The 72,089-nt window shown below is 44.1% G+C and overlaps 2 non-coding genes across 2 annotated transcripts; both read right to left on the reverse strand.

Annotated features, from left to right (window-relative positions):
- Window positions 1-3,399: 3,399 nt before the first annotated feature.
- Trnah-gug (transfer RNA histidin (anticodon GUG)) lies at window positions 3,400-3,471 on the reverse strand. The gene has a single exon. It is a non-coding gene; the product is annotated as a tRNA-His (tRNA).
- A 23,797-nt stretch (window positions 3,472-27,268) lies between these two features.
- On the reverse strand, window positions 27,269-27,340 carry Trnah-gug (transfer RNA histidin (anticodon GUG)). The gene has a single exon. It is a non-coding gene; the product is annotated as a tRNA-His (tRNA).
- Window positions 27,341-72,089: the final 44,749 nt, after the last annotated feature.

Raw genomic sequence — 72,089 nt, forward strand, 5'->3', positions numbered from 1 at the left:
AGAAGTGCAGCCCCTCCGCAAATTGCTGCCGTTTTAAAGGTTGGGCCATGAACAAGTGTCAGCGTTCGAACCATTCAACGAAAAATCATCGATATGGCTTTCGGAGCTGAAGGCCCATTCGTGTACCCTAGGTGACTGGACGACACAAAGCTTTACACCTCGCCTGGGTCCATCAACAACGATGTTTTACTGTTGATGAATGGAAACATGTTTCCTTTTCGGTTGAGTCTAATTTCAAATTGTATAGAGCGGACGGACGTGTACGGGTATGGAGACAACCTCATGAATCTATGGACCCTACATGTCGGCAGGGGATTTTTCAAGCTGATGAAGCACTGTAATGGTGTGGGGCGTGTATAGTTGACTTGATATGGGTGGGAGCCCTGATACGTCTAGATCCGACTATGACATGTGACTCGCACGTGAGTATCCTGTCTGATCACCTGCATCCATTCATGTCCATTGTGCATTCTGACCGACTTTGGCAATTCCAGCAGAATAATGCTACACCCCATACGTCTTGAATTGCTACAGAGTGACTCCTGGAACACCCTTCTGAGTTTAAACACTTCCGCTGGCCACCAAACTCCCCAGACATGAACATTATTGAACATATCTAGGATGCCTTGCAATGTGCTGTCCAGAAGAGATCTCCACCTCCTCGTACTCTTGCGGATTTATGGACAGCCCTGCAGGATTCTTGGTGTCAGTTCCCACCAGCAGTCCTTCAGACATTATTCTAGTCCACGCCACGTCGTGTTGTGGCACTTCTGCGTGCTCGAGGGTGCCATACGCGATATTTCGCAGTTGTACCAGTTTCTTTGGTTCTTCAGTGTATATCTGACCCAGCAGTTCGTTTATTGCAATTCCTAAGCGATACCTGCATACATAACACCATCTGTTTCTTTACAGCTATGTTGTTCACGTACGACTACTGCAGCTGATCTAGTTATGTAGCCCCCTGAGAGACTGTGAGTCTCTCATAAATACTTGTAAGCATGGGAACACTTTAATTTAATATTCGAACAACAATTAAGCTACTGGGGCTTCATTTGGACTAAACACGTTGGTCTATTGCCGCGGAAACGGGAAACTACATAGAATGTCATTAAATATTCAACAGTTATTCCTACCACCAAATTCAAATCGAAAGTTATGCCTAGCTGCTAACCTTTTCCTACACTCAAGTCTCTGGGTGTCTGAACCAAGAATGCGTAACTACATGGTGCCGCAATAAAGTACAAAATCTAAAATCCATTACATTAAATCCTCATCCATCACTCATCAAAATATTTTTCTATAACTGCTTCAACCTCTTTCCTCATCTCACAGTAAATCAACACGTTCCACTTCCTCAGAATATAACTACTACTGTATCACTCGACCTATGCCGTACCACTGTACTACCCATGACACACCACTGCCGACCACTGTTTCTCCTCATCTCACTATTTAACCATGCTCATCGTCTCCCGCGCATCTTGCAAGGCAGCGATGGTCCAAGCAAGCCTCCAGGCGGCACAGTTTCTCTGATGACACTGCGGGCTAATAATTTCAAACAGTACAAAGGCTGCCATTCAAATACTACAGAAATGCCCAGCCCCCTATCAGTACGTCAGCGGTAGCTGCGACGTGGTGTTCGGAATCGCTGCCTCACCGGTCAGTACTTTCGTCACGTGTCTTTGCGAGAAACAGCCAGTAGAACACTGCCAGCTCACGTTCATTGTTGTCCCTCATTCATCACAAGAGCTTTGTAACCGAAAACATCGATGTAAGACGATATTCACCATATCGATTTTGATCCACTGCACACCACTCATAATCAAACTTATGAGCACCGGACCACCTCTCGGCAACGTTCCTTTTAATAGTTCCATGAGGTCTCAACACAGCATTAATTTTCTCGGGAATTATTTTCAGAGGAAGTTCATAAACTTTAACTGTTCTAATACCAAAGTCTGCGTGGGTTACTTTATTCTCATGAGTATTGCCATCAGAATGTTTAGTTTGTATCCACAAAACTCAACAATTTGATCACATTTCTCTCCATTCTTTAACTGGATGAAAATGGTTCTGCTTGAAATCGATTGGTGCACTCCGGCGATGTCATCACTTGTTAACTTGACAGTCTCCTCCATAAATCTCTCCACTTCAAAAAAATTAGGTCTTGAGAAGGCATTATCAGACGTACACTCCAAGGTATACTTCCATAGAGAGATTCTGTCATCACCAGTTACTACCGCTCCATGTAGCCGTGTGGTCTTGGGCGCCTTGTCACGGTTCGCGTGGCTGTCCCCGTCGGAGGTTCGAGTCCTCCCTCGGGCATGGGTGTGTGTGTTGTCCTTAGCGTAAGTTTAGTTACATTAAGTAGTGTGTAAGCTTAGGGACCGATGACCTCAGCAGTTTGGTCCCGTAAGATATTACCATAAACTGTGAACACGACACGGCGTTGAACTCAAGAGCGACAGCACTCTTCCAACAGCAGCGTTGATGTAAACACAGCGCACCTGTACAGATCAGCCATCGTAGCCAGACTGGTGATATTTCACTACCATGATACTAACAGGAGGATTTGAGACGGGTCCTCCTTATTGAAATAGAACCTGATCATGTGTTAGGGACCTTAGCTACTATCACGGCAATAGAGGGTTCGTTTTTAAAACAAAACAAAACAAAAAAATGAAACACTGTATCGTATCTGTCTCAGGATAGAAAGTACAGAGGAGAATAGCTAAAATACTGACAACAAAAAGTCTTGCGCTTGACTCACCATAGCAGTAAGTCATTTCGTCATTACATATGCTTCAGACTACTTTTTACACTTGGACAAACTCGTTGCTTGCCACTGCAAGCCGGCCGGAGTGACCGTGCGGTTCTGGGCGCTACAGTCTGGAGCCGAGCGATCGCTACGGTCGCAGGTTCGAATCCTGCATCGGGCATGGATGTGTGTGATGTCCTTAGGTTAGTTAGGTTTAGTTAGTTCTAAGTTCTAGGCGACTGATGACCTCAGAAGTTAAGTCGCATAGTGCTCAGAGCCATTTGAACCATTTTTTGCCACTGCAACTAGAACATGGGAAAAACATCTTTTGTCTGGTGACAGGGATAAGTTGTAAAATGAGCAATTAGTCGATCAGGAATTCGATTCATAGAGCAATTTTCGTTGTCTGAATGGCAATGTAGTAGATTGCTGTAGTTGCCGATACAGGCGGTAAGCTCCACAGAGATTTTTGGAAGGCGTTCCAACTGTTTACCCATTATTCAACCGAAAATAACGTGGAAGCCACTGAGGCCGATAAAAATTTACTGAAACGTAAGAGGGGTGCAACATACTTTTGTTGTCGATAGTTAGTGAGGGAAATTAATAGTTGTCAAGAAAATTTAGGTAAAAATATCAACCAATGCCGTGACCAGGATTCGAACCTGGGTTCTTGCGGCCACAACGCAATGTCCTAACCACTAGACTATCACGGCAGGCAACACCGAAGCTCTCGAGTACGATACAAGCCGTTTTGCTGCAGACGCTACAGGACCAGTGACCGTGGCTGTGACGTCACGAGTAGTTCTGTGGTGAGCCGCGGCGCTTTCTCCGGACCAGCACTCTGATGCAGCAACAGCGTTGCCTTTATATTTTCCCTGAGTGGGCTGGTTCCAAAAAGCGCTTTAAAAACATAAAGAGAGAGAAAAATTAGTACTTCAACTGTTACGTAGTGCCGATTCAATCCGCCCCCTCACATTGAAAGCCTCCTAATCCTGTCTAAATATAATCTCATACGTAATTCGTATGACCTCAGCGTTAATGCTCTGAAAATGTTCCCATTCGTATATAAAATTCTCACTCATGAATTAGAAATAGCGTCACCTGACTTCTCCTGGTGAGATATTCAAAAGTGAGAAAAAATTCGTAGCGCCAAGAGAAATACGAGGGGACCGCACAAGCTTCTAAATAACGAAAAATTACGACGAACAGGTTCTAACTTGCTAATACACCCTAAAAATGAAGTGCGTGCGGCGGAGGTGTAGTCTCAATGTTGTAGAGTGCAGCACGTATTCGTAGAAAGATCTCATCGCAATTGGCACTCTCCACTTACTGAGCATCAGCACGTGTCTAGTTCTCAGCTGCTCAGTTCTTCCCCATGATCACTGTAATAGGCACGCAGAAGAATAATAAATAAATGTTACCCTGAAAACGGGAGTATTACCCAAATGTCCACTTTGTGAAACCCTGTGCCACAAGTTAGTAGTCACACACCGTAATGTATCATTGCCGATGTCAGCTTATCTGAATAAAGATCCCACTGAAGGCAGAACGTATTCTATGAGTTCTGCTCGCATCAGCTACGAAATCAGATAAAGAACATTTAATCACATGCAGTTTGAATATGAAAACCTCATAAATTAGTAAGTGGCTCCGGGAAGTAAAATAATTAAAGAGAGTATGAAGTGGCCTTTGATTATTATTCAATAGACAAACACCAAAACTTAGTAATACTGGTATTAATGTCCTCATAGGGACCATGTGTAATTTAGTTACACATATTTTCAGAAAACAGAACAAAAGGAACCCCACGAAACGTTATATTCCTGTAGTAATAGTAACTAAGAGGAATAGTAATGTGAGGCATGACCTGTATACACGGATAAATTATCGACAGACTGATATTAATCGTTGAAGATGGAACAATTTCTTAACAGCAGAATTAAGCTTGATCTCAAGGAAATCTCATGTACAGAGCTGATAATCATGTGTAACAGCTCAGAAACCGCATTTTCAGTAAACACAAAACGAAGACAAGACATTTTACCGTAACAAATAGAACCACGAAAGTTGCAGGCAACGTCCATATGGTGGTAACTACACTGTCGCCCTAGCAATAAGCGGAAGAACAACGACACATGCTTAATCTCCGTCCGCATGTACAATCTAAACATAAGAACCATGCTATGGATTGATCAGCAGGGTACAGCCCCCAAAGTACAGCATACAGATATGCTTTCGCTATGTAGCCAAAGACGTAACCTACATAGCAGACAGAAACACTGCTTATGCGGTCTTTGCACGTTGCCACCGACCTTTAACTCACTTAAAGACAAAATATACGAAACCTTTCTTCAAACTAACAGCTTGCAATCGTTTTGGTAGTTTACTTAACAAGTATGAGTGCACGTCTTAATGTGTGCACCAGAGTATTCGTAGTCAACCAGCCTGTTATCAGGGCCAGCTTAAAGTAGCACAGGGCCCGTCACACTGACGATTTGTGATACTCTCTCCAGCAATATATTATTTCGACATTATACTGCCCTTTAAAAAATAAAGCCTTCCATCTTAAGAAGGAAACATTTTTTGCACCACATTCTACACAGAGGAGGTAAGTATGGTGAAAGTAATCAAGTGACTTAAGTTACATAATGTGGAAATAAATTTTTCCATAAACAATGAACTACGACATAAATTGAAGTAGACTCATTTTGGGTATTAGGCCGTGTCGTCATGAAACAAAAACAAAAAAAACCTCGAATACTAAAATGCCGACCGTCTTTGAAGCTGTCCTCACGAAGGCGACTAATCACTAGATACGTCTCCTCCTCTCCTATTTTATCCTCTTTCTATGGGAGCAGGGGGGGGGAGGGAGAGAGGAGGAGACGTGAAGCCTAGGTCCTCAATTATTTGCTCCATGTATTCCAATCTCTGCCTTCCTCTGCAGTTTTTACCCCCTTTCAGCTCCCTTTACTACCATGAAAGCTATTCCCTGTTGCCTTCAAGATATGCTGTTATCCTGTCCTTTCTTCCTGCCAGTGTTTTCCAAATATTCCTTTCCTCGCCGATCTTCAGAGAAACCTCATTCCTTACCTTCTGAGTCCATCACTTTTTTAACATTCTTCTGTTGCACCACATATCAATGCTTCGATTGTCTTCTGTTCCTGGTTTCCCTCTGTTCATGTATCGCTGCCAAACAAGGCTGTGCGCTAAACCTAAATTCTCAGAAATTTCTTCCTAAAATTAAGACCTATGTTACATACTAGTAGACTTCTCTTGGCCAGGCATCTCCTTACTAACACTGCTAGACTGCTTTTTATGTCCTGCTTGCTCCCTCCGTCATGAGTTATTTTGCTGCCTACGTACGGAATTCCTTAACTTCATCTACATCGTGACCATCAATTCTGACGTTGGACCTTGTAAATATTTTATGATACTCGTCTTTTCCAAAAGCTTACCCCTATACTTCTCAGGATTTCTAACATCTCGTACCATTTTACTTTATCGAACGCTTTTTCCAAGTCGACAAATTCTATTAACGTGTATCGATTTTTCTTCAGTCTTGCTTCCATTATCAACCGCAACGTCTGAACTGCCTCTCTAGCGCCTATACCACGTCTTTCTGGAAGTCTGATGGTATTCGCCACTCGCATACGTTCTAGACATCAACGCGAACAATCGTTTTATTGTCACTTCCCCCAATGATTTTAGAAATTTCGATGAAATGTTGTCTACCCCTTCTTCCTTATTTAGTTTTGTGTTCCAAAGCTCTTTTAAATTCTGATTGTAATACTAAATGCCCTATCTCTTCTGTATCGACTCCTGTTGCTTTTTCTGTCCAGTAATCAGGCAAGTCCTTCACCTTACAGAGACCGTCAATGTACTATTTCACCTACTGCCTATCTCCTCTTCATTTGACACCGGAATTTCCACTGCATTCTTAATGTTACCGCCATTGTTTTTAGTTTCACAGAAGGCTGTGTTCACTTTTCTATGTGTTGAGACAGTCCTTCCGTCAATAACTACTTTTCGATTTCTAAACTTTTTCTGTAGCCATTTCACCTTAGTTTGCCCGCATTTTCCATTTATTTCTTTAGTAAAGACTTTTATTTGTCTATTCCTTAATATCCCTACATTTTTATATTCCTTCTGTTACCCATGGTTTCTTCGCAGTTACCATCTTTGCACCTGTTTTTCTTTCCTACTTCTGCGATTGCCCTTTTTAGAGTTGACCATTCTTCTTCAACTGAACTGCTACTGTGCCATTCCTTATCGCCTGAGGGTACTTCAAGCATATCTAGTCATTCCTTAGTACTTCTTTGCGCACTGATTTTTCCTCAAAACTCTCTCAAGATTCTGTCTACCTTTCATCAACACTAAACTGTGATTTGAATCCATATCTGCTCCTTGGTACACCTTATAACGGAGTATCAGATTTCGAAATCTCTGCCTGACCATGATGGAAGCTGACTGGAAATCTTCCCCTATCTCTCTGCCTTTTCCATGTGTACCACCACCTATTCTGATTCTTGAACTGTGTATTCGCTGTTATTAGCTGAAATTTATTGCAGAACTCAATTAGTCTTTCCCTACCCTCGTTCCTACTACAAAGTCCATATACTGACGTAACCTTTTCTTGTGCTCCTTCCCTTACAATTATATTCCAGTCTCCCATGTCTATTAGACTTTCAGCTCCATTTATGTACCGAATTACCCGTTCAATACACTTTCTCCACCTTTTCCTCTTCAGCTTGCGACGTCGGCATAAATTCCTGAACTATTGTTATTGGAGATTGTTTGCTGTCGATTCCCATGGAACAACCCTGTCACTGAACTCTTCACAGTAATTCCCTCTTTGTCGTATTTTTCTATTCGTAAAGAATATAGCTCCATTATTCCATTTTCTGCTCCTGTTGATATTACCCTAGACTCGTCTGACCAGAAATACTCATTTTCTTTCCATTTCAATTCACTGATCCGTTATATCTAGATTGAGCCTGTGTATTTCCCTTTTCACATTTTATAGTTTCCTTACCACGTTCAAGCTTCCGGCATTCCACGTTCCGACTCGTAGAACATCTTTTCGTTGGTCATTGAATCTTTCTCTCATGGTCACCTTCCCCTTGGCAGTCCCCTCTCGGAGATCCCAATGGAGAGGTCGTCATGACACTTTTTCAATTTTTCAATTCAGGCCACAGGTCCTGTCGGTACACGTCGTCTCTCTTTAACGCAGTGGTTTCCATTGTCTTCTACATCCTCATGCCGTTGGTCAGTGCTGATTCACCCGTCTTTTAGGGCAGTTTCCCATCCAAAGGACTAGAGTGGGTCCTGAACATCTGTCTTCCGCCTTCTTTGACAGCGCTGTTGGTAGAATGAGGGTGACTTCTTATCCGAAGTTTTCGTCTGCAATTGCTGGTGTTTTGCATTCACAATTTAAGCAATGACCAGGCCGGAATCCTAGACCGAACACCTTTTGATTACTAATCAAAGGTGTTACCCCTAGACAAAGTGTCCTCTGTACGCTGTCTTATTTCGGCTGTCAGGTGGCTCCAAACGTCTCAGCCTGGGCTGCCATTAGAGGATTTGAAATATAGTTTGCTTTGGAGGAATAGCAGGTCGAAGCATCTCAGTCCAATCTTTGCTTTGAATTTTACAATGGAATTTCAGAATGTGAAATCGGTATCACCTGACAGACGAAATAAGGCAGTATAAGGTCATCACCAAAATTTAGCAGTTAATCGTTGAAGAGGATCGCTACAAAGATGCTCAAATCATCGCCATTTTATTTGCTTTCAGTGTTTCGGTTCGGTTCCAAACCTGAGGCCTGGCAAGATGCCTCCGCCCTGCCTGTCACTCTGATGGTCCCTCACTTGAACATGGTACTAGGGCGAATCTTTATTTTAGGTTTTTATTTTTATATTCTCTTAAATTTGTCTTTATTTTTGTTGTCATTTGTTTCACGAAAAGGCAACTTGATAGACAGAACTTCCACAACTCCGGAATACTTAAGGAAACAAGTTTTTTCTCTAGAGAGAACACAATGGGAGAAGGCTCCAGAAAAAAAGCTACCCAATTCCTTGACGATTGAAGAAAAGGTGCAACACATTTACAAGAAAAGCACGAAAACGCCGAAGCCTCTGCCACATCCAATGAGCGTTCACCATATATTGGCGAAAAACAAGGGGGTCGGGATCGTTATCAAAGCCGACTACATAGTGGGCGTAGCGTCGGAGGAGACATACCATCGAATTAGCCTTGATCCGAGGGAAAATGGAAAAGTCTGGACACACAAGAACCCAACCTAGAAAAGAGCTTCAGCTGATCGGGTAAGGAAAGCCAGTAGTCGGGGAATCCAGTGCCAGTGTTCTCGTCCACAAGAGACAAATCTGTATGGTAATGTATCCGGTTGATGATATGTGTCGCAAAGATCAGTCGGACGAACACCAATGGGATGGAGGCGTTCGCGGTCGGGATCAGACTGTGACTGACCCTATACAAGATGAAGCCGCTTCCACCAGGAGGATAAGAAGATTAACCTGACACCACACTCTTTTCCAGGTTATTCCACTTCCTCTTTGGAGAGGGATGATTTTACTCCCCGACGAAAAGGCAAGGATCTGATGGTAAGGTGTGTCACTTATAAAACACCAACGCCCAGAAAACATATTATATTTTAAAATTCACGTACGTACCGCAATTTAGAATTGATCCGGAGACAGGCTAGGCGGTCGAAGACACGAAAATAAGCGAAATGCAATAGAATGAGTTGCTCTAGTACGTGTTAAAACGGTACGCCGTATGAACAATACTGAAGCTTTCGAGTTGATATTGGTAAGCCCCAACCCTCAAAGCCGAAAAATGAGACTTTCCCAATGGACACGACTGGACACATGCATCAATTTGTGCGACATCATGACGGGAAGCGGGAGCATTTGTGCAACATACTACACTTTGCTGAAAATGTTATACTCTAGGATCCGCAATTTTTGAAGAAGACTAACGGAACGACGTTCGCGCTCCCGAATTACTCCTTGAATTCAATCCGTGACCTCCCGCCGATTGAGTGCAGCCATTTTCATCGGACAGAGATCAACGATAATTACCAACGATCTGTGGCGAGTATCAACCGCTGTCCGTGGAATAACAAAGTGTTGAAAGTCCTGTAATGCTAGTAGGATACAATACAGTTCATTAATACGGGCCCCAGAGAGAAAGCAAGATTAATCTAATATGTCCTCGAGAAAAGACATATCAGCGACGTGATGTAGCAATCCAATATCATCCCCGTACGCTCGTACCGAGAAGGTTTCTCCTAATACCTTCCAGCCACTCAAGTGGTTAGCATAAAGTCGAATCGATAATAAAAGACTCTGGAGACAAAAGTAGCAGCAGTCGGCGAAACAACGTCGCAGCATTCGATTACAGAAATCGGAATAGAGCGCACAGTCACACAGCTTTGGTGGACAGCAAGAATTTTCTCTAGTAGAATCGACAAACAGGATTAACTGCACAGGCGACAGTTTCGTAATCGAAATTTTGTAGTTTGATCAGGTGGAATTTGTCAGCATCTGGACGACCAGTTGTCTTCGGAATTAGAACGATTTCACCAACCTTGAAGGGGTCAGGAATCAAACCCTCCCGCCCAAAAATCCCCTCATTTACCACTGACTTAATTGTATATCTTACAACAGTTCAAAAATATACACAAAATTCCTGAGGAGCACCGTCGAGTCCCGGCGATTTTTGCGATGGTGAATCAACAATAAGGCGATGCATATAATCGCAAATAAAGTCACTTAGAAAGTCATCATTTAATGCAGGAGTAACCACGCAATCTAGGAGAGGAATATAACCATCAGGGACAATCTTATCAGTACCAGGGTCATCGTAAAGGTCGGTAAAGTAATTATAAATTGCTGTGGAAATGTCACGTTGGAATGTCAGTATATGACCATCTGTTTGAGTAACGGACGTGATATGTGCTCCTCTGCAACGCATCGGCAACCGGAAGAGGTGATATAAGAAGGTCCGCTCATCCTATAGGAAGAAGCGGGATTTCGATCGCACCCTGACTCCTTCCATTTGTTGCCTTTTTAATTAAAGAAGTTTCACCTTAACATGGCGGACATTCGTAATCCGTAAGGGAGTTTTTCTGGCACAGTCAAAGTTGACGCAAGACGAAATAATAAAATTCCTGGGTCCGACGGAGATCCCTCGCCCTCTCAGCGCCGTAATGCGTTAACACTTTCCGGAGCATTGGCATGCCCTGACCACCATTCCATAAGAGAAGGATAACTGTCCTGCGAGAGCAAGCTATGGGCCATCTCGAACGATAATCTCGAGGGAAGAATCCTTTAAGAGGGATGTGTTCATTGACTAGATGTGGCACAACATATATGAAGTTACAGCTACGGCACAGTGATCATTGAAACAAGCGGGTATCAGGTCTGTCGCTAACAGCTGTCCTCATAAGGAGACAGAAATACAAAAGCGATCGAGATCGGTTGCTGAAGTATCTTACGAGATTGGGATATTGACAGATCCACGCATGTTGTATTGTCGAAGGGCTCTCGAAATCGTCTATTTCATTACCAAAATGAAAATTAGGGGTCTGATTCACATGACGCACAACAATTAAAATCTCCACCTAACAGAAGTTTCTCAGGAGTTCTACGAAATAAATAAACAATATACTCTTTCCAAAAACGCGCACGATCTGTGGAACGAAAGATCCTGAAGGGGCACAAGCAAGAATTAAAGTCAGGTCACAGAAAGTGCAGCCTATTCCCTCGGCCGTTATCAAGAACTTCGAAATCAGTCAGTGGTGTTCCCTCTGCGTAAATTAACGCAGTACCAGTAGATAATCAGGAGTCGCACTAAAGAAAGTAGAAAATCTGGAATAGAAAAATTGTCAAATGACACTTCTTTCAAAAATATCACGTCTGCAGCTGAACTGTAAGCAAATTGTCGCAGCACCGCAAGTCTAAATTCGGAAGTAATTCTGTTTACATTCGAGGTAAGAAAGCTATAGGCCTGCATGTATTGATTACCAAACTATTTGCGAATGAACGTGAACAGTCCACGGCAGAGTCAACAGGTGAATCTGAAGGGGGAGAGAGGGGTCCTGCGGAATTTCGGTATCAGGCACGGGTGGGCGGTGGGGCTCCTGGGAATCAACGGAAACGGAAGCTGACGGTGCGTCTTTTATCGTCACCCTGGAACACGTGGGCCGATCTGATTCTGATCAGCAGCAGCTTATGGCATGCTTTCCCAAGAATGGCGCAGAAGATGAGTTCAAATGGTTCAAATGGCTCTGAGCACAATGCGACTAAACTTCTGAGGTCATCAGTCGCCTAGAAGTTAGAACAAATTAAACCTAACTAACATACGGACATCACACACATCCAAGCCCGAGGCAGGATTTGAACCTGCGACCGTAGAGGTCGCTCGGCGCCGGACTGTAGCGCCTAGAGGAAGAGTGGGAATACATTACGGACTGAGGGATGTCTGTCAGGTCCGTAGATATAGGACGCAGCTCCGGAACAGGTGCATCCTCTGAAGAGGCGATCTCGGGAGTCAGGTCGGAGGGAGTGCTCAATGCTTTCGAATCTTTAACAGCAACCGACATGTTATCATCCGGGCTCAACTCACGCAGGGGAGGGGTCTCCACCACTGGAATCTTTTCAATAGAGTGGAGAAGCAAAGAGGAATCGTCTTGCTTCCGTTTACGCTTGTTTAGAGGTGAAGGTGGTGGCGGTACGGAAGCTACAGTAGTGAAGCCACAACGCGAGGTTAGCGGTGTAAACGCGCTAGGACACTCATGCAACGCCTTGGCCCTCAAAAAAGTGGTTGGGCACAATGGCTAACACTTGGGAAAAGAGAGCCCCTGAAGTTAGAATTTTACGTTGTCCAGTGGATACCACGCGGGAAATTTGTACAGGAGTGTTCACTCTCATCACATACAAAAGGGGCCCTTTCTTGTTCTGTAAATTACATCCATACGGCATCCACACTATTGCAAATCAGAGGGACTATTCCGTTTGACCACCATATCCACGGATCGAACTCCGTTATAAACTTGTAAAAGATGCTGAGCTTACCATTTCTGCCGTATTTCCGTATACCCCCAAACGAAAGCAGGATGGTCTTGGAAACTGTCATCAACTTCGGGCGGAATGTTAAACACCATAACATTCGTATATTCTACCTCCGCGTTCGCCAGAATGTTTGTTGTTGTTGTTGTTGTGGTCTTCAGTCCTGAAACTTGTTTGATGCAGCTCTCCATGCTACCCTATCCTGTGCAAGCTCCTTCATCTCCCAGTACCTACTGCAACCTACATCCTTCTGAATCTGCTTAGTGTATTCATCTCTTGGTCTCCCTCTACGATTTTTACCCTCCACGCTGCACTCCAATGCTAAATTTGTGATCCCTTGATGCGTCAGAACATGTCCTACCAGGGGATCCCTCCTTCTAGTCAAGTTGTGCCACAAACTTCTCTTCTCCCCAATCCTATTCAATACTTCCACATTAGTAACGTCATCTACACACCTAATCTTAAACATTCTTCTGTAGCACCATATTTCGAAAGCTTCTATTCTCTTCTTGTCCAAACTATTTATTGTCCATGTTTCACGTCCATACATGGATACACTACATACAAATACATTCAGAAACGACTTCCTGACGCTTAAATCTATACTCGATGTTAACAAATTTCTGGTCTTCAGAAACGCTTTCCTTGCCATTGCCAGTCTGCATTTTATATCCTCTCTTCTTCGACCATCATAAGTTATTTTGCTCCCCAAATAGCAAAACTCCTTTACTACTTTAAGTGTCTCATTTCCTAATCTAATTCCCTCAGCATCACCCGACTTAATTCGATTACATTCCATTATCTTCGTTTTGCTTTTGTTGATGTTCATCTTATATCCTGCTTTCAAGATACTGTCCATTCCGTTCAACTATTCTTCCAAGTCCTTTGCTGTCTCTGACAGAATTACAATGTCATCAGAATACCTCAAAGTTTTTATTTCTTCTCCTTGGATTTTAATACCTACTTCAAATATTTCTTTTGTTTCCTTGACTGCTTGCTCAATATACAGATTGAATAACATCGGGGAGAGGCTACAACCCTGTCTCACTCCTTTCCCAACCACTGCTTCCCTTTCGTGACCCTCGACTCTTATGACCGCCATCTGGTTTCTCTACAAATTGTAAATAGCCTTTCGCTCCCTGTATTTTACCCCTGCCACCTTTAGAATTTGAAAAAGAGTATTCCAGTCAACATTGTCAAAAGCTTTCTCTAAGTCTACAAATGCTAGAAACGTAGGTTTGCCTTTCTTTAATCTTTCTTCTAAGGTAAGTCGTAAGGTCAGTATTGCCTTACGTGTTCCAACATTTCTACGGAATCCAAACTGATCTTCCCCGAGCTCCGCTTCTACCAGTTTTTCCATTCGTCTGTAAATAATTCGCGTTAGTATTTTGCAGCTGTGACCTATTAAACTGATACTTCGGTTATTTTCACATCTGTCAACACCTGCTTTCTTTGGGATTGGAATTATTATATTCTTCTTGAAGTCTGAGGGTATTTCGCCTGTCTCGTACATCGTGCTCACCACATGGTAGAGTTTTTGTCAGGACTGGCTCTCCCAAACTGTCAGTAGTTCTAATGGAATGTTGTCTACTCCCGGGGCCTTGTTTCGACTCACGTCTTTCAGTGCTCTGTCAAACTCTTCGCGCAGTATCATATCTCCCATTTCATCTTCATCTAGATTCTCTTCCATTTCCATAATGTTGTCCTCAAGTACATCGCCCTTTCGGTGGGTCGTCATCGTCAGAATAGTTATGCTATTTAGAGCCATCGCGATGAGTGAAGGGAACTTGTCCGTGCGCCTAAATGAGAGCGTCAACCTGAAGCGGGTCTATAAACCTGACACAAAACTATTACGAGTCAGAATCGTAATAAGCCGTGTGAACCCGTTCTGAAGTGATTATGATCGTATCTACTAGCCAAACGCGAAATTCTTATGAACTCGGCTGCACATGACACATGGACTTGTCAAAACAAAATCTGACGTTATCTGTGCACGGAATGTTCCAGGAAGCCATGGAGGACATCACGGCTTAAGGTGGAATCACAAACACGAGACGCCGAAAGACAAACAACGATGTGGCTTTCACAGCGACTCACACGTCACTGAGGACAAACAACGAAGGTCTCTCCCGGCGTGCGAAGCCGGAATACGCCATTCGGACACACTGGTCACTAGAGTGACTCAGACTATCCTAACACGCCTCCCGTCAAACTCAAATTTTCGACTTGTACCACATACTACTGATGAAGTGTCCCTGTTCACCAGCCTCTATAATCGCGGCATTACTCCGATTCCCAGAAAAGTTCGAGCTCAGCGTGCATCTGCAATGAAAGGACGGTGGGTTGTCATCACCTTAATTATATATATGTAGTGTCTGCTATTCACATCGATACAGGCTGTGGAGGTCTACACGCTCCTCAATAGAAATTAGTTCCCATCTTAAACAATAACACGGATAAAGAATTAGATTCAGGACTATAAAAAATCAATTGTAAATTTGCTCAAGTTACTAAATCGAACTGCCAGGAATTTCGATACTATATGCACATTATAAACTCAGAAAATCAGCAATAGCAACAACACTGGAAACCCATTTATCACAAACACAGGAGATCTTAATATGTCACTTGCAGGAATTACGCACAGTGGATTTAATGGAGGAGTTGTAAGTGTTTGTATAATACAAAAAGACAGGAGAAATAATTCTCAATGACAAGAGAGATAGTGAATCTATCAATTTCTATAAATGTTTATTCTATATACAATAACTACAGTATATTACATCCATAAACTTCTTTATTCCTTCACACATTCCTCTCATTATTTGCAACAAAATAGAATAAAACAGAATGTAAAGCATTTCCTTCTGTTGATATTACAAATTAAAATCCCCCACTACGGTTTTTGTCTGTATATTGGGGCTAATCTGAGGAACTACTGTAGGGCTTTAGATACCGTTTTCACTAATAAATAGACTGATTCTTATAGAACGTTTGTGTGGAAGACAGGAAGCTGTAGAATGCGCACCTGTCGCCGGTCCTGGATTGACCAACACCATTACGGTGTCTGCAGAGGTTGAAGAACGCCGCCCATCGACTCCACATGAAGAATCGGACGAGAGAATGGAACTCGACGCTACGGTTGTACCGACCTCTGCCTTTCTACCTGAGGAGGATGCTATACGGGAACCACAAACTCTTTCGGACACAGAAACCCACGTCCGCAAACAAAGGTCACCGGGAAAACATAAAAAGCGACGTCGCACACCCTCAGACGATTGCCTCCAGCGGACGTTTTCTCCAGTTGACGACCGGACGGCCGACGAAACGACGAGGAAAATGGATGACACGAGATCGCCCTCACCTGTCACTTTGTCTGATTTTGACAAACCCGATTCCGCTCTCTCGGGCAAACGGATGGCCAGCACAGCGCCCGCCGTTGGTACACAACCGGAAACAACTGCGAATTCACCCTTAGTCACTCAGTCCACAAGTATTCTACCGCAGCCACCGTTAACTTACGAACCTTGGACGGATGACATTGAAGACGACTCTACGGCCGCTGTGGTGGATGACGAGAGGGGTCTCTCCTCCCACACCTCGGCCCCTCCCGAGTAGCAACAGATGACGGCGCGGGCGCGGCCAGCAGATCACAGGCCCCACCTTTTACGGCGATACTGACGGCGGCCCCCACCGCAGGAGACGATCTACAGACCTATCGCTTAACGACCATCAACATTAACACCATTCGGACACGTACGAAGTTGTCGCTTCTCCAAGACATGCTCAATGCAGCAGACGTTGACATTGTCTTTCTCCAAGAAGTCTTCGTCGCCGATTTCCCGGGTATGTATGGTTATACGGCTCATGTGCCCCACGCCTCGCCAACTAACAGTGGAGACGCAATTATCCTCAGAGAGGGCCTCGAGGCGGACGAAGTCCGATATCTCCCCGACGCTAGAGGAATGGCCGTAACGGTGCAAGGCGTCCGGTTTATCAATGTGTACGCCCCTTCCGGAACGAATCGCTGTCGTGACCGACCGCTCTTCTCCGCAGAAGGAATAGCACCGCTTTTTCAGGGCAGGCACGATGACTTGATATTAGGGGGCGATTTCAATTGCACCCAAGCACCTAAAGATCAGCTGCCACGCCATTCACCGTGCCCCGAACTTGGGACACTCATCGGCGATCTCCAGCTGGTAGATACATGGGAACATGTCCGAGGAAGTAGACCGGGATACACCCATTTCACGAGTCACTCGTCTAGTCGCATCGATAGGCTTTACGTCTCCCGTTCTCTCGCGGCAATGGTGAGTGACGCGGAAGTGTGGCCAGTAGCCTTTTCTGATGACGAGGCCTATATATGTGCCGTCACTCTTCGGCGCCAACGGGTGTGGCGCAGCCGACATCGCTGTAAATTAAACCTTGCTCATCTCGCTTCTCCGGATTGTCGACACGCCATCGAAGACACGTGGTTTGTGCGTCCGCCGCCTCCCAACGTATCCTACGTCGATTAGTTGGTGGTTAACCTGCGCCAAGCCGGCCCTACGGCGAACCCTTATTACGTATGGTCATGATACAGCTGCTTGGAGGCGGCACACCCTTAATTTTTATTTCACCGTCCTTCGCGAATGTGCCTTCTTGCCACCCACACCGGAACGACAGTTGACAGTTCAGCGTGCGAAAGCACAGATCGTAGCCCATATGCGCCAACACCTCGAAGGGACGATCGTCCGAGCGCGATCACAAGACAGACTCGTAATGGAAAGACCCACCATGTACCACGTCGTCTGAGAACGTACACTGCGAAGACGGGCGCTGATTCATGCCATCACCACTGACGACGGCCGTCATCACACCACACAACGCGATATTGCTGCAGCCATCTTCGATCATTACCCACGACTTTATTCTGCTCAATGTTTCGACCCGACGACGGTGACAGCAGTCTCACAACTTTTTTACGGTATTGTCCCACAGAATTTACAACCTGAATTATTGAACGACATGACGGAAGACGAAGTTATCGATGCCATCGGTAAAGGAGCAGCGAATGAGTCTCCTGGCCCCGACGGGCTCCCTGTCGAGTTTAATAGAACTTTCCAGTATTTACTGGCTCCCAAGTTAACAGACATCTGTCGGGAGCTTATGTCACCCGCGGTGCCGCTCCCTGCGACCTTCGTAGAAGGAATAATTATACCGGTTCACAAACCTAAAGGTGGGGCTCGAATACAAGATTACCGCCCGCTAACACTCGCCATCTGCGACATGAAGATATTCACCAGACTATTAGCAAACCGTCTACGACCGACCCTACCTTACGTCATCTCGCCAGATCAGACTTCCCCAGGGGGTATCAACAACATCCACACAGCACTGTGTCGATACCGTGACTTAATAGCCCTAGCCAGGGCGTGCCGCATCCCGGGAGCGCTGACATCACTAGATTTTCGCCAAGCTTTTGATCGAGTGGATCACGCGTATCTAACGTCCGTTCTCCAGCATATGCAGTACCCACAGCAATTCACAGACGTCGTGATGCGCCTCCTCTGAGGGGCGACTTCCAAAGTGCTCGTTAACGGGCGTCTCTCGCAGTCCCTCCCGATTTTCCGCTCAGTGCGTAAAGGCGTTACTACACTCCTGGAAATGGAAAAAAGAACACATTGACACCGGTGTGTCAGACCCACCATACTTGCTCCGGACACTGCGAGAGGGCTGTACAAGCAATGATCACACGCACGGCACAGCGGACACACCAGGAACCGCGGTGGCCGTCGAATGGCGCTAGCTGCGCAGCATTTGTGCACCGCCGCCGTCAGTGTCAGCCAGTTTGCCGTGGTATACGGAGCTCCATCGAAGTCTTTAACGCTGGTAGCATGCCGCGACAGCGTGGACGTGAACCGTATGTGCAGATGACGGACTTTCAGCGAGGGAGTATAGTGGGCATGCGGGAGGCCGGGTGGACGTACCGCCGAATTGCTCAACACGTGGGGCGTGAGGTCTCCACAGTACATCGATGTTGTCGCCAGTGTTCGGCGGAAGGTGCACGTGCCCGTCGACCTGGGACCGGACCACACCGACGCACGGATGCACGCCAAGACCGTAGGATCCTACGTAGTGCCGTAGGGGACCGCACCGCCACTTCCCAGCAAATTAGGGACACTGTTGCTCCTGGGGAATCGGCGAGGACCATTCGCAACCTTCTCCATGAAGCTGGGCTACGGTCCCGCACACCGTTAGGCCGTCTTCCGCTCACGCCCCAACATCGTGCAGCCCGCCTCCAGTGGTGTCGCGGCAGGCGTGAATGGAGGGACGAATGGAGACGTGTCGTCTTCAGCGATGAGAGTCGCTTCTGCCTTGGTGCCAATGATGGTCGTATGCGTGTTTGGCGCCGTGCAGGTGAGCGCCACAATCAGGACTGCATACGACCGCAGCACACAGGGCCAGCATCATGGTGTGGGGAGCGATCTCCTATACTGGCCGTACACCTCTGGTGATCGTCGAGGGGACACTGAATAGTGCACGGTACATCCAAACCGTCATCGAACCCATCGTTCTACCATTCCTAGACCGGCAAGGGAACTTGCTGTTCCAACAGGACAAAGCACGTCCGCATGTATCCCGTGCCACCCAACGTGCTCTAGAAGGTGTAAGTCAACTACCCTGGCCAGCAAGATCTCCGGATCAGTCCCCCATTGAGCATGTTTGGGACTGGATGAAGCGTCGTCTCACGCGGTCTGCACGTCCAGCACGAACGCTAGTCCAACTGAGGCGCCAGGTGGAAATGGCATGGCAAGCCGTTCCACAGGATTACATCCATCATCTCTACGATCGTCTCCATGGGAGAATAGCAGCCTGCATTGCTGCGAAAGGTGGATATACACTGTACTAGTGCCGACATTGTGCATGCTCTGTTGCCTGTGTCTATGTGCCTGTGGTTCTGTCAGTGTGATCATGTGATGTATCTGACCCCAGGAATGTGTCAATAAAGTTTCCCCTTCCAGGGACAATGAATTCACGGTGTTCTTATTTCAATTTCCAGGAGTGTATATGCTCTGGCACTGGAACCGCTCCTCTGTGTCCTCCGTCAACGCCTCACCGGTATTTCCCTACGTGACGTCACATTTCGCTGTACAGCATATGCAGACGACCTGGTTCTCGTGTTCCGCAATCGCGACGATGTCAACAGAGCACTAGAATGGATTACCAGGTACGGTGTCGCTTCCGGCAGCTGTCTCAACGTCGCCAAATCGGTCGCCATGGCCATAGGAGACGGGTTGACCCCAGCGTGTGACGAACCCCTACAGCTTCGTGGCACTATCAAATGTCTCGGAATAGAGTTTCACGACGACATACGGCACTCTGCGGCTCTTAACTACCGCCGCTTATTACAACAAATTCGGGTCCAGATCTTCAACCTTCGTCTGCGGACTCTCGACATTCTCCAAAGGACACACTTCGTCAATGTTTTCCTCGCATCGCGCCTTCCAATACCATTACTGATGGCTCGACGTCTATTAGCGGCATTCGGAGCCTACGTCAGTACAGGCATGCTCTTCAATGTCAGTTATGAGTCACTGACCCTTCCCCCGGAAAGGGGAGGTCTTGGTCTAGTCCATGTCCACGACAGAGCTGTGGCCCTGTATGTCAGCTCACGCATCAAGCTGTGGCGCCACCACCCGGAAAGTTTGACAGGTTTGCTGTTGGTGTCCTTAGCTCCACCCTCCCTTATGCCCCCACTGACGACGCAAGACATACCCCCACCCTTCTATTACTTCGGGAACTTTTACATTGAACATAGCTATGTCCGTATCGCAGTAACATCGACGAAACAGGCGTCGGCACGGGATATACATCATGTCCTACGGCAGAGGCGCCCACCAAACATCGTGGAGACCAAAAGTCCTCAGGTTAATTGGAAGGTGGTGTGGAAGACGATTCACACGGTTACACTGGAAACAACCGTCCGATCCACATGGTACATCACAGTCGATGGTAGACAGATCACGCCTCCACAAGATAAACATGGCGGAATCGCCTCTCTGCGTAGACTGCGGCATGCCAGACACGGACGAACACTGTCTCACATGTGGCGCAGCAGAAGACGTATGGCACTTGGTGCGACAAATTTTGTCGTATTTTCTACGAGTGACTCGGAACACATTACACCTCGGTTTCTACTATTTCCGGATCAACAGTATTTCCCGCTCGCCAAGACCAACGCTGTCACGTGGATCCGTGCGCATGCGGTACACTACTTATTTCACGATGGACCTAAAGATGTATTTGACTTTTGGAACTACCTACAAGAACTTCATTGCAAGATCGTACTGAACACAAAATACAGACAGTATTTTTCTAAATACTTAGTGAGTGCCTTACGCGACCCTCCACACAGCTGGATCATCAACAGGTAGGGGAAGACACCCATTGAGTGAGCTGACAAGACTAAGTTCGATTCTCGGTGGAATAACATGATATACGTGAAGACGTACCTGGATGACGAAGCGTAAGGAGAGTAGCGACATACCATTCTGCATCCTGTATGAAGCACTTTTTTTCGTTTATCCCCGTATACATTATCTCGGTGTAGGAACGTGCCGAGATATTGTTTCCTTTTTCTCAGAGCACGATGCGGTGCTAGATACATTTATTTTTGTTGCGGTATAAAGTAAAACCGCATTAAGAATGTATTAAAAACAGTAAATAAAAATAAATAAATAAATAATAATTTCCACAAAAGATTTCCCCTTTCCATCCCTGAATCCTTGACGGAAGAGGGGGACACTGTGACCAGGCCTCGGGTTCAGGCACTCACACATAATCAACTCCAATCTCCACAATTCCCGGACATGTTCACATTTGCTTGGACATATGCAGGATTTGACGGTCTACACACGGAAGAATTTGAAAACGTCAAAAACATATGTTTTGACAGAGCACAGGGAAAACCGTACGACTGTAAAACTGGTGCATTCTTTTGTTGCAGTTTACGTGACAAACTCTGATGTTTTCATCACTTTTTTGGGAGTGACTATCACATCCACAAGAAAACCTAAATCGGGCAAGGTAGAAGAATCTTTTTACCCATTCGCCAAGTGTACAAGTTGGGTGGGTCGACAACGTATTTCTGTCATGTGACGCACATGCCGTCACCAGTGTCATATAGAATATATCAGACGCGTTTTCCTGTGGAGGAATCTGTTGACCTATGACCTTGCGATCAAATGTTTTCGGTTCCCATGTGAGAGGCACGTCCTTTCGTCTACTTATCACACGGTTTTTCGGTGCGGTCGCAAAACACAGGCACTAAACTTATTACAGTCAATAGAGACGTCAATGAACGAACGGGCAGATCATAACTTTGCGAAAATAAAGAAAGTAAACTTTTCACTCGACGGAAGAGTTGAACGAAGGCCCTCTTTTTCTGCAGTTGCTTGTTAACCACGGGACCAGGGCGTTCCTGAGCTCATACTATCCTTGATGTTGCCTATCTTGCGCATGGATTACTCAGTTTGTATACTTTGCTTAATTATTTTTTTCATAGTTCCACACAACTTCTCCCTGTTTTCTCAATTGTTCTGTGTTCAGTTTTTCAAGGCCTATCCACTGTGCCAACTTATAACTAAATCTGAGGGGGGTGCGATGGGGAGGTTCCCTTGTAAGTGAGGTCAGATCTCGGGAACTACTGCAAGCAGCTTGGTGTGGTTTTAACTTATAGACAGACTGACTGACGATGGATGTCTGTGTATGTCACCACGCACTGAAAACAAGTCGTCTGTCCGTGGATACTTAGTACCACCCGTACGAAGCGGGGAAGGTCGTTAGTAATTGTTAATTTAAATAATCATTCGTGTTTCTCATAGAACAGACAACTATATTTAATTTATTTATTCCACTAAACTGGAACACCACTGACTGTTTCCGAACTCTCTTCATAGCAATACTGTACGGAAAGTTTCAAATGTTCTCTGTAAGTTGCTTGAACACATGGTGCGCCGGCAGCTATATTGATTCCTTGTGTCTTGGGGTCCTCTTGCTCCGTCCCAGGTTTGTTTTTGCCAAGGCTGTTCCACTACTGATTATCAGGTTTACCTGAAGTGTGTCATACTAATAGCTTTTGCCCGACGTCAACACTATACAGCCCTCTTCTTCGACCTTCAAAACGCTTATGACACCACCTGGTGTCACCACATCCTTGCTACCTTACACGAGTGGCGTCTCTGGGATCCGCTCCCAATTTTGATCCACAACTTTCTGACGCACCGTACGTTCTGGGTTCGAGTTGGTATTTCCCACAATATCCTCCATACCCAAGAGAATGGAGTCCCTCAGGGCGCTGTATTGAGTTTCCCTCTCTTTCTAGTAGCCATCAATGGTCTAGCAGCAGCTGTGTGGTCCTCAGCATCACCCTCGCTGTACGCTGGCCACTTTTGGCTATACTATTGCTCCTCTAGGGCGAGTGTCGCTGAACGTTGACTGTTAGCCCCCAGACGAAAGGTGCAGGCCTAGGCCTGCTGCCAAGACTCGCGTCATTCGCTTCTATCAACATCGTACCGTTCACCCACAACCAGAACCTTACCTCAACAACCAGCTACTCAATGTAGTGGACACTTAGTGGAGACTTATCGTTTCTCAGGTCTGGTCTTGGAGTCTCGTTGACATGCACTCCTCCGCTTGGCCAGTTTGGGCGAAAATGCTGGCTGCACCTCAATACACTTCGCTGCCTGAGTAACACAAGCTGCGTGCAGATTGCACTATCCTTCTGCAGCTTCACAAAGCCCTGATACAATCCCACCTGAAGTACGGGAGTCTGGCATAGGTTCGGCATCACCCCCAACATTGCGGATACTGAATCTGATACACCATTGTGGGGTTCAACTTGTGACAGGAGCCTTTCGACATAGACCAGTGAGCAGCTTACCTGTGGAGATCGGTGTCCCTTCATTGCAGATCGGGCGCCAACAACGTCTTGCAATTAAGCTATCAATGTTCGCACTTCCCCTAAGCATCTTATTTCCAAACATGGTAAGCCATCTCCTACAACGGTGGCCCAGATCAGGGATTACGATTGCAATCTGCATCTGATCTACCCTCTCTGAACGTCATTTGTTTCCTCTTCCTCCTCTCCTGTGCACCCAATCCTATACACCTCCACGGTGCATCCCACTGCTACAGCTTCAGTGGCCGGCCGCGGTGGTCTCGCGGTTCTAGGCGCTCAGTCCGGAGCCGCGCGAGTGCTACGGTCGCAGGTTCGAATCCTGCCTCGGGCATGGATGTGTGTGATGTCCTTAGGTTAGTTAGGTTTAAGTAGTTCTAAGTTCTAGGGGACTGATGACCGCAGATGTTAAGTCCCATAGTGCTCAGAGCCATTTGAACCATTTTTTTGGTACAGCTTCGTCCTGACATGTCACAAGGTCCAAAAGACTCCTTTCCTCCCAAGGCCCTATGACGCTAATTTTTATCCATCCTCGGCACATTTCAGGCTTCGAAAGTAGTCTACACTGATGACTCGCTCATTGCTGGTCATGTAGGCTATGCTTATACTAAGCACGAAAGCATTAATTTGCTCAGGAATTATTTTCAGTGAAAGTTCAGAAACTAGTTATTGTAATACCAATGCCAGCATTGTATATGTTAATCGCACCAATATTATCATCAGAATGTTTACACCTAAAAATTGCATCCACGAACTTCACCAATTTGGTCACATTGCTCAGTATTCTTTAGGTTGAGGAAAACAATACTGCTGAAAATCGATTGTTGCACTCCAGTGATGTCATCACTTGTTAACTTGACTGCCTCCTCCATGAATCTCTCCAAAAGAATTAGATCCTCCGAAGGCATTATCTAACGTAAACTACAAGTTATTGTTCCTTAGAGAGATTCTGATATCACCACTTTCTACGATCTACATCTACATCTACATGATTACTCTGCAATTCACATTTAAGTGCTTGGCAGAGGGTTCCACTCCCGAACAGCGCGCGGGAAAAACGAACACCTAAACCTTTCTGTTCGAGCTCTGATTTCTCTTATTTTATTTTGATGATCAATCCTACCTATGTAGGTTGGGCTCAACAAAATATTTTCGCATTCGAAGAGAAAGTTGGTGACTGAAATTTTGTAAATAGATCTCGCCGCGACGAAAAACGTCTTTGCTTTAATGTCTTCCATCCCAACTCGCGTATCATATCTGCCACACTCTTTCCCCTATTACGTGATAATACAAAACGAGGTGCCCTTTTTTGCACCCTTACGATGTCCTCCGTTAATCCCACCTGGTAAGGATCCCACACCGCGTAGCAATATTCTAACAGAGAACGAACGATTGTAGTGTAAGCTGTCTCTTTAGTAGACTTGTTGCATCTTCTAGGTGTCGTGCTAATGAAACGCAGCCTATGGCTCGCCTTCCCCACAATATTATCTATGTGGTCTTTCCAACTGAAGTTGTTCGTAATTTTAACACCCAGGTACTTAGTTGAATTGATAGCCTTGATAATTGCACTATTTATCGATTAATCGTATTCCAACAGATTTGTTTTGAACTCATGTGGATCACCTCACGCTTTTCGTTATTTAGCGTCAACTGCCACCTCCCACACCATACAGCAATCTTTTCTAAATAGCTTTGCAACTGATACTGGTCTTCGGATGACCTTACTAGACGGTAAATTACAGCATCATCTGCGAACAACCTAAGCGAGCTGCTCAGATTGTCATCCAGGTCATTTATATAGATCAGGAACAGCAGAGGTCCCAGGACGCTTCCCTGTGGAACACCTGATATCACTTCAGTTTTACTGGATGATTTGCCGTCTATTACTACGAACTGCGACCTTCCTGACAGGAAATCACGAATCCAGTCGCACAACTGAGACGAAACCCCAATAGGCCCGTAACTTGATTAAAAGTCGCTTGTGAGGAACAGTGTAAAAAGCTTTCCGGAAATCTAGAAATACGGAATCAACTTGAGATCCCCTGTCGATAGCGGCTATTACTTCGTGGGAATAAAGAGCTAGCTCCGTTGCACAAGAACGATGTTTTCTGAAACCATGCTGATTACGTATCAATAGATCGTTCCCTTCGGGGTGATTCATAATGTTTGAATACAGTATATGCTCCAAAACCCTACTGCAAACAGACGTCAATGATATAGGTCGGCAGTTCGATGTATTACTCCTACTACCCTTCTTCAACACTGGTGCGACCTGTGCAATTTTCCATCTGTAGGTACAAATCTATCGGTGAGCGAGCGGTTGTATATGATTGCTAAGTAGGGAGCTATTGTATCAGCATAATCTAAAGAAACCTAATCGGTATACAATCTGAACCTGAAGACTTGTCCGTATCAAGTGATTTGAGTTGCTTCGCAACCCCTAAGGTATCTACTTCTAAGAAACTCCTGCTAGCAGCTGTTCGTGTTTTAAATTCTGGAATATTCCATTCATCTTCCCTGGTGAAGGAATTTCGGAAAACTGCCTTCAATAACTCCGCTTTAGCGGCACAGTCGTCGGTAACAGTACCATCGGTACTGTGCAGCGAAGGTATTGACTGCGTCTTGCCGCTTGTGTACTTTACGTACGACCAGAATTTCTTCAGATTTTCTACCAAATTTCGAGACAATGTTTCGTTGTGGAAGCTATTAAAGGCATCTCGCATTGAAGTCCGTGCCAAATTTCCTGCGTTACGTCGATTTTGGTAACTGTGAACGCGACACCCCGTTAAACTCACGAGCAACACCACTCGGGCAGCAGTAGTGGTGATGTAAACACAGCATACCCGCACAGGTCGGCCATCGTAACCAGACTGGTGATATTTCACTACCATGATACTAACAGCAAGATTTCAGATGGGTACTCCTTATTGTAATACAAACTGGCTACGGGTGAGGGCACTTTAGACATTACCACGACACGGTAGAGGGTCCCTTTTTAAAACAAACTCCATCGTATGTGTCTCAAGATAGAACTTACGGACATGAATAGCTAAAACAGTGACAACAAAGTCTTGCGCTTGACTATCCACAGAAGTAAGACATTTCGTCATGACAGATACATTACAAAATTTCTTATACTTCAACAAACTCGTTGTTTGCCACTGCAACTAGAACATCCTGTGGTGTTAGGGATAAGTTGTAAAATGAGCAACTAGTCGATCAGGAATTCAATCCAGAGAGTAATTTTCGGTGTCTGAATTGCAGTGTAGTAGATTTCTGTAGTTGCCGAGACTAACGGCGAACTTCAGAGTAATTGTTGAAAGGAGTTCTAAATTTTTACCCGTTATTCGACAGAATGTAAAGGGAAGCCACTGATGGCGGTAATAATTCACTGAAGCATAATTGGGTGCAGTATATTTTTGTTGTCGATAAATATGAATTGTTAGCTGCTTAGAAGAGGAGATAAAAATATCAGTCCAATGCCGTGACCAGGATTCGAACCTGGGTTCTTGAGGCCACAACGCAATGTCCTAACCACTAGACTATCACGGCAGGCAACATCGAGGCTCTCGAGTTGGGTACAAGGCGTTTTTCTGCAGACGCTGCAGGACCACTGACCGTTGCTGTGATGCCACGAGCAGTTCTCTGGTCGGCTGTGGCGCTTTCTCCGGACCTGCACTGGGAGACGGAGCGTCACAGAATTCGACTGACAGCACTGCCTTTCCATTTTCCCTGAGTGACACGTTTCCAAAATTCACTTTAAAAAAATAAAATAAAGAGAGGAAGAATGGTACGTAGTGCCGTTTTAACCCGCCCTCTTACACTGAAAGCCTCCTAATCCTGTCTAAATTTAATCACGTACGTAACTCTCTGTAAATGCTCTGAAAACATCCTCCTTCGTAAACAAAAGTTTCACTCTTGAATGAGAAATAAAGCCATCTGACTTCTGCTGGTGAGATATTCAGAAGGAGAGGAAACGTTCATAGCACCACGAGAAATACGAGGGGACCTGAACAAGCTTTCACGTAAAGCAAAATTTCGACCAATTGGTTCAAACTCACTAAAATAACCTACAAATGTGCTACGCCCTCTCTTTCAGAGAAAATGCGTGCAATGGAGGTGTAGTCTCCATGCTGTATAGTGCAACACCTATTCGTAAGAACATTTTATCACAATGTGCACTCTCCACAAACTGAGGATCAGTACATGTCTAGTTCTCGGCAGCTTAGAACTACTCCCATACTTGCTGTACTAGGCACGTGGGGAAATAATAAATAAATCTTACGCAGAAAACGGGAATATTACCAGAATGTTCCCTTTGTGAAACCCTGTGCCACAAAAAACGGAATAGTACCGAGAGCCATGAGCTATATTCATGGCTGAATTAATGACAGACAGATAGTGATCCTTGAACATGGAACAGAGTATCTCGATTGGAACAGCAGCTCTTCTATAGAACTGAAAATGTGTGTAGAAGCTCAGAAAAGGTCTTCGCAGTAAAAAGAAAAAAAAAAAAAAAAACAAGACAAAGGTATCTTACCTTAACAAACAGAACCATGAAAGTTGCAGAGAACGACAGCATGATGGGAAGTATGCGACTAGCCCCAGCATTCAGCGGAAAATAACGACACATGCTGTATCTCCGTCCGCATGGACAACTTAATTCTAAACTTAAGCACCGTCCTACATATTGATTACCATGGTACAGCTTCCAAAATATACTATACAGATCAAAAACACTGCATAGTGTCTTTGAACCTCCGGAACAACCTATAACTCACTTAAACATAAAAAAGCGCTTTTGAACCCGACGACTTGCAACCATGTTGGTAGTTTATTTACGAAGTATACACCATAATGTGTGCACCAACATACTCGTCGGAAACCAGTCATTAATCAGGAACAGCTTAGAATCGCATAGGGCCCTTAACACTGATGAATTGTAAGGCTCTCTTCAGCAATAAATACTTTTATTTCGATGTATAATTTTACTTCCACACAAACTTTTATGTTATTCATTTCGGCATTAGCTTCACCTTTAGAAAAAATACGGCACTGCATCTTCAAAATGAAATAATATTTTTGGATCGCTTTCTACAGAGGCCACCTATATATTTAAAGTTGTTTCGCCACGAACAACAAACCACAACAGAAGTTTGAATAAAATCGTTTTGTGTATTAGGCCGTATCATTATGAAACACAAACACACGAAGACAACCGAATTGCCGATATTCCGACCGACTGAAGCGGTCCTCATGAAGGCGACCAACCGCTAGATTTTTCTCCAGCTCCCTCCCCTTTTTTTGAGTGGGGAGGGGGGGGGGCGGCGGGAGAGGCAGTCATCAGTCATCAGTCTTCTAACTGGTTTGATGTGGCTCTCTGGAGAACGTTCTCATTCCTTACCTTATCAGTCAACCTTTTCTTAGCACCACATCTCAAATGCTTCGATTGTATTCCGTTCGGGTTTTCCCATCGTCCGTGTCTCACTGCCAAACAATGCTGTGTTCCAAACGTACATTCTCAGAAATTTCTTCTTCAAATTGACCTACGTTTGACGTTAGTAGACTTCTCTTAGCCAGGAATGCCCTTTATCCAGTGCCAGTCTGCTTTTGTAATTCTCCTTGCTCCATCCGTCATGCGTTATTTTACTGCCAACATAATGAGATCGACAGGAAGTGCAAAATGGCTAAACAGGGATGGCTAGAGGACAAATGTAAGGATGTAGAAGCTTATCTCACTAGGGGTAAGATAGATACTGCCTACAGGAAAATTAAAGAGACCTTTGGAGAGAAGAGAACCACGTGTATGAATATCAAGAGCTCAGATGGCAGCCCAGTTCTAAGCAAAGAAGGGAAGGCAGAAAGGTGGAAGGAGTATATAGAAGGTTTATACAAGGGCGATGTACTTGAGGACAATATTATGGAAATAGAAGAGGATGTAGATGAAGACGAAATGGGAGATACGATACTGCGTGAAGAGTTTGACAGAGCACTGAAAGACCTGAGTCGAAACAAGGCCCCCGGAGTAGACAACATTCCATTAGAACTACTGACGGCCTTGGGAGAGCCAGTCATGACAAAACTCTACCAGCTGGTGAGCAAGATGTATCAGACAGGCGAAATACCCTCAGACTTCAAGAAGAATATAATAATTCCAATCCCAAAGAAAGCAGGTGCTGACAGATGTGAAAATTACCGAACTATCAGTTTAATAAGCCACGGCTGCAAAATACTAACGCGAATTCTTTACAGACGAATGGAAAAACTGGTAGATGCAGACCTCGGGGAGGATCAGTTTGGATTCCGTCGAAATGTTGGAACACGTGAGGCAATACTGACCTTACGACTTATCTTAGAAGAAAGATTAAGAAAAGGCAAACCTACGTTTCTAGCATTTGTAGACTTAGAGAAAGCTTTTGACAATGTTGACTGGAATACTCTCATTAAAATTCTAAAGGTGGCAGGGGTAAAATACAGGGAGCGAAAGGCTATTTATAATTTGTACAGAAACCAGATGGCAGTAATAAGAGTCGAGGGGCATGAAAGGGAAGCAGTGGTTGGGAAAGGAGTGAGACAGGGTTGTAGCCTCTCCCCGATGTTATTCAATCTGTATATTGAGCAAGCAGTAAAGGAAACAAAAGAAAAATTTGGAGTAGGTATTAAAATTCATGGAGACGAAGTAAAAACTTTGAGGTTCGCCGATGACATTGTAATTCTGTCAGAGACGGCAAAGGACTTGGAAGAGCAGTTGAACGGAATGGACAGTGTCTTGAAAGGAGGATATAAGATGAACATTAACAAAAGCAAAACGAGGATAATGGAATGTAGTCAAATTAAATCGGGTGATGCTGAGGAAATTAGATTAGGAAATGAGACACTTAAAGTAGTAAAGGAGTTTTGCTATTTAGGAAGTAAAATAACTGATGATGGTCGAAGTAGAGAGGATATAAAATGTAGACTGGCAATGGCAAGGAAAGCGTTTCTGAAGAAGAGAAATTTGTTAACATCGAATATAGATTTATGTATCAGGAAGTCGTTTCTGAAAGTAATTGTTTGGAGTGTAGCCATGTATGGAAGTGAAACATGGACGATAACTAGTTTGGACAAGAAGAGAATAGAAGCTTTCGAAATGTGGTGCTACAGAAGAATACTGAAGATAAGGTGGATAGATCACGTATCTAATGAGGAGGTATTGAATAGGATTGGGGAGAAGAGAAGTTTGTGGCACAACTTGACTAGAAGAAGGGATCGGTTGGTAGGACATGTTTTGAGGCATCAAGGGATCACAAATTTAGCATTGGAGGGCAGCGTGGAGGGTAAAAATCGTAGAGGGAGACCGAGAGATGAGTACACTAAGCAGATTCAGAAGGATGTAGGTTGCAGTAGGTACTGGGAGATGAAGCAGCTTGCGCAGGATAGAGTAGCATGGAGAGCTGCATCAAACCAGTCTCAGGACTGAAGACAACAACAACAACATAGCATGATTCCTTACCTTCATCTACCATGTGAACGTCAGTTCTGATGTTAAGTTTCTTTTTGCTTTCATTTCTGCTACTTTTCATTACTTTCGTCTTTCTTCGATTTACTCTCAATCCTTATTCTGTACTTAGTAGACCATTCAATTCCTATAATTCTTCTTCACTTTCACTGAGGACAGCAATATCGTCAGCTAATCCTTTGAGCTTTAATTTTAATCCCTTTCTTGAATCTTTCTTTTATTTCCATTATTGCTTCTTCGCCTTATAGACTGAACGTTGGGGAGAAAGAGTACATCCCTGCCTAACACCCTTTTTAAACCCTGCACTTCTTTGTCTTCCACTCTTACTGCTTCCTCTTGATTCTCGTACATATTGTATATCACCCGTCTTCCTCAGGATTTAGTTGCACAAGAACATATCCATCAAAGTGTGACTTAATCACAGTTGCTATGTGAGTGACAGAGCAGCCTACGAACGAGACACCAAAGCAGCTGGCAAAACAGTTTTCGGTGCAGCCAAATAAAAAGCTTGCGAGCTAACAACCTAAAGAGATCCGGGCTCAAATGCGGTCCTCTTCGTCGAAATGTCTTGGCTCAAATTCGTCTAGGGGTTGAACCGCACGTGTCGCATTACACGCCCTAAATTCGACACTTGTCACCCTTTGGTTAAATTGTCTGGATGATAGCAAATTTGCGAAATTGTATGAAACATACTTAATTAATAAAACATATAATAACAGTAATAATAATATCGGGAGCTAAAATAACGAACCATAAATGATGTAAGCCACACAGTTGCGATTTGGTTGGAATAATGTTTATTCAGAAAGTGGTCGTATTTAGAGTTACTGTTGCACTCGACCGCACATCCATTTGACACAGTTCGATCATTCACAATCTCATCACGAAATACAAGTCCAGTACTCCACCTCGTTATCTACGCGAAAAATTAGAGTTCACACCAGGTGCGCGGTTGCGCACCGCTCAGAGATTCAGTCACCCGATACCAAACAAAGCGAATTTTTCTGCGTCGTTTAACTTCCTAGCTACCTAAAGACTGACTGTCCGCTTTCGTGTCTCAATCCGAAATTTACCTTTGGTGTCTAGACCAGGACTGTCCACTTTGGTGTCTCCTGCCGAGCTGTCAGCTTTCACGTCTTCACCAGCACTGCCCCTCTGCCCGTCTCTGGCCACGTCCCCCGCGTGCCGAACATCCTCGATCAGCTGGCTAGTGCAGTTCCCTTCTCTGAAGCGGTCCATCTGATTGGCTACAGCTTATTCTACTTTATTTACATTTTAACACGATTAAATGATAAAATATTGACCACATTCACGTTCTAAATAAAGTAACTATAACATCCATTACATAATAAATGTTACATTCTTTTACATAAAACAAATACAAGTTCCTTCTTAACTTTGAAAGTTACGGCCAGTAGCCTTGCCCCAATGTCCTTTCTGATAAATAAATAAAGAAGAAAAATAACTATTATGTACTAAACTTTACAACAAATATTCTATTTCCTAATGATTCAATAAGGTGTCATGCTGTCATCGTTCAATGCCTTGTGTCAGGAGGAAACGATGATCTGAGGCTTAACTGAAAATACTGATAATTTAGATTAACTGTATCTTTAAGCAAATAAAGTTACAACATTTGTCATTGTAATGATGCGCTTTTATATTAAATGTCGATCGTTAATATCGACGAAAGCGTTCAGATTTTGGCATTCACGTCTTTGTTACAAGACTTACTAATTTCACTTGTAAGTAGGCTGTTTAGGTTTTTATATTGGTAACGCCACGTAGCGCTCTGTATGATTGTAATATTCGCTATTGTAGTGTTGGGCAGTTGGCTGTTAACAGCGCGTAGCGTTCGGCAGTTTGAGGTGAGCCGCCAGCAGTGGTGGATGTGGGGAAAGAGATGGCGGAGTTTAGAGACCGGATGATCTGGACGTGTGTCCACCAGAGACAGTAAACTTGTAAGACAGGATGTCATGAACTAATATATATATATTATGACTTTTGAACACTAATAAGGTAAATACATTGTTTGTTCTCTATCAAAATCTTTCATTTGAAACTATGCCTATCAGTAGTTAGTGCCTTCAGTAGTTAGAATCTTTTATTCAGCTGGCAATATTAGCGCACGCTGTATTGCAGTAGTTTGAGTAACGAAGATTTTTGTGATGTAAGTGATTCATGAAAGGTATAGGTTGTTGTTAGTCAGGTTCATTCTTTTGTAGGGATTTTTGTAAGTCAGACTGCGTTGCGCAAAAAATATTGTGTGTCAGTTTAGTGTTGATCAGAATAGGTAAAGAGCGAAATGTCTGAGTACGTTCAGTTCTGCTCAGCTGTTTGATAATCAAATAATTTAAGAGGTTTATCAGAACAGTCATTCATAAATTTTTCTAAGGGGGCGTTTCACACTTTGACAGTAAATCCTAAGAAATGGCTCTGAGCCCTATGGGAGTTAACTGCTGTGGTCATCAGTCCCCTGTAAATCCTAAGCTATTATAGATATGATGAATGTTCTTTATTGGGATCACCATGAAAATTTAAGAAAGATGGAAGATTAAAATTACTGTGGCTTCATTTCTTGAATTACTACACAATCAATTATTTTTCATAAATGTTTCCCTTTATGGTCGATCTTACGTCCACCATATTTAACACCGATACACCTCCCTGCGCACAAACAGCTCCTGCGGGGTTTCCCTGTGACGTAGGTTCTCGTCTGTCTCACTCGCACACTACAGCACTTAGGCCAGATCAGCCTGGCCTCATTCAGCACAATAGACGCCTTTGAATTGCCCATCTCCTGGCGAATCTACGCTCTTTGTGGGGCACAATCCTGGACAACAGGGTTCGTTTCACAATTCCTGGAAGGTTGTCTCTTTCAGCCATTCTCGTTAACTCAGAAGCTTCCAAATATGTTTCAAGATAACTCGTATTAACTTTAGTCTGAGTCCTACAATGTGTGAAAGCCAACGTTTGAAGTAATACCTTTACCACATCCTGACAGTATGAAAAATACAGATATAAATAATTCCCAGAAAGAGATACAGCAATTTTAACACATTCTCCAGTTAAACTAAAGCCTCAAGAACTAACTCAGATGTTAAGCCCCATAGTGCTCAGAGCCATTTAAATGTCTATTTAGAAAAGCAACTGAAAAGAAGGTAACGAGAAAGCAAAAATAGAAAAGAAGTAAGAAAAGGAACAAAAAAATCATAATTGGGGGAGAGGACGATAACTGTTTCTGTTTAGTTTGTCTTGAACTGTTTTCTAACAGTAAAGCTAAAGGAAAATGGCTCCAGGGTACAGAATGTAAGGAACGAGCTCCTGAATTATGTTCCCTCTAGTCCAAATATCTTCAGTACATGTCAAAATTGTGAGATTTCATTCGAAATCGACTAGCCTTACATATAAAATATTATTAAATCTTTGCTTAAACTATTGTGTTAGTCTATAAATTAGAACTAAATACTTGTTAGTTCTTTGCCAATATAACTGATACATGTTTGTATTTTGAATATAACTTCTGTCAGAAATTCTTTTCTCCGATCTAAACACCCCGTGGCAGTCAACATGGTATCGATGCAGTTTGGCTTGATAGCTTATTACTATAAACAATTTTTCTTAATGCTGTAGGATATAATGAAGCGCCAAAGAAACTGGTACAGGCAAGCATATTCAAATGCAGACATTTAAACAGCCAGTATACGGCGCTGTGGTCGGCAACGCCTATATGAGGCAACAAGTATCTGGCATAGTTTTTAGATCGGTTACTTCTGCTACAATGGCAGTTTATCAAGATTTAAGTGAGTTTGAATGTGGTGTTAAAGTCGGCGCACGAGCTATGGGACACATCATCTCTGAGGCAGCGATAAAGTGGGGATTTTCCCGTGCAATCATTTCAAGAGTGTACTATGAATATCAGGTATTCGGTGAAACATCAAATCTCCAATATCGCTTCGGCCGGAAAAAGATCCTGCAAGAACGAGACTAACGACGACTGGAGAGAATCGTGTAATATGACAGGAGTGCAACCCTACGAACCATTTAACGAAACATCATCGATATGGGCTTTTGGAGCCAAAACCCCTCTCAGGTACCCTTGATGACTGCACGACGCAAAGCTTCACGCCTCGCCTGGGCCCTTCAACACCAACATTGGACTGTTGATGACTAGATATATGTTGCCTGGTCGGACGAGTCTCGTTTCAAATTGTATCGAGTGGGTAGACGTGGACGGGTATGGAGACAACCTCATGAATCCATGGACTCTGCATGTCAGCAGGGGACTGTTCAAGATGGTGCAGCCTCTATAATGGTGTGGGGCTGGTGCAGTTAGAGTGACATGGGCCCGCTGAAACGTCTAGAAACTACTACGACAGGTGACACGTATGTAAGCATTCTGTCTGATCACCTGCATCCATTCATGTCCGTTGTGCATTCCGACGGACTTGGTCATTTCCAGCAGGACAATGCGACACCCCACTCGTCCAGGAACACTCTTCTGAGTTTAAACACTTCAACTGTCCATCAGACTCTCCAGACATGAACATTATTGAGGATATCAGGGATGCTTTGCAACGTGCTGTTCAGAAGAGATCTTCACCCCGTCTTGCTCTTACGTATTTATAGACAGACCTGCTGGATTCATGGTGTCTATTCCCTCCAGCACTACTTCAGACATTATTCGAGTCCATGCCACGTCGTGTTGCGGCACTTCTGCGTGCTCGCGGGGGTCCTACACGATATTAGGCAGGTGTACCAGTTTCTTTGGCCCTTCAGTGTATAATAACGTAGATGAAATGGAAGTGTAAGGATAACAAAAAACTGTAAACTTTGATAAATTCAAAGAACTGTCTTCCGTTAGCATTAAAAGAAATTAGATTTTCACGTGTTAGATATTTTAAACTGCGTGTTTTGGCAATGTCAAGTTAGAGGTAGTTGTTCATTTTATTGGAATCCTAAAATAGCTGCATTGTACGCGAGCATCTGAACGCAAAATTGCGGAATACCTTAAAGTAAGTGGTCAATAACGGAGCTGCATGTATCCAGGAAACTAATGTTTCTTAGTGCACTGCCCGTTCGAGATCTTTTTCTTGAATTTTTGAGGTGAGAATTAATTTCTATTTTCTGTATATTTCCATGAATAGTGTCGTCTTCATGGTATCTACTGAATTACAAATTGTTTTCGATATTGCGAAGGGATTCGTTTTGAATTATCTTTCTTCCTTGTATGGTGTTTAAAAATCCCTTTCCGTTTGTCTGAGGTACGTAGCTGTACAATGAAAACCGTAGTTTTTTTTATACATTACCGTTTTGGTATATTCTGTAATGGTTCAGTTGCCTACATTCCTTTATGCCCTCCTAAGACATTAGTTCCATACGTAAAGTTAACAAAATGAATTTCAAAAATTTTATGAGTGATGAGAGAAGAGCGGCTAGTGGGAAGAAAATTTTTTTATGGGCCATTTTCTGAAAATCTGTTGCAAGCAAAGAACGTACGAGCCAACACGCGGCATCATTCCGGCGGATGGATCATAAGATCAAAGCAGATTCTATGGGAGGCGCAAAGCACAATGGTTATGGAACAAAAGACAGGGCGACAAGGACAAGCAGGTTTCTTCTCGACAATAAAGACAAAAAAATTGAATCAGTCGCTTTGTATCCATTGCAGATTGATCCTTGCAAATACAGTGAACAATCTAAAATCAGTTGGAGGTTTATTAATATGACTGACATGGACTGTAACATCTCTGTTTCCGTCAGTCCGTCGTTGCTTTACGTAGTAATTATACGTAAAAGTGTATTTCCTTCAGTCAGTCAACGAGTACACAGTTTTAAAACCCATTGAGTCAAGCGACAAGAGCTAAGTACTCTGTTTTCTTACTGAGTACTCTTTGGTAATTCGGAGCAACCGGACCATTCTTACTCACTCAGATGCAAATATTTGGCTCCCAGTACTGCCTTTTGTGATGGAAAATGAACATCTGTAGGGGAGTTTCATTTTAGAGTCCTATTAGTCGTGGCTGACCCGGTAGGAATTCTAATTTTTACTACGCTCTCGAGCACATAAGGTTGAAGTATTTTCAAACAGACCGAATTATCGATGTGATCAAGGAACCTGCACTATATCTTGCATTGTGTTGAACTTGTATGTGGAAAGACTTAACGCTGAAGGTTACGATTGATACGCTGGATCTACACTGTGTTTTTTAAAAAATATTATTGCGTTTACGTGCGAATTGTCCGTAGAAAGGAAGTAATACAAAATGTGTTTTAGTAGTTCGTCGTTTTTTGGTGATACTCTACATGTGTAAACTAGAAGCTTTTTCCTGTTGCAATCCCTCCGTCTCTGTTACGTAAAGTACTTAGACTTTCATTATACCGTTATGAACAACGTTTGGTTTCATTTACAATGTCAATGTCAGATTCCACTAGAAAATATCTACAGTATAGACGTCGACACCGGTCTTGGAGTGAAATAAAGATACATTTTAGCAAGTGGTGCGATTAATCATCAATTCAATAAAAATGGCTACCAATGACAAGCAGTGCGTCTAGGCGCTCAGTCCGGAACCGCGGGACCGCTATGGTAGCAGGTTCGAATCCTGCCTCGGGCATGGAAGTGTGTGATGTCTGTAGGTCAGTTACGTTTTAGTAGTTCTAAGTTCTAGGGGACTGTTGACCACAGATGTTAAGTCCCATAGCGCTCAGAGCCATTTGAATAAGCAGTGTGTATAATAAGAGTTGTCTTTATTATAGCAGCTCCTAATTTGTGCCACTTCTGAAATTCGTATGCCTGTTTGAATAGTCAGGCACTGAGCGAGTTAGCGCGAACCATATGATTCTTGAAGCCATACTGCTACCTATGAATTCAGTGTGTTTGGGAATAGACCTTCTGAAGACTTCGTTGACTTTATTGTATTTTTCATCTAACAGGAGAATTACTGTTTTCAGGTAAGTGGCAACATAGTGTTTTGTTTATGGATGAATATACATGAAATCACCTTTGTTTTCAGACAGTCACGAGCCTGTATTCGTTGTGGTTCATTCGTAGGAAAATGACATAAATGGCGACGTTGCTTGTAATATACCACTGCAAATTTCCGATACTGTGCACGTACAATTTAAGCTTTAAAAAAGGCGTTTAACATTGTTAGTGCAACATAATGTTTAGAGTTTTCATTTTAAGTTATTATTAATAATTAAATAATTATTTCGTATTATAGTACTGCAACACAAAGGCCCTACAGAAAGTGGAGCACAGATGAACTGCATTCAGTTGTAACATTATATGTAAATGGGTATCCTAGATTAAATGAATATGCATGCATATAAAATGTAACTAAGGCAACGCTTAAGAGTTATGCTGCAAATAAAAATAACATCCAAGCGGGCATACAAAATGTTTTGGTCACAATGAAGTGTTTTCCAATGAATCTGAAAACAATTCGAAGCGCATATATCACTCTTTAAGAGATGATGTTCAATTTAAACAGGTCGGTCGTAATAGAACTTGGGTTCGCCTTTGCAGAGTAAAACGGATTACCCCATTGTTCCAATACAGAGGAACCCAAGGCAAAAAATGAGCTGAAGTTGTCCATTCCAGAAATATCGCTGAATCCAAGGGTGACAACGCAGGTCCAAGCAGAAGTTGAACGCCTAGCCAAGGAGCCTATTAGCTGATGAACGGATCATAAGAAAAAAGCTAGCCGAAGTGAAAGAGAAGATATCTGGAACCACAGCAATCTTCTCTGAAAAAAAAATGGTTTTGGAGACTGTGTGTGGAAGCTATCACAGAAACTCGTCCGTAAAACAGAGTTGAGCAAGGAAGGTCGAATGGAATAAATTGTGAGAGACACGAGGATTAATGCAATTGTGGAAACGAGCGAAAAATTTATGCGGCACAGATTGCAAATGTTGATGTAAAAGGTGACGTATGTAACATTTCTTTACACTTAGACTAATACATATCTTTAAACAAAGGGGCAAACCTCATATAAGGCTGGTACAATTTATGCAGCCACTACTACCAATAAGGCAACCAGATTCCTAACTTGTACCACTTGCGGATGTTTAGAAAATTAATTTTTCATTTTTCGAAAAATTTCGATTCATTACATCAGTCACCTAGAATAGTCTACATCAACATCACTACTCCGCAATTCACTCCTTTGTGTCTGACATAGAATTCATGAAAGCACATTCAGACTTTCTGCAGCGTTCCACTTACTAGCAGCGCGTGGGGAAACGGACCACGTAAACCTTTCTGTAGAATTTCTGATGTCTCTTATTTTATTTCGATCATCATTTCTCCCTTTGTAGGTTGGCGACAATAAAGTATTCTCACACTCATAGAAGAAAGCTGACCGTTGAAAATTCTTAAAAAGATATCACGGCAACGAAAAACGCCTTTGTTTTAATTGCTGCCACCCCAACTTGTTTATCGTATCGGTGACACTCTCTCTTCTATTTTATGATAACACAAAAAGAGCTGCGCCTCATTGGACTTTTTCGATGCTCTCCGTCAATCCCATGTGGTAAGGATCCGACGAAGCACAGCAATATTCCATAATCGGACGGATAAGTGTATTTGTAAGCAGTATTTGGTTTGCCTTCCCCACGACATTATCTAGGTGATCGGTCCAGTTTAAGTTGTTCGTAATTGTAAGTCCTAGGATTCTACTTGGATTTACAAGCTTTACATTTGTGTAACTTATCATATAACAGCAATTTTACGGATTTCCTTTCTTACTCTTGTGGACGACCTCACAGTTTTCTTTATTTGGAGACAACTATTACTTTTCGCACCATACGCATATCGTGTCCAAGTCGTTTTGCAATTGGTTTTGATCTTCTGATGACTTTACTAGACGGTAAATGATAGCATCATCTTCAAATAATCTAAAAAAGAGGGCTGCTCAAATTGACTCCTAAATCATTTACGTAGGTTAGTAACTACAGAATGCCCATCACACTTCCTTAATGAACGCCGGATATCACTTCTGTTTTACTCGATGGTTCAAATGGTTCAAATGGCTCTGAGCACTACGGGACTCAACTGCTGTGGTCATCAGTCCCCTAGAACTTAGAACTACTTAAACCTAACTAACCTAAGGACAACACACACATCCATGCCCGAGGCAGGATTCGAACCTGCGACCGTAGCAGTCGCACGGTTCCGGACTGCGCTCCTAGAACCGCGAGACCACCGCGGCCGGCTTTTACTCGATGTTTTCCGTCGATAATGCGTACTGTGACCTTCCTGACAGGGATTCATGAATCTCACAACTCAAATGGCGAGACTGATTAGAAGCCTCACGTGAGAAACTGTGTCAAAAGCCTTCCAGCAATCGAGAAATATGGAAGCAATTTGAGATTCCCTGTGGAGAGCACCCATTACTTCGAGCGAATAAAGAGCGAATTGTGTTTCACAAGAGCGAAATTTTCTGTGCTATGTCAATAGACCGTTACCTTCGAGGTAATTAATAATGTTCGAAAACAGTATTCGTTCCAAAATCTTATTGCAAATCGACTTCAGTGATGTGAGTCTGTAATTCATCGGATTTCTCCCGGGTTTTTTCTTTTTTTCCCTTAAGCATTGGTGCTACCTGCGCAACTTTCCATTCTGTTGGTACGCATCTTCCGCCGAGCAAGTGATTGTCTATGACTGATAATTGTGAGGCTACTGTATAAGCACACACTGAACGGCAATAAACTGGTATACAATCTGGACTGGAAGATTTCCCTTTATTATGTGCTTCAACCTTCCTGCTACGAGGATACTATTGCCCTACTGAGAACTACTGGGTTGTATAAGCACTAAGTAATGTACACAGTACATATTGGAAGTATTTTAATGAAGCAACGTAAAACATACATTACAGTTGTTCAGTGTAACGGTAATGATTTTATTTTCAAAATATTACGTTCAATAAACACAAAGAAATTTAAACTGAGTTCATATTGACTTCAGTGGCACTCAGTGGAAAAACTGTTAATAAATTTTGGCGTGTTGTAAATACTAAACTGAACAAAACATCATTTGATACTATTAAAGAGCTTTGAATACAAGGGCAGATGGTGCAAATGGCTCTGAGCACTATGGGACTTAACTGCTGAGGTCTTAAGTCCCCTAGAACTTAGAACTACTTAAACCTAACTAACCTAGGTACATCGCACACATCCATGCCCGAGGCAGGATTCGAACCTGCGACCGTAGCGGTCACGTGGTTCCAGACTGAAGCGCCTAGAACCGCTCGGCCACACCGGCCGGCTGAACTAAAGAGAAATGTGCTTTTGGGCCCAGTGGCACTAGGAAGGGTACAGCAAATGCTGATGCAAAGAAACCTAGCAGTGGGTAACAACGATAAGGTATACATAATATTTTCAATTTGCGTGTGTTTCGTATAACAGCTGTTCAACAAAACGTCCATAATTCTATTTTCATAAATGTTACTTCCAAGAAACAAACAATTTAAGTTGGTGTCATAGTGACCGCAATGGTACGCAAGAACCATGAAAAAATTTTAGTGTATTGCAAATATAAAAATTAACGAAACATCATTGTACACAGCTCACTCAGAGGGAGACAGTCTTATATTTTGAAAATAATAATTTCTAAAAATTTTGAAACCAAGGGTCGATATACACCGAGGATCCTACATGTAAAGATGGCATTGTTTAAATAAGTTTGTAACTTATTGTTTAATCATAATAAGTAAAATCTCGAAACTGATTCAGATTTTATGCATCTCTCCGCTAAAGACGCAATATAGGTGACTTAGCGAGTCAATTTTTATATAGAAACTCATATCCGGAAACGTTATCCAGCGAGGTTACAGAGCGTCGAAGTTGTGGGCGCGGACACCTGTAAATGTGTGTATGTACAAGGTGATTCCGTGATGACGTCAAAAACTTTCTGAGATGATGGAGAAGGATAAATGCACCAATATGAGGTCAGAGTCCCTGTACTGGAAACGAACGAGTCGAAAGTTTGAAGCGGAAATCATTCCAGTACCTCTGACATTGGAATACATGAACTGGTACCGTTGTTGCTAACACTGTAGAGTAGGCAACTTTTAGAGATGGTACTATGGACAAAAACAAGGAAAAAAGGTCCATTAAACATGGGTTCTAAAATGCGTACCTGGGAAGCTATGAGGACTCCTCCATCCTCGCTAGTAGGAAACATATCTCCTCTGCTGAACAAGTAATCATAGCTCTTCAGTTATGCATTTTAGAGCCCATATTTACTTGACATTTTTTCTTGTTTTGGCACATACTATCACCTTTTAATGGTACATGAATTACGTAACCATTATGGTACCTCACCTGAACCTCTCGATACCAGTAATATTCTACTGCACTTCTGTTAACTACTTAACATATTTCTGAGACAACATTCAGATTTGATTTCATTTTTGATAAATCGGTATGTTTATATTGGGATGATATAATTCTTGTGTGTATTCTTTCTTTTGTCACTATGATCTAAGACGTACTTGTAACTCTGATTTTTGGGCGCGTAAGCGATTGTAAGTTAGTTAACTTGTTAGAGAGTCAGACCTTGAAAAAGTCAAGTCGTGGACGTCATGTTGGAAAGCCGAATATTGTCGTCAGCTTATAAAATGTGAACTTTAACAGTGACTGTGGGAAGATGATTTCAAGTATGTTTTGTATTGTGAAGTGATGTTTCGTCTGTTACGTGATATGCAATAAAAGCAATTAAAAGGAAGTGTAATTTAAATTCGGAGTGCTCATTATTTTTTTTTTACTTCACTATTGTGCTAACTTTGAAAGGTTTAATCTCTAAGAATGGTTAGAGAAGCGCATCTACAAAACTTTTGAACGTGGTGTCACCACCGGACACCATACTTGCTAGGTGGTAGCCTTTAAATCGGCCGCGGTCCGGTAGTATACGTCGGACACGCGTGTCGCCACTATCAGTGATTGCAGACCGAGCGCCGCCACACGGCAGGCCTAGTCTAGAGAGACTCCCCAGCACTCGCCCCAGTTGTACAGCCGACTTTGCTAGCGATGGTTCACTGACTACAGACGCTCTCGTTTGCCGAGACGATAGTTAGCATAGCCTTCAGCTACGTCATTTGCTACGACCTAGCAAGGCGCCAGTATCCGTACTATTGATAGTGTGAATCATGTACCGTCAAGACCGACGTTCATCATTAATGGATTAAAGTTAAGTATTCCACCAGCTACGTCCGTTTTCCTAAATTCTAATTTCCTTGTCCTGTTCCAGACCTCACGCCAGCCTGCGTGAGCTAAAACGCGTGTCTTTCGGCCTCCTCTAGTAACACGGTGTTGGCTCTCCTGCCAACCACAACATTGAATATAGCAGAATAAAACCTAGGCCTCTTTGCATCCGAGCTTGGAATCATAATCACCTAGATTTTCAACGATTGAGCCATGATAATACGAGACCAGCGTGGGAAACACAAAAAGAAGGAGTGCCTAATTTTATCATTATTACATGAAACGACTATTCACTGTGCTCTAATGACACCTGCCACATAATATGACTGATGTTGCCCGAAAATGCAGTATTTAGCAGCGTGAGCAACACCACAATCATTAAATTTTGACCTTTGTTGTGGTAGGGTTGTTAGAACCTCTACAGGTTTCCTGCCCTACAGCTTTAGCAACAACAGTACCAGTTCGTGGCCGGCCGCGGTGGTCTAGCGGTTAAGGCGCTCAGTCCGGAACCGCGCGACTGCTGCGGTCGCAGGTTCGAATCCTGCCTCGGGCATGGATGTGTGTGATGTCCTTAGGTTAGTTAGGTTTAAGTAGTTCTAAGTTCTAGGGGACTGATGACCACAGCAGTTAAGTGCCATAGTGCTCAGAGCCATTTGAACCATTTGAACCAGTTCGTGTTTTCCATTGTCAGAGATATCAGAATGTTTTCGCTAGTGTAACATTCGACTCGACATTTGATATAGGGCCCTTACCTCAAACTGGTGTATATATCTTTCTCCATCATCCTAGAAAGATTGTAACATCACCACGGAGCTAGATTGTATATGCATACATTTGCCTATAACTTCAACGCTTTGCAGCGTTTTTGGATCAGCGTGCCTCTATACTTGGTGACCTGAGGACACAGGAACGTTCACGCTGATACAGGGGAATGGCTGGCACGCGGGTTACGGTGTGAATGAGAGCTGCCCGGCTGACAGCAGCAGGCAGGCCGAGGTACTTGAGTGACGGCGTCAGCGCCGGCAGCGTCAGCGCGTGACGGCCGATTGAAAGGCCAGCCTTCTGTATAAGCGCCGCCGCCTCTGCGGACACTGCGCGGCCTGTTTGCGCAGCTGTCACCGCCTCGAGTGCGCCCGATTGTGGCAATTCCTTTGCTCCCTCATAAACGTCGCCTAAACGCGCGACTTGAGGGTGTCTCACGTCACTCAGCAGCCCCCATATAAACCGCGCATCGGGCGGTGGCGGTTGCCTCTTCAGACTGTCTCCAGCCGGTCCTCTTGAGCAGATATGCTGGCTGACGTTCCTCTTTGAATGATGAAGCCCGACCGTTTAATGCGTATTGTGTAACGGACTCTGGTTCCTTAAAACATACTCTGTACTTAGAGGGATCCTTCGAGGCCTCCAGAACAAAACTTGAGTAGCAATCTTTTCACTCTGGATTGTTCAAAATGAATAGCATGAAGTATTCTTCCAGATTCAGGACACACTGGTACAAATGACACATTTTGAAGTAATTTGAGACGTAAACACACTGAACAAAAAGCTAGTCATCCACAGGTGACACCATGCTAACTACGTGCAACACTGCCTCTAGCATTGATAACAGCCTGATTTGGCGAGCGAAAGAACGCAAAAGTTCTGGTGTATTTACGTCACTCACTAATTATTAGATCCCACAGAGCTACGTTACGAACAGGAAGTTAAGGGTAGAGAGCAAGCTACTGTGAACAGTTCAGTGACAGGGTTGTTCCGCTCAGATTCGATAGCGATAGTTCGAGAATACATGCCAGCGTCGCAGGCAGCAGATGAAGAGGGAGAGAAAGTATATGAGGATACTGAACGGGTAATTAAATACGTAAATAGAGATAAAAATCTGATACTCATGAGGTACTGACTTGCGTCTGTAAGGAAAGGAACGGAATACAGGGTTATGTGAGCTTGTCAGTAGGAATAAAAGAGAAAAAAGGCAAACTGACCTCCGCAACAAATTTCAGAAGGTAATAGCGACGAATACTCAGTCCAAGAATCACAAGAGGAGTATGTATACTTCGAAAAGGCAGGAATATACGGTAATATTTCCCTCAGATTACATCATGGTCAGACAGAGGTTCGGAAATCAGATATTGGACTGTAAGTGTACTGAGGTGCAGATATAGACTCAGGTCACAATTTAGTAATGATGAAGGCCAGACTAACGCTTAAGAGAATCGTCCAAACGATTCAGTGTGGGAAGGCAGTGGGATATGAAGTAGTGGGAAATGACGAGAAGCCTTTTAAGTTCGCTAAAGACATGGATACTGCATGAAGAACACCAGGGTAGGCACACCAGAATAAGTAGTTCACTTGGAGAAGAGCGAACATTTGTAAAAACGACAATCGCAGATGTTGTACAGACAAACAATTGGTACAAGGAAACTAACTGTAAAGGAACCTTGGGTGACAGGTGTAGTTCAACTGATCCAGGAAAGAACGAAGTACAATAATGTTCTGGAAAAAACTGGAAAGGAGTAATACAAATCCCTTATGAATGAAATAAACAGCAAAATACAGGGCAACGTAGACGAAAGAGCTGCAAGAAAGATGTGAAGAAATCTGAAAAGATATTTTTTCCGAAGGACTGGCTCAGCGTACAGTAAAGTCAAAACAAGCTTAGATGAAGTTGAAAGCAAGGGTGGTAACATTAAGAGTACAATGGTAACTCCACTGCTAAACGAAGAAGAGAGAGCAAATAGTCGTAACGAACAGACTGAAGGACTCTATCAGAGGGATGACTTATCTGATGGCGTGCTAGAAGAAGAAATTGGAGTTGACAGGGATGATATAGGAGATCCATATTAGAGTCATAATTTAAAAAGAGATAAACATCTTGGTTCGGGCTGGCAATAACCTGAATGAGTGGGCCCAAGTTATGATACGAAAAACTCGCCCAGGGCCACACTGAACTACCTCTGAACTGAAGTGTACCTTCCACATTTGTGTTTTAAACGTCTCAGTGGGCTGCCGGTGCACTAGGCGCCTGGCATTATATAAAAACAGGCGACAGCACGGTTCGTCAGAGCTCACTACATGCCTCCAGCGTCGAGTCTCGGTGTTGTTCGGCCCACTGAACCGCTGCAAGGTTTGGTGCAGTGAACAGTGGCGTTTTCCGAGGTATCTGACTCCAGATGTCCACTCCAAGCAGTTTCCTTTGCAGGGATCTCTCGACATGTGGTTGAAATGAACTCTAATTCATTGAAAACAGTAACTCTTGCTACGTCCGTAGCTAATTTTCAATCACAAGACGCTACAGTCGTCTGCAGTTCACATCTGTTAAAATCTTTTCGCAGAAATTGATCTTACGCTGTGCCACGTGGGTACGATTCCTACACTATTCCTGGTCGACTCATTAGAGAATCCAGGTTGATATACCAAAAAATAGCGCAACTTCATTCATAGAATGGCTAAGGCACATTCATAATCTTCTTTGCAGCATTCTGTCCCACATCCACGTCGACCCATCTTACGGTACTGATGCCGTACAACTGACTGCTACCTACACACCATTCCACTATCATCTTACGCATATGAGAAGAATCACGCTATCACATGCTACCAGTTGTAACACCCCTAATATGGAACCCCTAATGGAAGCCCTTTCGTAGTAAAAGAAATAGCATTGACATTGACGGGAGCTACGTACAACAAAATTAACGCTTTTGCAAGTTTGACTAACAGGAATACTGTGTAACTAATAACGTTTATTATAAAGAAAGGATTAAATGAAAGAATACCAGATGATACGAAGCCTGAAACCTTAAATAAATAATTGAAAATATATTCTTTGCGAAGGTTAAAGTCCAGATCTTAAATAGATCAGAGATAACATTTATCCAAGAAGAGAGTTGTAGCCACATCGAGCTATAAGTTCGCTGCGACTGCAATGTAACACTGCAGTGGAGATCCTAATTCAGTCTCTCTTGTAGACATCGCAATAGTAGTAAGCCTACTGAACGCTACTAGATTGTTTCAAATCAATCTGAAGTTTTAAAAGTTTTCCCGTGTCGACATGATGTACTAGTCAGAATTTCGAACTGAACTAAAATAACACTTACGGTTTAGCCAGACAACGGAGCCGTTATTATATGTGAAAGAAAAGTAAACAGTGTGACACATGATTAATGCTGGGACTTAGCCTTCGCGATCTGTGTTTGTCACGAACATCAAAGGACACAGCAATATACCAACCGCCGACATAAACTCTGTTATCAGCCTTGAGTAGAAAACAGCTAAACCCGGTGACGAAGAACTTACCGTTACACTGTGCAGAAGGAAGCTGTAGTCAATCTCAGAATGGCTGAAGCAAATACTGTAGATTCAAGACCCTGAATGACAGATCGGTGTGTTTTCAGTGCAGGTTTAAATAATTACGAATAAACTCCAATATAACCTTAATATCTCGTGGCGGCTACGTCGTTTAACGGAAATTTACTGTGTAATTGTGAAATTACCTATTTCTTGAGAGAATGCAGAAGTTAAAACTGATTTAGTGATTTTATTAACAGTGAACAGCAAGTTTACACCGAAATACGACGCTGTCTGTACGTTGTCCGAAGAGTATTTTATCTCTGAATTACGTCGTATTAGTTGTTGAATTAACACCGTAGAGACGCCTCGACGACGCTATATTAATTAATAAATCAACATCCTCGCAAAACTATTATGTGGCATCGTCTTGAGTGATGGAATTTATAATTCAAGATATCCTGTTATCTGCGTTTGAACACTCATTCGCAAACCGGGCATAAGAACGAAAGTTTTCGAGTAAGCTTATCAGCCTGTCGCGATCACGCGGAACATATTTGGTTGACTGTTTCAGATCAAGGGAGTTGTTGCGGTACCGAGTGGTGCAGTCGCTGTGGGTTCGAAGTAAAGAAGACTGACAGACTTCGAATACCATTGCTTCAATTTTAAATAAGGGCTGCTTACACATTCCGGCGTGCTGCTCCATCGATACGCTGATATCAGTCTAAGGGAGATAGTGTCTGAAACTAATCAACCATGCGAGGAGTTTGTTTTCAACAGTTACAGATCAGAGTCGTCACGACCGACGGATGCTGTTCCATGTCAACCAGATTGGGACTGTCATCACCATCGAACCGACACAAATAAAACGCCACACAGTTCTACAGCGTACATAGCTTTCCAAGGCGACCAGTGTGCACGTTTGAGCACTTGAATAATATTTTATCCTGAGTTCACTGTTTCCCTTATATCGTCTTCTCAGGTATCACAATACACTACCCAGTCATATTAATGTGACCATCTGTTTAAATCCTGAGTAAGAACATTTTGCATCGAGGACAGGTGCGAGGCGTGCACGAAGAGAGTTAATGAGAACCTGGAGGGTACCGACAGGAATGTGGAGCCGTGCTGATCTCAGCGACGTTGTCAGCTGCACTAGGTTTCTTGGTTAGGGATCCATGGCACGAACAGCACGATCGAGGTGGTCCCACAAGTTCTCGACAGGGTTTAAATCCGTGAAGTTTGGTGGCATACACTGCGCGCTGTGTGAGACGTTCATTGTCCTGATGGTGGGTGTCACCGTGCCAAGCGAATACAGACTGCCCGTAGGGGTGGTTATGGGCCCCAATGACGTATACTTGTACTGATCCATTGCGCCTTCCAGAATAAAGTGATTACCCAGAGAATGCCATGTAAACGTCCCCCAGATTATAACGCTCCCTCATTTGGCCTGGATCTTCCCACGTTTGATGTTGGCTTTCAAATGCTTCACGAAGTATATGCCAACAGTCACCTGTCCGAAGGACCATGAAACGTGATTCATCTGAAAAGCCACCTGCCGCTACCCAAAAGACGTCTAGTTGTGGTACTGGCGGGCAAATTCCAGCCTCCGTCGCCGATGAACACCAGTCAGCATAGGTGCATGAACGAGGCACCAGCAGTGGAGGTCGATAAGCAGCATAGTTCGCTGAACGGCAGTTGAAAAGATACTCTTGGTAGCCCTTGTTCATCTGCGTGATGAGTTCTTTAAGAGTTGCGTGTCTGATCTCCCGTACACACCTGCGCAGGGGTCGTTCACCCCTGTTGTCTATGATCCATGGTGGACCGCAGCTGCATCAGTGCGGTTTTGCATCACGCCATTTTGCCCTGATCGGTATAGAACTTTCCTTATGAAATGAAAATGTGGTCCATGAAGATTTCCACTCTACTCTTGTTCAGAAGTTGTGTTCAAACGCCAGCAGTCAGACGACGATAATGATTATCGCATGACTGGGCTTCAGTACACCTTGTCACTGAGTTCAGAGAACCTTTAGAAAATGTTACTCCCAAATAACTGGATCTCAGTAGCATGGCCACCGTATTCCCCTGACCTCACTACTATGGATTTCCGTTTTTGTGAGCAAGATGAACCGTTACGTGTACGAGACACTGACAGACACTCCAGAAGAGCTGATTGCCCGTTTGGCTGAGACTGCAACCATTATTCGTGATGCACCCGACTGTTCTGATCGTATTAAACAATCATCAGAATGCATTTGCCAATTGTGTATTGGTGTAAAGAGACGACTTTGTTAGTAACATCACTAAAACAGTATTCATCATACGGCAGTTTGGACACCATCTCTGAACGTCATTAAAGCCTTAACTTTCATGGAGCTATAGCGGGGAAAAGGGGCAGCTGTGACATTTTTGTCACATAAAAAAGTTTCATTATTATCCCTTCTAAACATTGTAAAAATAGGCAGTTTTCGACACAATGTATTTGACAGTGGCTATCTTCGTCACTACTGCTTAAATTAGTTAAGTCGCTCTCCGATTTCCGATGTGTCAGTCAGAAAGACACAACGGAAACAGGGGTGCCTCTAAAGATGTACAACGCAGCTCTGTGCGGAACGTTAGAAATGAAAATGTTTTATGAGCCATGACTATATAAACCGTAAGATCGACTAGCGACTAAGACAACGGACAATGACAGCCTTCACTTCAAGATGAGAATTCATTATAAGCTTCATTTAAGACAGTGTAATTCCGCCCCTGTACTTTATAACCGCCTGGATTCGGTTAGGGAGTGGATCCAAAAGATTGTGCAGGCACGACGCACCCAGGTTACGCCACACGCTGAGGATTTGGTCTGCCGTAGTTTCACCCAATTGCGAGGATGCTGATGTCGGCGTTTTACCCTCTGTTCCAACATGTCCCACAGATTCTCTATGGGTCCAAGTCAGGTGACTGAGCAAGTCAGTCACAGATTATTCAAGATCGATAAACTTTGCTATTGCCTTCTTTATGAATTCGTGTGGCCTCCCTCGAGGTGCCATACGGCAAACGTTGGTTGCTGGCTATTCGCGTCGCAAAGTTCTCTCGCTAACAGGTGGGGCTGGACCTCCATTCACTACCTGCAGCACCATCTGTAGCGTCTGGAAGTTATTTTGACTGACAAGACGTGAAATGCGTCTTCGGACTCTCTCAGTCAGTCCGGAACAGCGCTGCTGCTACGGTCGCAGCTTCGAATCCTGCCTCGGGCGTGGACGTGTGTGATTCCCTTGGGTTGGCTAGGTTTAAGTTGTTCTATGTTCTACGGGACTGATGTCCTCAGATCCCATAGTGCTCAGAGCCATTTGAGTTTTTGAACTCTCTCAGTCAGTATCTTTTTCCGAGCCGACTTCTGATGTGTTTCGTAGCCACAGGTGTTTATCCACTGCTTGTGAACACGTTCAGCAGTCCCCCGTAACATACAAACAAAGCGAGCAAACTGACACGCCATACTGCCCTTTTTCGCCACTCTGTCACGTCCTTACATTTGCCCATATTTCCGTACAGTGTGTAAGTAGATTGGCTGGCATTGTTGGAATATTTGCTATTGTAGTGTCGGGCAGTTGGATGTGAACAGCGCGTAGCGTTGCGCAGTTGGAGTTGAGCCGCCATTGTTAGTCAGGGCCATTCTTTTGTAGGGATTTTTGAAAGTCATATTGCGTTGCGCTAAAAATATTGTGTGTCAGTTTAGTGTTGATCAGAATAGGTAAAGAAGGAAATGTCTGAGTACGTTCAGTTCTGCTCAGCTGTTTGAAAATCAAATAAAGTAAGAGGTTTATCAGCACAGTAAGTAACTAATTTTTCTAAAGGGATGTTTCAAGCGTATGTTTGAAACATAAATGTCTCGCCGATCGCCGCGGCCTTTTGATTTCGAGCGATAGTGCGGGCACGGTTGACGACGTGAGTCGATCGTTGCGCCAACTGTAAAGGCTTAACGATTCATCTGTGCTTGCGCGGTCTGCCGGTGTGGCCGAGCGGTTCTAGGCGCTTCAGTGTGGAACCGCGCCACCGCTGCGGTCGCAGGTTCAAATCCTGCCTCGGGCATGGATGGGTGTGATGTCCTTAGGTTAGTTAGGTTTAAGTTGTTCTAAGTTCCCGGGCACTGATGAGCTAAGATGTAAAGTCCCATAGTGCTCAGAGCCATTTGTGCGTGCGCACTGGGGTGACTAATTTTTTGTCCTGCCAACTGATGACTGAAAGGGAGGCTAAGTGTGAATAGCCAGATGGTGGCCCGAACGCTGCTCTATCCGAAGGCGAGTCCGTAGCCTCGAGTGCGTCCCTTGTCAGTGGAGACTCGGAAGCTGGTGACGTCTCGATCAGACAAGAGCGCTCGCAGAGGGGCCCACCTGCACTCCCATGCCGCCGCGGAGGCAGGGCAGGTCGTGTTTCGGGCGCAGCTGGCGGCGGCTACGGACCTGCGACTGGCAGCGGCCACCTTGTGCGGGCGCTTTGTCGCCTCTTCCTTGGGAACGCGCCGCCCACCCAGAGCCACACACATCCGGGGCGGGGCGCCGCTTTCAGCACCGGGCCCCTCCGCCTCTGTTCCGGTGAAGACGCGCCACGGTCAGCGGCCGGAGCGTCTTTCTGAGCTCTCGGTGCCGCCCACCGCCGCCCCGGCAACGGCCGCCACTGGCTCAGCTGGACGCCGGCTCCTTCCCACGACACGGCGTTCGTTGCGTCGCGCCCCTCGTCCTTCTGCGAACCGTTCACACGCTCCGATAGGCTCCGTCTCGCTTTAACGACCGTCCGACATCGTGACAGGACAAACATCTTGCTCGTCTTACGCAGTCGAAAGTGCGACACACAATTTCTTATCGTGTCTACACTGAGGTGACACTGGTCTTGGCATAGCGATAAACACATATACATATGGCGGTACTATTGCGTACACAGTGAATAAGAGGGCATTGCAGGTGCGACAGGCCTACTAAAGAGACTGTTTACACCACGCTTGTCCGCCCTGTTCTGGAGTACTGCTGTGCGGTGTGGGATCCGCATCAGGTGGGACTGACGGATCACATCGAAAAAGTACAAAGAAGGGCAGCTCGTTTTGTATTATCGCGAAATAGGGTAGACAGTATCACAGACGTGATACGTGAATTGGATTGGCAATCATTAAGGGCAGGGAGGTCAAACGGGCCAACTTGGAGTAGGAGAGGCACCACAGGGCATTTTAATTTCCACTGTCTATTCTTTCACAAGTAAATTCATAAAACTTTGTCAGCATGACCAGGAAGTATTCAGGATTCACACTCTTAGCAGCGGAAGTTCAAAAACATAACAAAATAATTTTTTTACATGTGAAATTTCATCATTTTTTCAAATGGTTCAAATGGCTCTGAGCACTATGGGACTCAACTGCTGTGGTCATTAGTCCCCTAGAACTTAGAACTACTTAAACCTAACTAACCTAAGGACATCACACACATCCATGCCCGAGGCAGGATTCGAACCTGCGACCGTAGCAGTCGCACGGTTCCGGACTGCGCGCCTAGAACCGCGAGACCACCGCGGCCGGCATCATTTTTTCACTTACTATTGGCTGCATTTGTTGCTATAGGTACACTTTTCTTCATAAGTAAGAGCGATTGTTCGATGAATTTTGCACAGCATACAAACCATACTTACAGGTTCTGAAACTCTAGAATCTATTTAATTTATGAGACAATGAATGAGTTAACTATCTCAATTTTTACCACAGTTTTTAATAGATTTGGAAAATTCTAGTTTCATTCACCTGTAAGTATGGTTTGTATGCTATGCAAAATTCATCAAAGAATCTCTCTCACTTGTGAAGAAAAGTGTAGCTACAGCAATAAATGCAGCCACAGTATGTGAAAAAATTATGAAAGTTCATATCTCAAAAAAATTAATTTGTTATTTAGCGCAACGCAATCTGACTTTCAATAATCCCTACAAGAGAATGGCCCTGACTAACATTAACCTATACCTTTCACAAATCACTTACCTCACAAAAATCTTTGTTACTCAAGCTACTGCAATACAGCGAGCGCCACTACTGCCAGCTAAATAAAAGATTCAAACTACTGAAGGCACTAACTACTGATAAGCAGAGTCAGCAAATGAAAGATTTTAATAGAGAACAAACAATGTATTTACCTTAATAGTCATAATATATATATATATATATATATATATATATATATATATATATATATATATATACACTCCTGGAAATGGAAAAAAGAACACATTGACACCGGTGTGTCAGACCCACCATACTTGCTCTGGACACTGCGAGAGTGCTGTACAAGCAATGATCACACGCACGGCACAGCGGACACACCAGGAACCGCGGTGTTGGCCGTCAAATGGCGCTAGCTGCGTAGCATTTGTGCACCGCCGCCGTCAGTGTCAGCCAGTTTGCCGTGGCATACGGAGCTCCATCGCAGTCTTCAACACTGGTAGCATGCCGCGACAGCGTGGACGTGAACCGTATGTGCAGTTGACGGACTTTGAGCGAGGGCGTATAGTGGGCATGCGGGAGGCTGGGTGGACGTACCGCCGAATTGCTCAACACGTGGGGAGTGAGGTCTCCACAGTACATCGATGTTGTCGCCAGTGGTCGGCGGAAGGTGCACGTGCCCGTCGACCTGGGACCGGACCGCAGCGACGCACGGATGCACGCCAAGACCGTAGGATCCTACGCAGTGCTGTAGGGGACCGCACCGCCACTTCCCAGCAAATTAGGGACACTGTTGCTCCTGGGGTATCGGCGACGACCATTCGCAACCGTCTCCATGAAGCTGGGCTACGGTCCCACACACCGTTAGGCCGTCTTCCGCTCACGCCCCAACATCGTGCAGCCCGCCTCCAGTGGTGTCGCGACAGGCGTGAATGGAGGGACGAATGGAGACGTATCGTCTTCAGCGATGAGAGTCGCTTCTGCCTTGGTGCCAATGATGGTCGTATGCGTGTTTGGCGCCGTGCAGGTAAGCGCCACAATCAGGACTGCATACGACCGAGGCACACAGGGCCAACACCCGGCATCATGGTGTGGGGAGCGATCTCCTACACTGGCCGTACACCTCTGGTGATCGTCGAGGGGACACTGAATAGTGCACGGTACATCCAAACCGTCATCGAACCCATCGTTCAACCATTCCTAGACCGGCAAGGGAACTTGCTGTTACAACATGACAATGCACGTCCGCATGTATCCCGTGCCACCCAACGTGCTCTAGAAGGTGTGAGTCAACTATCCTGGCCAGCAAGATCTCCGGATCTGTCCCCCATTGAGCATGTTTGGGACTGGATGAAGCGTCGTCTCACGCGGTCTGCACGTCCAGCACGAACGTTGGTCCAACTGAGGCGCCAGGTGGAAATGGCATGGCAAGCCGTTCCACAGGACTACATCCAGCATCTCTACGATCGTCTCCATGGGAGAATAGCAGCCTGCATTGCTGCGAAAGGTGGATATACACTGTACTAGTGCCGACATTATGCATGCTCTGTTGCCTGTGTCTATGTGCCTGTGGTTCTGTCAGTGTGATCATGTGATGTATCTGACCCCAGGAATGTGTCAATAAAGTTTCCCCTTCCTGGGACAATGAATTCACGGTGTTCTTATTTCAATTTCCAGGAGTATATATATATATATATATATATATATATATATATATATATATATATATATATATATATATCAGTTCATGACATCAATTCTTACAAATTTCAAAACTCAGCCATCTCTCTCACCACGTCCACCACTGCTGGCGGCTCACCTCCAACTGCGCAAAGCTACGCGCTGTTAGCATCCAGCTGCTGCTGCCCAACACTACAATGGCAGACAACAATGCAAACCAGCCATAGACTGCACGCGGCAAAGCCAGTGATTTTCATACAGAGCGCTACGTGGCGGCGGCGTTACCAATTAAAAAAAAAAACTAAACAGGCTACTTACAACAGTTTGAGTGTGAATCCTGAATTCTTCCTGGTCATGCTGACAAAGTTTTATGAATTTATTTGTAAAAGTATAGACAGTAGAAAATAAAATGTCCTGTTGTGCCTCTCCTGCTCCAAGACGGCTCATTTGACGTCCTACCGCCCTTAAAATAAAGACGTTTGCCTTTGAGACAGGATCTTCTCACGAAATTTCAATCACCAGTTTTCTCCTCCGATTGCGAAAACATTCTGTTGGCACCCACCTACATAGGGAGAAATGATCATCACGATAAAATAAGAGAAATCAGGGCTTGCACAGAAAAATTTAAGTCCTCGTTTTCCCCGTGTGCCGTTCGAGAGTGGAACGGTAGAGAGACAGCTTGAAGGTGGTTCACTGAACCCTCTGCCAGGCACTTTATTGTAAATAGCAGAGTAATCTCGTAGATGTAGATGCAGATGTGAGAGCTGAAATTTGCACTCAGCTGATCCATATCAAAAAGTTATTATGGCTGCACGAGAGAAATTAAAGAATCTTTAAAAAACATCATACTCTTCAAGTCATCTAATGGTGTGTGGCGGAGGATACTTCCAGTGCCACTATCTGATCCCTCCAACCCTGTCCCACTCACGAATTATTGTCAGTAAGCCTCTGTACTGGCTCTAATTTTCGCCTCGTGGTCAATATGCGAGATGTATGTGGGTGAAGTAGTATGTGGTCCGACTCCTCCTGAAAAGGGCTGTCCCGAAATTTCAATAGTAACTCTCTACGTGACACACAATTCCTCTCTTGTAACATCTGCCAGTTTGTTTAATATCTCCGTAAGCTCTCTCACCAGCTACACGATCCCTTGACGAAACGCATCGCTCTTCGTTGGATCTTCTCTATCTCCTCTGTCAGTCCTACCTGATAGGGATCCCAGAAAGTTGAACGATACTCAGGAATCGGGTTAACAAGAGCCTTATAAGACACTTCTTTCGAGGATGAGTTACAGTCCCTTAAGATTCTTCCCATGAATCAGAGTCTGTTTTTTTCATTTCCCCACTATCTGTTTTACATGGTCATTCAACTTAAGGTCGCTCTGGATAATTACGCCTAAATATTCTACGGACGGCGCTGTCTCCAGCTGTTTGTCATCAATAGTGTAGTTGTACCGTAGTGAATTTCTTTTCCTAAGTATTCACTGTATATTACTTTTATTTACTATCAGGGTCAACTGCCAAAGCCTGCACCACTCATCAATACTCTGCAGGTCATTCTGAAAATTCTTACTATATTCTGGCGGTGCTACTTCGATATATACAACTGCATCATCTGTGAATAGCTTAAATAGCATCCGACGCTTTCTACTAGACCATGTATACACTCCTGGAAATGGAAAAAAGAAACATTGACACGGGTGTGTCAGACCCACCATACTTGCTCCGGACACTGCGAGAGGGCTGTACAAGCAATGATCACACGCACGGCACAGCGGACACACCAGGAACCGCGGTGTTGGCCGTCGAATGGCGCTAGCTGCGCAGCATTTGTGCACCGCCGCCGTCAGTGTCAGCCTGTTTGCTGTGGCATACGGAGCTCCATCGCAGTCTTTAACAATGGTAGCATGCCGCGACAGCGTAGACGTGAACCGTATGTGCAGTTGACGGACTTTGAGCGAGGGCGTATAGTGGGCATGCGGGAGGCCGGGTGGACGTACCGCCGAATTGCTCAACACGTGGGGCGTGAGGTCTCCACAGTACATCGATGTTGTCGCCAGTGGTCGGCAGGTCGCACCAGTGTTCAAGAAGGGTAGTAGGAGTAATCCATTTAACTACAGACCTATATCATTGACGTCGGTTTGCAGTAGGGTTTTGGAGCATATACTGTATTCAAACATTATGAATCACCTCGAAGGGAACGATCTATTGACACGTAATCAGCATGGCTTCAGAAAACATCGCTCTTGTGCAACGCAGCTAGCTCTTTATTCGCACGAAGTAATGGCCGCTATCGACAGGGGATCTCAAGTTGATTCCGTATTTCTAGATTTCCGGAAAGCTTTTGACACCGTTCCTCACTAGCGACTTCTAATCAAGCTGCGGAGCTATGGGGTATTGTCTCAGTTGTGCGACTGGATTCGTGATTTCCTGTCAGGAAGGTCGCAGTTCGTAGTAATAGAGGGCAAATCATCGAGTAAAACTGAAGTGATATCAGGTGTTCCCCAGTGAAGCGTACTGGGACCTCTGCTGTTCCTATATGAATGACCTGGCTGACAATCTGAGCAGTTCTCTTAGGTTGTTCGCAGATGATGCTGTAATTTACCGTCTAGTAAGGTCATCCGAAGACCAGTATCAGCTGCAAAGCGATTTAGAAAAGATTGCTGTATGGTGTGTCAGGTGGCAGTTGACGCTAAATAACGAAAAGTGTGAGATGATCCACATGAGTTCCAAAAGAAATCCGTTGGAATTCGATTACTCGATAAATAGTACAATTCTCAAGGCTGTCAATTCAACTAAGTATCTGGGTGTTAAAATTACAAACAACTTCAGTTGGAAGGACCACATAGATAATATTGTCGGGAAGGCGAGCCAAAGGTTGCGTTTCATTGGCAGGACACTTAGAAGATGCAACAAGTCCACTAAAGAGACAGCTTACACTACACTCGTTCGTCCTCTGTTAGAATATTGCTGCGCGGTGTGGGATCCTTACCAGGTGGATTGACGGAGGACATCGAGAGGGTGCAAAGAAGGGCAGCTCGTTTTGTATTATCGCGTTATAGGGGAGAGAGTGTGGCAGATATGATACACGAGTTGGGATGGAAGTCATGACAGCATAGACGTTTTTCGTCGCGGCGAGACCTTTTTACGAAATTTCAGTCACCAACTTTCTCTTCCGATTGCGAAAATATTTTGTTGAGCCCAACCTACATAGGTAGGAATGATCATCAAAATAAAATAAGAGAAATCAGAGCTCGAACAGAAAGGTTTAGGTGTTCGTTTTTCCCGCTCGCTGTTCGGGAGTGGAATAGTAGAGAGATAGTATGATTGTGGTTCGATGAACCCTCTGCCAAGCACTTAAATGTGAATTGCAGAGTAGTCATGTAGATGTAGATGTAGATATGATAAGCGAGTTGGATGGAAGTCATTAAAGCAAAGACGTTTTTCATGGCTGCGAGATCTATTTATGAAATTTCAATCACCTACTTTCTCTTCCGAATGCGAAAATATTTTGTTGAGCGCAACCTACATAGGTAGGAATGATCATCAAAATAAAATATGAGAAATCAAAGCTCGAACAGAAAGGTTTAGGTGTTCGTTTTTCTCACGCGCTGTTCGGGAGTGGAATGGTAGGGAGATAGTATGATTGTGGTTCGATGAACCCTCTGCCAAGCACTTAAATGTGAATTGCAGAGTAGTCATGTAGATGTAGATGTAGATGAAGGTGCACGTGCCCGTCGTCCTGGGACCGGACCGCAGCGACGCACGGATGCACGCCAAGACCGTAGGATCCTACGCAGTGCCGTAGGGGACCGCACCGCCACTTCCCAGCAAATTAGGGACACTGTTGCTCCTGGGGTATCGGCGACGACCATTCGCAACCGTCTCCATGAAGCTGGGCTACGGTCCCGCACACCGTTGGGCCGTCTTCCGCTCACGCCCCAACATCGTGCAGCCCGCCTCCAGTGGTGTCGCGACAGGCGTGAATGGAGGGACGAATGGAGACGTGTCGTCTTCAGCGATGAGAGTCGCTTCTGCCTTGGTGCCAATGATGCGTGTTTGGCGCCGTGTAGGTGAGCGCCACAATCAGGACTGCATACCACCGAGGCACACAGGGCCAACACCCGGCATCATGGTGTGGGGAGCGATCTCCTACACTGGCCGTACACCTCTGGTGATCGTCAAGGGGACACTGAATAGTGCACGGTACATCCAAACCGTCATCGAACCCATCGTTCCACCATTCCTAGACCGGCAAGGGAACTTGCTGTTCCAACAGGACAAAGCACGTCCGCATGTATCCCGTGCCACCCAACGTGCTCTAGAAGGTGTACGTCAACTACCCTGTCCAGCAAGATCTCCGGATCTGTCCCCCATTGAGCATGTTTGGGACTGGATGAAGCGTCGTCTCACGCGGTCTGCACGTCCAGCACGAACGCTGGTCCAACTGAGGCGCCAGGTGGAAATGGCATGGCAAGCCGTTCCACAGGACTACATCCAGCATCTCTACGATCGTCTCCATGGGAGAATAGCAGCCTGCATTGCTGCGAAAGTTGGATATACACTGTACTAGTGCCGACATTGTGCATGCTCTGTTGCCTGTGTCTATGTGCCTGTAGTTCTGTCAGTGTGATCATGTGATGTATCTGAACCCAGGAATGCGTCAATCAAGTTTCCCCTTTCTGGGACAATGAATTCACGGTGTTCTTATTTCAATTTCCAGGAGTGTATATACTGTAAATAGCAACGGTCCTATACCAGTTCCCTGTGGTACTCCAGATATTACGCATCGGACATTCCATTTTGGAAATCGTTAGCGAATTCAATAGTCCGAGATTCACAGCGTCGAGAGTGTACCGAGAATACCAAATATCAGGCAATGCCTCCCACCACGAGCGACCCAGTGGCCGACGTTCTTCACTTAACGACCGAGAGCAACGGCGTTTGCAAACAGTTGTCAATGATAACAGACAAGCAACACTGCTTGTTATAACCGCAGACATCAATGTGAGACGTACAACGAACGTATTATTAGGACAGCGCGTCGAAATCTCGTGTTAATGGGCTATGGCAGCAGACGACTGACGCGACTACCTTCGACAGCAGCGCGCCATTGGCTGCAGCGCCTCTCCTGGGCTCGTGACTTTACCGGTTGGACCATAGAAGGCTGGAAAAGCTTGATCTGGTGAGATGACCCACTGATTTGAGTTAGTGAGGACTAATGGTAGGATTCGAGTGTGGCACAGACCTAAGTTGTCAACAAGGTACTCTGCAAACTGGTGGTGACACCATAATGGTGTGTCAGTGTCTATATGAAATGGCCTGGGTCATCTGATCTAACTGAACCGGTCATTGACTGGAAATGGTTATGTTCAGCCATCTGGAAATCATTTCCAGCCATTCGTGGACTTCATGTTCCCAAACAACACAGGCATTATTATGAATGACAACGCGCCATGTCACCGAGCCATAAATATTCACGGTTGGTTTGAAGAACGTTCTGGACGATTCATGCGAATGATCTGGCCACCCAGATCGTCCGACATTAATCCCATCGAACAGTTATGCAATGTAATCTAGAGTTCAGTTCCCGCACAAAATCCTATACCGGCAACACTTTCGCAATTACGGACTGATATAGAGACAGCATGGCTCAATATTTCTTCAAGGGACTTGGAACGACTTGTTGATTCAATACCAAGTCGATTTGCTCCACGATTCCGGGAGAAAGGAAGTCCGATACGATATTAAGAAGTATCCCATGACTTCTGTCATCTCAGAGTGTATTCATTTGAAACAGCATTGACTCGAGTCCCCCTTGATACTGCTGAGTCCCAAATCCACAACTCCTGTGGATACAAACTGTGCGCGATCAAAAGTATGCTAATGTTTATCTTCTACTTCTTCTTCTTCTTCTTCTTCTTCTTCTTATTCTTATTCTTAGCTGCATCCCGTTGGATATGGATCCGCTTTTTAGGTCAATACACGTCGTGTCTTATGGTCTAACGCATCCTGTGGATTTAGGCTGCTTGATTCTAGAACTGTGTTAGTAGTGTCAAGTGCCAATGGTCGTCAGTCTGCGGCCTGCGGTCTTATGCGGACCAAATCACATATTCGTGCTGCCCGCGGTTCTCAGTCGTACTCTGTAATAACAGGCGTCTCTGATTGGAGTCACGAACGATGGTGGTCGAGTTTAGGCGTGTTCTGCGCACCTACGTCACGCATTCCCCGGCAGTCAGTGAAGGTTCATCTGAGTTCTGACCGTTCTGCTGTGAATTTCTTAGTCAATGCGAGCATTAAACGTAATCGTAGGCAGTTACTTAATGTTACTCCATTTGTTGCGAGTTGTCATCGCTGATATTGGTGGTAAGCGATAAATTCCACACAAGCAAGTGAGAGACATGATATGTAGGATACTCGTCTTCTACAAGCGCAGATCACGTGTATGCGCGTACCACAACTGCCGCCTGGAACCGGCAGCAATGCAATCCCTGTCCGTCTCTCACCATGCGCGAAGCGCCATCTTTCGTGGATCTGATTTAAAGCCACCTACAGTTAAATCCCAAACGTCAACCAACGTTAAGAGCTTAATAGTGTAATTTTCCTGCTGAGTAACAAAGAAAAATACTTTCAGGGACATTAATGCTTTAAGATAGGCTTAATTTTAATAAATGTTGGTAAATTCGGCCCTAAGGCTGCATAGCCGCTTACCTCAGGGCCACTACAGGTTTAAGCTACGAGAAGGAAGGAATGCATTATTGTTTGTGTTTAAATACTGACAACAGAGACGCCCTGCTAAACCAGCAGGACAGGACAGGTAGTTTAAATTGTGGAAAGGCGCCAAAATAAGCGGCTGTCAGAGACACCCAAACATACAACTTTATTTATTTGACCAAACATTACAAGAGCCAAGAAAATAAAACACAGCATTAGTTTTTGGAACTTAATAACCTGGTGAATGTGCCATGCTCTCCCATGCCTTAAGGGCAAGAACACTTTCATTTCAAATCGGCTGAAAGCCAATTACTTAAAACTCAAACCAAAATCAGAAATTTAAAAGGCAGGAAGCCTTATTTTATATCAGTTCTTTCAATTAGGCTGAAGGCCCAAACGATCTCACACCTTAAGAGCAATAACGGCTCAACGCCCATCTCATAACACTAAAACCAAAATAAATTGTTAAAAGGCCAAAGGCCTTACCTTAAAGAAGTTAGGCTGAAGACCCAAACAATCTTACGCCTTATGGGCAAAACAACCTTAATTTAAAAATCGGCTAGAAGCCATACAAATGCAAACAACAAGAGCAAATAAGAAAAGACAGTACACCCAAGGGCGCTCAGAAGTTCCCGAGCGTCGTCCTGGAATTCAAACACTAACGCTCGCTTACCTCAGACAGGCAGTCGGCCAACCATTCTCGATGAGACGACAACTCAACTAACGGACAGTCAACGGACCCACCGACAAGTTAACCTCCACTCCACCCGACAGGCACACGACAGGGAGTTCAATGGAACAACGTAGAAAGTATTGGCGCCCACAACCAATTATACATTGTATGGAAAAACTAGAAACCTGTCTCGACTGCGAAAAAAGCACCTAGTGTTAACCTAGGTTTAGGCGTAGATAAATACACCTTCCTCAGAACAGTAAAACCCACAAATGCCTAAGAAGACCTTTGTCAATAACTAAAGAACACCATAGCTATAAATTTATAAACGAATAAAGGGGAACACAAACAGTAGATATGTTGTTGTTGTTGTTGTTGTCTTCAGTCCTGAGACTGGTTTGATGCAGCTCTCCATGCTACCCTATTCTGTGCAAGCTTCTTCATCTCCCAGTATCTACTGCAACCTACATCCTTCTGAATCTGCTTAGTGTATTCTTCTCTTGGTCTCCCTCTACGATTTTTACCCTCCACGCTGCCCTCCAATGCTAAATTTGTGATCCCTTGATGCCTCAAAACATGTCCCACCAACCGAACCCTTCTTCTAGTCAAGTTGTGCCACAAACTTCTCTTCTCCCCAATCCTATTCAATACCTCCTCATTAGTTACGTGATCTATCCACCTTATCTTCAGCAATCTTCTGTAGCACCACATTTCGAAAGCTTCTATTCTCTTCTTGTCAAAACTAGTTATCGTCCATGTTTCACTTCCATACATGGCTACACTCCAAGCAAATACTTTCAGAAACGACTTCCTGACACTTAAATCTATACTCGATGATAACAAATTTTTCTTCTTCAGAAAAGCTTTCCTTGCCATTGTCAGTCTACATTTTATATCCTGTCTACTTCGACCATCATCATTTATTTTGCTCCCCAAATAGCAAAACTCCTTTACTACTTTAAGTGTCTCATTTCCTAATCTAATTCCCTCAAGCATCACCCGACTTAATTCGACTACATTCCATTATCCTCGTTTTGCTTTTGTTGATGTTCATCTTATATCCTCCTTTCAAGACATTGTCCATTCCGTTCAACTGCTCTTCCAAGCCCTTTGCTGTCTCTGACATAATTACAATGTCATCGGCGAACCTCAAACCTTTTATTTCTTCTCCATGGATTATAATACCTACTCCGAACTTTTCTTTGTTTCATTTATTGCTTACTCAATATACAGATTAAATAACATCGGGGAGAGGCTACAACTCTGTCTCATTCCCTTCCCAACCACTGCTTCCCTTTCATGTCTCTCGACCCTTATAACGGCCATCTGGTTTCTGTACAAATTGTAAATAGCCTTTCGCTCCCTGTATTTTACCCCTGCCACCTTTAGAATTTGAAAAAGAGCAATCCAGTCAACATTGTCAAAAGCTTTCTCTAAGTCTACAAATGCTAGAAACGTAGGTTTGCCTTTTCTTAATCTTTCTTCTAAGATAAGTCGTAAGGTCAGTATTGCCTCACGTGTTCCAACATTTCTACGGAATCTAAACTGATCCTCCCCGAGGTCCGCATCTACCAGTTTTTCCATTCGTCTGTAAAGAATTCGCGTTAGTATTTTGCAGGTATGACTTATTAAACTGATAGTTCGGTAATTTTCACATCTGTCAGCACCTGCTTTCTTTGGGATTGGAATAATTATATTCTTCTTGAAGTCTGAGGGTATTTCGCCTGTCTCATACATCTTGCTCACCAGCTGGTAGAGTTTTGTCATGAATGGCTCTCCCAAGGCCGTCAGTAGTTCTAATGGAATGTTGTCTACTCCGGGGGCCTTGTTTCCACTCAGGTCTTTCAGTGCTCTGTCAAACTCTTCACGCAGTATCGTATCTTCCATTGCGTCTTCATCTACATCCTCTTCCATTTCCATAATATTGTCCTCAAGTACATCGCCCTTGTATAAACCTTCTATATACTCCTTCCACCTTTCTGCCTTCCGTTCTTTGCTTAGAACTGGGTTGCCATCTGAGCTCTTGATATTCATACATGTGGTTCTCTTCTCTCCAAAGGTCTCTTTAATTTTCCTGTAGGCAGTATCTATCTTACCCCGAGTCAGATAAGCTTCTACATCCTTACATTTGTCCTCTAGCCATCCCTGCTTAGCCATTTTGCACTTCCTGTCGATCTCATTTTTGAGACGTTTGTATTCCTTTTTGCCTGCTTCATTCACTGCATTTTTATGTTTTCTCCTTTCATCAATTAAATTCAATATTTCTTCTGTTACCCAAGGATTTCTAGCAGCCCTCGTCTTTTTAACTACTTTATCCACTGCTGCCTTCACTACTTCATCCCTCAGAGCTACCCATTCTTCTTCTACTGTACTTCTTTCCCCCATTCCTGTCAATTGTTCCCTTATGCTCTCCTTGAAACTCTGTACAACTTCTGGTTCTTTCAGCTTATCCAGATCCCATGTCCTTAAATTCCCACCTTTTTGCAGTTTCTTCAGTTTTAACCTGCAGGTCATAACCAATAAATTGTGGTCAGAGTCCACATCTACCCCTGGAAATGTCCTACAATTTAAAACCTGATTCCTAAATCTCTGTCTTACCATTATATAATCTATATGATACCTTTTAGTATATACAGGATTCTTCCATGTATACAACCTTCTTTTATGATTCTTGAACCAAGTGTTAGCTATGATTAAGTTATGCTCTGTGCAAAATTCAACCAGACGGCTTCCTCTTTCATTTCTTAGCCCCAATCCATAATCACCTACTATGTTTCCTTCTCTCCCTTTTCCTACTGACGAATTCCAGTCACCCATGACTATTAAATTTTCGTCTCCCTTCACTATCTGAATAATTTCTTTTATTTCATCATAGATTTCTTCAATTTCTTCATCATCTGCAGAGCTAGTTGGCATATAAACTTGTAGTACTGTAGTAGGCATGGGTTTTGTGTCTATCTTGGCCACAATAATGCGTTCACTATTACATATGTACAAAGTCTAAATCGTTACTTAACTTAATGGTGTAACCACCTCACACCGGCCTAGGTTGGATGAGCCATGACCCGTCATATAGTTTTTCAATATGTTAACCAACGATTGCTGACGCGCTCCAATGTTGAAGGTTCTTAAATTATACATTGAGCTATCAAAGTACACACCATGCTTGACAGCGACAACACGATGAGGAAAATACACTGTCTGAATTTACATCAACAGCCAGGACATGTAACCGGAACGTTAACGCCCACAAGGCAGAAGATTCCGCTTTTACATTTCATTTCAAAATAATCAAGTACAGTTAAACTCCACCGGAGGGTGGCTAAAATTTGCCAACTTGAAAACACACGTTGTTGCTCGCGGGAATGTCCCAACAGCCGACAACGAAATCCAAAGGACACAATGTGAACAGTCGTGAATTGCTGGTAGATTAAGTCAAAACTCAACTTTCGTGACCAGGATCGGCGAGCCACAGACCTTGTAGCAATGGGAACAGCACCACACACAGCCAGGCACCGGCCAAACTACGCGCCGCGGGGATTTCTTCGTCGCTCCACGCCAACCGACCAACTGCAGGACGGAAATGGTGAAAGGACGAAATATACGCCGGCCGATGAGACGAAGAACCGAACGACCAACCAACGGTCGTCCCGCTCCAGTCTCCTTCCGTCGGACAGTTCATGTGTGTCGTCAGCGATCGGCGAGCACTGGCTGCCGGCGCCTCACCGGCGCCCCGTCCCCGACTTCACTGCTGGTCCGTTTCCAACCGACTGCCACACACTTGCCGCTAACGGGCAAGTAAGGCAGGAAGATAGTGACACCAGTAAATGGAATAAGAAAACGAGGCAGCAGTACTGTAATACAAGATGACAATGAATAAATGGCATGAATACCAGCCGTAAACGGCTCAACAACTAATGTGTACCGATAAGATGCTATGGTATAAATTTTAAAGCGATAGAAACAAGGATTCGTGAAGACACATTACAGAACAGTCATCTTCGAATGCGGTACTTAAGTACGAGTACATTTGTACCAAGAAACACTCAGTTATTGAAAACTGTTGTAATATAACGCATTGAGTTAAAGAAAAATGGATTTTAAATCAAATACCAAACTTCTGTGAGGGTTTCTCACATTCATTAGAGCATTAAACTACGTAAGTACAAATGCTATTAGTAATCAAAGTCATTCGCAGTTCACCGCGGAACTATAGTGTCACACGTAGATTGAGATTGGCTGAAATCTGAAACGGAGAACGGACGACATGAATTATTCCGTATGGTGCCAATTTGTAACGACCAGCACTTTGGAGGTAGGTGGACAACTTACCACGTCCTTACTATAGTTACTCTACTGCCGGCTCATAACACACTATTTTCTGCAGGTTACCAGATCCGTACACATACAGCCCGAGTTCCCGTCCCACAGTGTCAGTATTGGCTCATGAGCAAAGAGATTTGACGACCGCTGGTATGGCCACCTCATAATGTAGGTCTTCCACTTTATGCTTGGCCTTCGACAGTGAGATGAGAGACTGAGCTGATGACTGTAGTAGGAGACACCCTTATACCACCGAAGCCTCCATTCTTTCATCTATTGGTTTTCTCAGTATCAGCTTTTCCACGACATGTAGAACATGCTCATCAATTCTAGGTGACGGCCGCCAACACTCGGTAAAATATAAAGCAACTGGCCTCAGTATTGTGCGGAAAATCTTTAATTTGAGGCGGATAGGCATCTTCTTACCTAAAAGAATATCAGTGACGTCTCTGAAGAGCGTCAAGGTAGCTTTGATTCTTGGTCGCGCATCCTCATTCACACAGCTGTCACTCTGTATTAGAGAATCTAGGTATCGGACTGCGTCCACCTTGGTAAGAGCAGCTTCATTAATTTATAGTTCTAGCGGATGGAATCATTTCGAGGTACTCAGTCTTGCTGATGTTTAAGCGGAGGTCAAATCATTGTAGGCGATCATACCATGTATGGACTTGAGTTTGCAGAGCCTCGCTAGTGTTCGCACAAGCACATCATCACGGTATAGTATTACCCACAGTACACATTTCTCTAAGTCGCACGCTATTGTGTCCATTATGGTAACAAACAGCAGTGGCGACAGAGCTGAGCCTTGACGAAGGCCATCTGTCACGGGGAAGCTGTCTGCAAGTGCTGCACACCTTCGCACCCAGTTACTGGTGCTTTTGTGCATTTTTACCCAGTTGATGTAGGTTTTGAGGGACATCATTTGGTACGGTACCCGATCAAATGTCTTCTCGAGATCGAGAATGGCAAGACCGGCCGGCCGGAGTGGCCGTGCGGTTCTAGGCGCTACAGTCTGGAGCCGAGCGACCGCTACGGTCGCAGGTTCGAATCCTGTCTCGGGCAAGGATGTGTGTAGTTCTAAGTTCTAGGTGACTGATGACCTCAGAAGTTAAGTCGCATAGTGCACAGAGCCATCTGAACCTATTTGAAGCCAAGACGTAATGACTTATATCAGAAAAAGTACCATCCTAGCTGTATCTTGGGAATTTCTTTAGTCATCACACGATTAGTTTTGGCAACACGTTACCGCCATCCCCAGGCCCCACCACTGCCAAAAGGGTATTTGATTTCCTTGGTGCATTTAAAATGGGTTTCTTGTTACCACACCAGTGTTGTCTCCAATTGGACAACACACAAGCGCGTGTGCGGTTTTAGCTGCTGTAGAAAAATCGAAGCGGTGACGATAGTAACCGGGATTTTTGGCATTCGTAATAGTTGTAAGTTACTGTAATCGGAGAGTAAGATGTTGTAACAGTACTAATAGCGTTTAAGTATAAAGGTAACTGTAAATTTAGTCTAGTTAATTTGAAATGAAACCAATGGTTCCTATTACGGAAAGGGAACTCGTGACCAAGAGTGGACAAAGTTGGCACAGTAAAACTAACTATAGATTTGCCTGAAGGTAGCCATGTAAATGTTACAGCTATCTTAGTAGGAAGAAATAAAGACAAAGAAAAAATCATATTATAGGCATTGTAAACTTAATTAAGTCTACAGAATAGAAAAAATGAAGAAATTATCACGATAATTCACGTAAGTGTAATTCTGTTATGTAAGGATCCTTTGCTTATATTAAAAAGTTGACTGCGATAAGTTAATTGGATTATCTGGAAAGACAGAAAGTCACAGACACAGACACACACACACACACACACACACACACACACACACACCTCACACACACACACACACACACACACACACACACACACACACACAGAGAGAGAGAGAGAGAGAGAGAGAGAGAGAGAGAGAAAGATCAAAAACGAGTAACGCACCTCATCACAGAAATCCCCAGCATCACAGAAATCACTGCGAAAGGTCTTTCTCATAAATTTCCGAAAACTCACATTCGATAAGGAGTCAATCAAAAGGACAGATGATCCTTTACAATGAGAGGCACAAGATTACTACCAGAGTCAAATTTTCAAAGGTAAGTACCATGATGAATGTCAGTGGCATTCAGAAACAAATGAAATCGCTAAAATTAAACTAAGCGCCAGGGCCCGATGGAATTCCTGCAGATTCTATAACAAATTTACGGCTGAATTAGCTATTCTTGTAACAATAATACATCCGAAGACCCCTCCAACAAAATGAACACCTTCAGGCCACGCAGCATGGGTACCGGAAATATATGTAATACGAAATCCTAATACTACTTTTCTCGTGCGACGCTCTGAAAGCCATGGGTACAGCGTTTCTTCGCTGCCAAAATACGTTTGATTCGGAACTAACGAAAGTATGACTATACGGGATTCAAAGCGAAATTTGTCACTGGTCTGGGAATTTCTTGGTACATATGTCGCAGCATGTTGTCTTGGATGGGGAGTCATCGACCGATGTAAAAGTAACTTCAGGCGTGCCCCAGGAAAGTAATTCTCGATGAGGAACTTGAAACCTTCAGCGCAGGGCAGGAGCATGTAGAGGAACAATGGTTCTAGTTTAGAAGAATAGTTTACCATGCACTGTATAGATATGTAAACAGCAAAATAGTTCATAATGGGAGGGACCCTCCATAGTACATAGACAGCGTAAAGAAACTTCTAAAGAAAAGAGACTACTGCATAATAAGAGTAAAACAAAGCATAGGACTGTACATACGAGGATAAATGCTAAATGAAACGCGTTTGGCTCTCAAGAGAGCAATGCACGAAGACTTCAATGATTACCGTAACAGAATATTGTCACATGATCTTTCACAAAACCCAAAGAAATTCCGGTCGCTTGTAAAGACTGCCAGTGGCACAGAAGTTAGTGTCCAGTCACTCGTGAATGAGACAGGAAGTGAAAAAGCAAAAGCTGTTTAACTACGTTTTCAAATGACCTTTTACAAAGGAAAACCCTGGGGATTTGCCCCAATTTAATCCTCGTATCTGAGTGAAATTAGCGTTAGTGTCAGTGGTTTTGGGAAACAGCGAAACCGTTAGAAGTAAACAAAGCACCAGAGGCTGACAGGATTCCTGTCAGATTCTGTCTGAATTTTAGGCTGAGTTAGTCTCTCTGTTAACAAGAACCAATAGTATATACCACGAACAAAAGTCTGAGCCCAGTAGGTGGAACGAAAGCGCAGGAGAATCCCGTTTACACGAAAGGTTGATCCACAAAACTTCCGTCCAGTATCCTAGAAGTCAATTTGTTACAGAATCTTATAACATAATCAGAGCTCAAAAATAATGAGGTATCTAGAGCAGAATGTCCTCCTCCATGCCATCCAGCATGGATTCCAAAAACATCTATCATGCGAAACCCAACTCACACTTCTCTCACATGACGTACGGAGAGCTTTGGTTGAAGGCAATCAGGTAAATGATTTCAGAAAAGCATTTGACGCAGTACCACAACTCTGCTTATTGTCTGAAGGACGATCAATGGGGTATCAACGAAATTTGTGACTGGATTGAAGACCTTTTGGTAGGGAGGATGCAACATCTCATCTTGGATGGACATTATTGTCGGATGTGAAAGTAACTTGACGTGAGCTGCAGGAAGTAAGCTGGGACTCCTGCTGTTCATGTTATATATTAATGACCTTGCGGACAATATTAATAATAACCTCGGACTTTCTGTAGATGATGCAGTTATCTATAATGAAGTACTGTCTGAACGAGGCTTCATAAATAGTCAGTCAGCTCTTGATAAGATTTCAGAATGGTGAAAAGATTGGCAACTTGCTTTCAGGTTCTGAAATGAAAAACTATGCTCTTCACAGATCGATATGACCATAATACCAATTAGACTCACTTGGAATCGGTCAGTTCATACAAATACCCGCGTGTAACACTTTGTAGCGATAAGAAACGGAAAGATCATATAGGCTCAAAATGGTTCAAATGGCTCTGAGCACTATGGGACTTAACATCTTAGGTCATCAGTCCCCTAGAACTTAGAACTACTTAAACCTAACTAACCTAAGGAAATCAAACACATCCATGCCCCAGGCAGGATTCGAACCTGTGACCGTAGCCGTCCGGCGGCTCCGGACTGCAGCGCCTAGAACCGCAAGACCACCGCAGCCGGCCATATAGGCTCGGCCGTGGATAATGAAGGTGGCAGACTCTGGTTTATTGGTAGAATGCTTGGGAAATGCAATCAGTCTACAAAAGGAGATTGTTTACAAATCACTCGTGCGACCCATTCTACAATATTGCTCAAGAGTGTGGGACCCGTATCAAGTAGGACTAACAGAGGGTATTGAACGTATGCAGAGAATGGCAGCACTAGTGGTCACAGGTTTGACTGACCCGTGTGGGAGTGTCACAGATATGCTGCAGATACTGAACTGGCAGACTCTGAAGAATTACGAAAACTATCCCGAGCAAGCTTACTTACGAAGTTTCATGCACAGGTTTTAAACGATTACTCTAGAAACACATTACAACACCGTACACATTGCTCCCACACGGATCGTGAGGACAAGATCAGATTAATTACAGCAACGGCAGAGGAATTTAAACAATCATTCTGCCCGCGCTCCGTACGTGAAAGGAACGGGTAGAAACCCTAATAACCGGAACCGTGGGACGTATCCTCTGCCATGCACTTCACAGTGGTTAGCAGTAGATACAGAAGTATGCAGGGACCCTGGTTAACTGTATAGTGTAAATTTATGACCTGACAGTCAATGTTAATTGGTAACCTCAGATTTTGTGGTTGATACAGTTATGTCTGAAAAGCTGTTGAAATTTTTTTTTGTAATTGAATGCTTTTATGGCTTTCTTTGAATAAATCCAAGTATTGTTTGTAAA

Source organism: Schistocerca gregaria, chromosome 2 (genome assembly GCF_023897955.1).
Source record: "Schistocerca gregaria isolate iqSchGreg1 chromosome 2, iqSchGreg1.2, whole genome shotgun sequence".
In the NCBI taxonomy this organism is placed as follows: domain Eukaryota; kingdom Metazoa; phylum Arthropoda; class Insecta; order Orthoptera; family Acrididae; genus Schistocerca; species Schistocerca gregaria.